Below are 51,278 nucleotides of genomic sequence, written 5' to 3' on the forward strand. Positions count from 1 at the left end.
TCTCTTCACTCATCAGAAATAAGAAACTACAAAAGTAAATATTCCAAAGGAGGCTGGTTGTGATAGAAAATTCATGTCTGCTTTAATTTATTTGGAGAATTAACTCCTTCATTCACAAAAACCTCAAAGACTTCACGATGTAATGCTAACGGGGCCGGAAGCTTCAAGTCTACACAGTCTGGGTTCATCTGATGCAGACTTTTGTGCTTTTCAGAAAATGTTTCAGTGTGAAATGAACTTTTGTAGTTGCTGAGCCCCCAAACAAATGATTAATTTTAAAAAACTGGCACATTTAGGTCTATAAGCTTTCTGTCTGATCTGATTGGTTATTGTGCATCACTCAAAATAGCAGGTCTGTAAAAAAAATAAAAGAGGAGGAGGATGACAATGAAAGTAGATGCAAGTGCACAGCAGGAGCTTCGTGTTAGGAAGGATTCGGCCGGACCCACAGCTCCTAAAGTGTGTCCGGATCCAAACTTTGGTCTCATTCTTACAGCAGGGTGATTTCAACATTGTCGTGGACGCCCTGCAGAAGCAGCTCGCTCTGGAAGTCGATGATCTTCCTCTTCTTGGCTGCCTTCAGGGTGCCCACCAAGGCCTCGAAGATGTTAGCGCATCGGTCATCGTTAAATAAAACCCCAAACTTAACGCTAGTCTGACCACTGCCGTCTGAATAATAAACAGCAAAGACAACAGCTTAGATTTGCATTTAAGTCACCTTGAATGATAAAAAATCTAACACTTTAATTGTATGAAGTTAAAGTGCAAAACAGTGGTAAACCTGACAGATTATGGATATATTTAAGTGTTGAGACATGCAAGTGATCAGTTTAATTATTTCTGAGGCATTGTTTACATTTTATATGAATGAATGATAAACAAATGCTTAAACCAAAACACCAGGACTCACTTTTACTGCCAAGTCGGTGAATCTCCTCCACAAGCAGTTTTATTTCATGGGACACGTCCATTGTTCCTGAAAGGAAAAATAAACATTTTTGTGGAATTTGCCATTTTAACTGATATTTCGTGGATAATTCTAGCTAATCGGTCATTTAATCAAATCAATACCCTTAAATTTCACCATATTTATTGATTTACTAATATAATATGATTTCCTTTGACAGAAACAGTTGGATGATGATCACATTAAGCAGCAGAATCATGACTGAGCTACTGGAACAAGCTCCAACCCGAACAGGGCGGACTGTCACCAATGCGGAAGTACAGGTTAGCACTCCCGGCTAGCAAACACAAAGGCTAAGGCTGACTGACAACTCTCATTATTCAGATTTTTAAACAATTCTTAAATTTTGCTTAATACTGCTCAAACCGGTCACCTTTTGTCGTGACTTCCGGTGTTAAATGAATATTTTTCTACGCAGCTAAACGCGCGGCAGACAAATGATACGCTGAAGGAGACGGACGAGTTGTTTCTGTCGACTGCGTCGATCGATACATGATTAAATAAAAGTTCACATAAAGCAAAGCGGTGAGACGGCACTGTGGTGGTCGTTTTACCTCGTTAAATATTGTGTTTTAACCTGCACTCAGGAGGTGGTTGGATGAGTTTCTGCTGGAGTCGGCAACCGGCGAAATGCTGCTGCATTCAGTGTTTGCTCGGAAATTAAACTTTCACAATCCAATTTAGGCAGAAATAACAACGGGTTTAATACCTTTTAGTTATGTGATGCAATTATAAAAGTTTAAACCAAGTAAATATTAATGAGTAAGGTGGTGGGTTCTCACTTATGTGTCAGACTTTAGATAATCTTTTGTTTCCGTGTCCTGTCGCCAGGGGTGTTTCTAGACCAATTTTTCCAGGGGGGCCACAGTGGGGCCAGTATTTTTTTCATGGGGGCACAAGACAAAAAAGGGGAAAATTAGGGCAATATCAAAATTCTTTTTTGTCTCCGACATATGACTAATTTTGTGCTTGTGCACAATTTTGCCAAAGGAAATTCCTAGTACTGTGAAACTACTCAGTTTTTTGTTCTCTTCTTTTTCATATCTATCTTTACTATATTTTGGGGATCAAATTTATCAAAAAATTTCTTTTACTTTTTTCATCTATGATCTTTTACAGCTGTATTTTACTAAAATAAGATTCAAATGAATTCATAAGTAAAGACAATGAACAAGTAAACTATTACAGTGAATGCAGTAATGGTTTACTTGTGAAAGTAAAACTGGCATGTTTTTATGGTACTCAGATAACAATTCTGAATGCTTCACCACAACATGAGACTTGAGTAAAAAAATAATTCTAGTTGATTATTATAGTTTGTGACTTTATTTGAAGATTACATGTACTGTACATATGAAAAATAAACATTCAAACAAATTACATATGTGCACAATACAATTTCAGACAATTTCAATTTTTGCCTTTCAGACTTTGCATGTACCAAAAAAAACCTCCTCTCTCAGTTGCTTTTTTCCAGTTCCTAAATCCACACGGTGAGTCAAACACTCTTCCTGCGCTACTTGGTGAGCTAAAATGTCTGCATGCATGACAATAAGTAGAGTCCATAGTAACAGAATATTCAACCCAAGGATGACTTTCATACCAGCTTGGCTGAAAGCTGCATCTTCTGTCTCCTATTAATGTCACTGGAAATGTCCTCAAATGAGGCTGAGTAGGTGGGTCATCCTTCACTTGCTGATATCTGAAAGAAAATAAATGTTAGCATGAGGATAAAAGTCATAATTAGTTAATTCAGAGTCTTATTTTATCTATTTATTAAATATGAACAACAGAAATGTTGGTCCAGAGTCAGCATGCCTCAAATGCATTTTACACACAATATGAGCTGCAATCACAGAGGGGTTGTTCAACACCCACAAACCTGACGGTAGAGTACACGGTGCACATGACAGAAGATGTCCCTCTTTTTGCTCCTCACTCTCTCCCTCACAGCCTACATCTTCCTCCTCCTCACTGTCAGGTGAACAGCCTCTGACCTCTCTGGTTCCTCTCCAACCAACTCCTCCTTCTCTCTTTCATCCTGCTTCTCAGCTCCCTCGTGACTTTCATCCTCTCTCTGTCTACGCTGTTCTTTATTAACAGCGGTAAAAAAGGACAAAATGTCCCTTTTTCTTTTCATGGCCGCTGATGCTTCCAGTCAGTGCTGCGAGAAAGTCATAGATAAATGAATACTGTGATCTAATCTCAACGTGTCTAAGGCTTAAAATGAAGCAACTTCATGTTTATTTTACAGTTAATGTTACAAAGGAAAAACAAATCAGTGTTAACTGTGGATGGACTCAGTTAGGAACTTAAAAGTAAATGACAGAAACGCGCGACTACGATCAAAACACTGATGTCAGGAAAATAAACTGTATTGCTTACCCTCGTCTCTTAGCGTCTTTTCCATTAGTCGTGCTCAATAATTTCTTCGGGTCCCATTTAAACAATTTTTAATCTTTTATTCAAAAATCCACCGGGTAAGCAGTTCTGTCCACAGAGTGTGCTGCGCTCTAAAGGCTCTGTGTGAAACGCTGCAGCGCATTAGTTCCCGTCTCCGAGGCAGCGCGGGGGGAAAAAATCTGATCTCTTCAGCACAGGGGCCATAACAGGGGCCAGAGCCGGTTCTATAGGGGCCCAGGCCCCTGTTGGCCCCTGTTTAAAACCGCCAATGCCTGTCTGGCTGTGAAGCAAACACACAAACATAAACAATAAGGAACAAGAGTCTGCTTCTAGACCCGCAGAAAGAGAGAAGAAAATAAAGGGACGCAACAACAATACAACAAGATCAAGCTATCACTGCGTCAACTTGATGAAGAAATATAAAATCAACATTGTTTAACTGAACAATCACACGATAATAAATCATAGTGCATTAAGTGCCACTATAGCCTTAAGACATGTGTTGAACGTGCCCAAGCCCATACTTATGAGAGCACCATGTGAGCACCTGTGTGTGTACACGCACTTGTTTATGTAAGGTTTCTCTATAAAAGCGTCCAATAGAGAGTGTGAGGGGCCACACATCTGCCCCCTAAAGATGTGCAGGAGACGGAGGGAGCTCCAAGTCCCAGAGATCCAGGAGCTGCCCCAGAGCACAGGAACCTCAGGGTGACTGCCACCAGAAAGGCCCCCGCCCCCCTCGAGAGGCGCAGAGAATCACCCCGGGGGGCCACAACCAGCAGCCGGCAGAGTCCGGGGAGATATCGGCGGCAAACCCACAGGCCCGCCTGCAGCCTCCCACCCCCTAGCCGACCGAGCCTGGGACCCAGCAACCCGGGACCCAGGGACGACCACCCTTGCTGGGGACCCAGCAGAGCCCAGGAACCCAGACCCCACCAGGCAGCCTCCGGGATTGGTCAGGCAGATGCCAAAAATCTTAAACTCCCTGACCCGGGAGCCACGGCCCAGGCAGACCAAGGCACCGCACGCCACACCAGGTGTGGCAGGGGGAGGGGACATGAAGATCTATATCATTAAAAGAAGTCCCAGGGGAAGGGAGGAGTCAAAGGCCCCAACTGACATATACAGTCATACACAAACACAGTCACACATTCCTTCCCTCATGCTCACACATACACATACAATCAAAGACTTACAAAAATGCACGCCGGACACACACTCATGCTCCCCATACACACCCTATTCAATCTGGTCCCGGTACTGCTGCACATGGGGTACAACCATTACCGGTTACCAGAGTTTGACCCTTTCTGCTTGGGTGCTGATGAGCAGGCTCCCTCGCCCAACGCTGAGCACAGCAACCCACCACCCCAGACCCCAACCGGACGGCCGGATCTCCCTCCTAGCCTCCAGCCCCAGGAAGTCAAGCAACAACAGAGGTGTGCTAAGACCCCTAGAGCATGGAGATCCAAACCCATCCTGCCAGGGCCCAAAGGAGCAGCATCACAGAGCCTCACAGAGTCCGAGGGCACCAACCCAGCCCCACCCCAGCAGAATATCTACGCCCATCCCTGCATTTGCACAACTTCCGGATTATAAAAGACATAGGACATCCAGGTAAGGTTGGGTCCTCCCCCTCCTGGACTTCCCCCTCTCCTGTGATGGGACAGCAGAGGAGCCAAGGTCTACCTGAGGCCCCTGAACCCAAGTCAGGCACTGCTGCATGTTCCTGCCTTCTCCCCGGCAGCATACATGTCAGGACCCGACCCCCAAGGCCCCGCCCAGATCTCCCCACGGGGCCGGCTACCCCCACACCCCGAGCCCCCAGGCCCCCACCCAGACCCGCCCAGGGGCAATGTAGTTGCCGGGCAGTGACCCATGGCCACCGCCAAGACCTCCAATGGGCCCCACTCACAACCGCCAGTAGTCCACCCCCCGAGGCAACCCAAGCACCTCCAGAGGGGGGCAACGGCCCCCCAGTCCCAGACACCCCCCAGTGAACCCACCTCCAAGGAATGTCCAAATACTCCAAACTCAGACCCCCCACCCCCCCCACCCACATCACCCCGCAGGACAATATCAGTGGTCCCCCGTCATCGCTATATGATGGAACCGATCAAAGGAGCCCAGAGAGATTGATTTGAAGTGGAAGCAGAGGCTGTATCAAGTGTAATATGATCTAACAGAAGATTTCTATACTGGTTGATGCAGAGGGTTTCTCTATTTTTCCAATTCAAGAGGATAGTTTTCTTAGCGATGCATATGGCAGTCAGAACCACGTGAGCCAAAGATGTTTCAATTGGGACATCGTCCAGGTTTCCCAGTAAACAAAGAGAGGGGGTGGTTGGGATATGACATTTCAGACACTTTGACAGGTCTTCACGTACTCTACCCCAAAATTCCTGGACAGGTGGACAGGACCACAGTACGTGAATGTAATTGTCAGGAACGTTGTTTGTGCAGTGTGTACTGGTGTCAGATGACACAAACCCCATCTTGATCATCAGATGACCTGTATAGTGTACTCTGTGTAGAATTTTGTACTGAATTAATTGTAAATTGGAGTGTCTGATCATTTTAAAAGTTTTTAAACAAGTTTGGGACCAGAAGTTCTGGTCAAAGCTGACTGATAGATCCACCTCCCATTTTTCAATAGGGATTCTATCGTCTATTTTGGACAGTGTCTAATATACTTTAGACAGTAGTTTAGGGGGTTTGAGATTATAGAAGTCTAATACCATTGGTGGTGTTTGTAATTCTATTTTATTGAGCTTAAATTTTTGTTTGACTACAGATTTAATTTGGTGATATTCTAAAAAGCTATTCTTATCCATTCCAAACTGGGAGACTATTCTATTAAATGGGGTGAAGTCCAATCCTTCATATGTGTTCCAGGTATAGGATTCCTGTATTTTTCCAGTTCGGAAGGTTCATAATTTTATTATTTTGCAAAATATCAGGATTATTCCAGATAGGTGTGCATCTGCATGGTACTAGTGAAGACTCTGTCATTTTTAGATACTCCCACCATGCTGTCAGAGAGGTGCTGATACTAATACTTTTGAAGCCTTCATGTTTTCTTATGCTTGAGCTAATAAATGGTAAGTCTGAAAGCTCTATCGTATTGCAGTGTCTGTTCTATATCTAACCAGGACTCATCTAGTGGGTTACCTTGCAACCATCTTGGTATATATTGCAGCCTGTTGGCTAAGAAATAATAATATAAGTTGGGTAGATCCAGTCCTCCTCTGTCTTTGGTCTTCTGAAGCATTTTTAACCTAATTCGTGGAGGTTTATCCTGCCAAAGGAATTTGGTAATTTGGTCCAGAGCTCTAAACCAGTCAGCTGGTGGTTTGTTTGGGATCATTGAAAATAAGTAATTTATTCTGGGTAAGACCATCATTTTAATTGTAGCAACTCTTCCCATGAGGGATATTGGTAAGGATTTCCATCTTGCAAGATCATCTTCTACTTTCTTTAAAAGTGGGATGTAGTTTAGTTTGGTTAGATCTGCCAACTTGGGAGAGACATTAATTCCCAGGTATGTGATATTCCCTGACTCCAGTTGTGTATTAAGTAAATTGACAAAAGAGAAATTAATTGGTAGAACTGTGGATTTTAACCAATTTATAGAGTAATCTGAAACTTTAGAAAAAGAGTTTATCAGTTCTATTGCTTGGGAGAGAGAGGATTGAGAATTCCGGAGAAAGAGTAAAACATCATCTGCATAAAGACTAATCTTATGTTCTATTTTCTTACACTTTATCCCTTTAATACCTGTTGTTTGCCTAATTGCTGCTGCTAGTGGTTTGATAAAGATAGCAAACAGTGAGGTGGAGAGTGGGCATCCCTGCCTGGTCCCCCTCTGAAGATAGAAGCTAGCTGATATTTGGTCGTTTGTCCTGACACGTGCAGTTGGTGAACTGTATAATGTTTGTAGCAAGTTTATGAAGAAGTTCCCAAAACCAAATTTATATAAAGTTGCAAATAAGAACTTCCAGTTAACTCTATCAAAAGCCTTTTCTGCATCTAGAGATAATATACTAGTTTCTATGTTTCTACTGTAAGAGAAATCTATCAAATTAAGTAATCTACATGAGTTAGTGGATGACTGTCTACCCTTGATGAAACCAGTTTGGTCAGGGTGTATTATGAAGGGGGTTACCTTCTCTAATCTTTTTGCCAGGGCTTTACAAATTATTTTGAGATCAACATTTCTAAGGGAAATTGGGTGATAGCTGGTAGGAAATGCAGGGTCTTTGCCTGGTTTTAACAAGAGACTGATATTGGCTGAATTCATGTTTGGCTGTAATCTCCACTCTCTTCGGTTTCCCTCACCATTCTGAAAAATATTGGAGCCAGAATTATCCAGAATTCTTTGTAGAACTCTGCTGGAAACCCGTCTGGACCTGGAGCTTTCCTATTCGTCATGGATTTAAGGGCTTCCTGGAGCTCCGCTGATGTTAGTGGCGAGTCCAGGACTGTAACTTAGCTGTCTGATAATTTAGGAAGTGTTATCCTGTCAAGGAACTCATCGATCTCGTTATCTGACGGGTTTATCTGTGGTGATTACAAAGTTTGGCAAAAGTCTCTGAAAGTGTTGTTTATTCTTTCAGGCTCATAAACTATATTCCCGGTTGAGTCTTTAACAGCAGCTATGGTAGTTTTCTCTTTATTAATTTTTAACTGGCTAGCTAAAAATTTACCTGATTTATTACTATGTTCAAAGTTTTCTATTCAAAGTCTTTGTGCTAAAAATTGTGTCTTTTTGTCAATAATTCCAAGAAGTTCTAATTTAGCTTTATGTAATTTGCTCATTAACTCTTCTTCTTTGGATGCCTCTAAAGACTTAATGATTTCTTCTAACTCCTGAATATGTTTGTTTTCTGTTTTTTCTTATGTGATGAGAAAGAGATTTTTTTACCTCTCATCACTGCCTTTCCTGCCTCCCAGAGAACAGATGCTGATGTTCCAGGCAGGTCATTATGTTCTAAATATAAAGCCCACTCCTTTTAAAAAAATTCTATAAAACCTTCGTCTTTAAGCAGTGATGTATTAAACCTCCAGTTTTTGCTTGATGGGATTGTCTTCTTGTTTACCAGAGTTAAAGAAACCGGAGCTTGGTCGCTGACAACTATGGGGTGTATCTCAGTGTCTGAAATGTCAGCCAACAATGAGCTGCTGACTAGAAAATAATCCAAACGTGAATGAGAGTGATGGACGTAGACTTTAGATAATCCTTAAAGCGTTAGTTTTATTTATTCCGCATCGAATGGTAGATTGAAGGCACCACGGGAGCTCATCTGACTTCATCGTGACACGAGCGAACACTAGTATCTATTTGTCTGTCTATCTATCTATCATCTATCTATCTATCAATCAATCTATCTATCTATCTATCTATCTATCTATCTATCTATCTATCTATCTGTCTGTCTGTCTGTCTGTCTGTCTGTCTGTCTGTCTGTCTGTCTGTCTAGAAAAATTTGCATTTTTTTCTTTAGCAAATTCTATGTTTAAAATATTTTCTTAAACACAACAAAACATCAGAAACTGGTCTTATTCTTAGTGACGTCTTAAGTTGTAAGTGCATAATTTTTGGTTATAGTTTAATATCTGTCATGTGAAGTAAAGTTAGTTTTACTAAGTTAGTTAGTAAATAGTTTCTGATGAATGTGCCTGCGATTACTTAAAGACTGTTTTAAGTCTGCTTTGATTGCTTGTACATATTGTAAATGAGAACAGTCCGTTGTCTTTATGTCTAATTGTTTTGTCTTGTATTATTTTTTTAATCTTACCTGTTTTTCTTTGATGTAAAGATGTGTCTGTTACTGCAACCTCTTGACCATATCGTTGTAAATGAGAATGAGTTCTCAATCGACTTGTCCGGACAAATAAATAAATAAAGTTCAGCTCTTATTTTGAAATTAGTCATCCGGGTCTCTACAGGCCAAACAGACTCGCGCTGACTCGGACCGTAGCGTGACATCGTAGCGAAGAAACAAAAGGTCCCACCGGAAGTATCCTGTTTTGATGTCAAAACAAAAGCACATAAAATGTGGAGGAGCTATCTTTCAGCAAATTTTACAGTTAAATGTTATTGATTTATGTCATCAGATAGTTCAGAAAAATTCTTAACTTACAAATCTGTGTTTATTCTTAATAATTAATCTTTTATATAATCATCACCATGCATTAATTAATGTTGCACTCAAGCAAACGATGAAGAATCACAAAATAAATATTTTATTTAAAACAAAACGGACCAAAGGATATTCAACTCTAATTTCCCTCTGGAATTAACTTTAATTTCCCTCTGGGATTAATAAAGAATTTTTGAATTGAATTGAACAACTACATTACACTTTGGCTAAATGCCACGTTGTTTTTAATCTTATAAACTAAAATGGGAACTGCTTGAGAAAGAATCAAACACACTAACAATGTCAAAAGAAGAAGCTAAGCTAAAAACTGTCACCATGTCGAGGAACTAACCTTTCCCCTTCCTTTTGTTGCAAACCACGTGAATAAAGAGACTCTAATTTCGAAAGAATAGTTAGATCACAAGTTTGATCTGTCATATTTTCTTTAAAGTGTGTGTCATTTTTTTTTTACTTTAGGACTTGAACAGTACATAATAGAAAACTCTTTATTGTCCCTCAGTGGGAAATGTTGGTGTCACAGCAGCAAACATTCACAAAGGAGCCAAATAAGAGTAAAAAATAACGAATAAAGGTTAAGTAAAATAAAAAAAATAAACAAGAAGAAAACACAAAAACATTTAAATCATTGAAAGTCCTCAAACATTAAAAAAATCTAAAAAAATAATAATGCACACACACACACACACACACACACACACACACACACACACACACACATATATATATATATATATATATATATGAAAATACTAATTTGCATGCACATATTGATAGCAGTGTATTCACAGCAGTATGGAAATTGGAACAAGCAAATAAATAGTTTTATTAGCAATTTTTCAATTACACTTTAATTTAGGTTTGGTGTTAGCTCATTTGATTAAAATTTACATAAAATTACCACAAAAACTATTATCACTTTTTTATATTTGAGTCAATTTCTGATTATTTTATGCAACATATAAAATGTGGCTTATTTAGGAAAATAAAACAGCCAGTGGCCGGTTAGGAAAATAAAACAGCCAGTGGCCGGTTTAGTATATGCACAGCTTTTGAAATTTTTATATTTTTGTCTGAACAAGTGCGAACATTATTTTTAAAGAGCTCTTCCGGAAGCCCAGTAGTAACTTCCGGTGACTTTTAAGTGATGGCAGGAATGGCCGCTATGATTACGAGAGGAAGAAGCTCCGAGACCCTGAAACTTTACTTCTAACGGCCCCGTGGAGGAATCTTTCTCCACTAGGATTTAGAAACACCCCGCCGCTGCGGATCGAGAGGGGACGAGACGCCGTAACGTAAGATTGGCACGGTTGGTGTCCAGATCGAGAAGGTGGACGCAGTTTACGACTTGGCAGTGCCGTTAGTGCGGCTGACTTTGATTCAAGGTAGCTGTTAGCTCTGACTGAGCCAGCTGTTGGCCACTTTGGCTCTGCTATCCAACAAGTTAACGAACTGTGTGAAAGCGTCCCTCGTTGGAATATTCGAGTTGGGCTTGGCGCTGTTTACTTGCACACAGCATTAGGAGCGTTTACGGAGACTGGGGGGCCACGCGACAACAACTCGATACGGTGTGTTGTGGACATTCTCACCGCTAACCTCATCGTTAGCTCGCTGAGTTGGGATCCTGAAGGCTCGCCCATTTTCGGATCCTGCCCCAGCCATTGGCTACGGGTAAATCAGCAGCCAACTCGTCCGGTCTCCAGGTTCACTACGATGGAAAGTCTAACGCTGAGTGATGTGGAGCAGAAATATTACTCGGACTTGTTCGTCTACTGCGACACGGACAACACCAAGAAAGTGGCATCCAACGGGAGAGTTCTTGACCTTTTCCGGGCGGCCCAGCTACCAAGCGAAGTTGTCCTGCAGGTAAGCTAACCAGAGCAGGTATCGGTTTTAAGCCGTTCTGACAACAAAGTAAGACTGAGCAGGAAACCTTGAGCTGTTAACAGATGAGGTATAAAGTTAGCCGTCTGTTAGTGACCTGAGGTTAGCTGGCTGGTTAGCAAAGCTGCGCAGCAACAGACACACCTTCTTCTGGCTAATGTTAGCATCTGTAGCTGCTAGTGGATCCTCTATCTGCTTCTCCTTCTGTTGTGTCTGAATCACTGCTGTTTTTTTATGTGGTCATATGAAAAGCAGAAGACGTGATATTCTCACCAATCCCGTGTCTGACATGCAGCAAAACAGACGGTGTGCCACAGCATGTAGCTTCTAATGTGATTTATGTGGTAAAGAGGGGTTTCAGGTGGGGCTGTAATACCCAGAGTTTAATCATTGAAGGCATCGTTTAACTGCTGTGTTTAATTGCAGTGTCACACAAATTCAGGTGTAAAAGGAAGAATGAATGAACCCACTTCTAAAAAAGCAAACTCTCTAAAAAGAAGCAAAACAATATTTCTAAAAAAATTGTGCAATTAATTTTGTACACAATAAAGCTACAGCTGTTTTTACTGAGTAAACCCACTGGACATTTTAGGATTTCGGTTGTTTCTGTCACTATCAGCCAAACTGATGTCATTTTCTTAGCTGAATCCCATCTTGAATCATTAATATTACAAAGCATTGAGAGCTGGTTTCAAGTGATCAAACTAATGATTAGTGTTGCAACACCCTGCAGCAATAATTGCGGCTGACACCACCCCGTTTCTGTCAGCGGTTTGTTTTTATACTAGTAGTGATGCCTTTCCTTTCGCAACTGTTCTTTTCACTCTTTCCTCAGACATTAACAGTTGATCTGTACTTAAATCAAACAGAAGCATCAGCCCTTGTTTAATCTTGTGCAGCAAATGAAGTTGCAACATGATCTTGGGTTGGGTGACCATAGGATGTAGCTGCCTCAAGTCGTTTCATGTGTGATAATCCCATCTCTGGCACTTATCTGAGTCATGAGCAGCCAGTTAAACTGCAGCGACCCGTTCTCGTGTCTCTCAGCAGTCCAGTATTTGCAGTTTGTGAGTCAGCATCCTTCAAGGTCAGCAAGTCGAGCTGTGTGGAGGAATCAGCCGGCGTTGTACTTTGACAGTACACACTGAGCTCAGTGTTGTTGGCCCATTAGACGCTACGCCGTGGCATGACTGGTGCTTTTTGTGCTCACACACTTCGATAAAGTCCTCTGTCAGCAGCAGGCAAGAAAGGCATCAGTCAGCTGTGGGAGTTCACAGTCCCGAGAGGCTGACACTTCATGGGTTAATCATCCACAGGTTGCAGACGTACTTGTCTTTCCTTTTTTATTTTCGTGAAGACATGATGATTTTTTAACTGTTTTTAAAGTTTCTCCTGTGTTTCCTGATGCTGTTGCGTCCAGCGGATCTGCTAATCGGCACAAAATGATTTAGAATGTGTGATGATCAGGCTTGTGGCTGCTCTCTGAAGTAAACGCTGTAAAACAGGCTGCTGCTCGGGCCACATTCAGAACCGGGACTAAGAGCTTTTGTCAGCTGTTTAGTGTTATGCTTGACATGAGAGAAGGGGACAGTTGATCCTAAAATACCATAATGCTACTTATTGAGAGTTGAACAGAAGCTGTCACAAGTTTGACTCCAGATGAAGACAATAACGTTAACAGTTCCTCGTGTGTGTGTGTGTGTGTGTGTGTTAGATCACAGAGTTATGTGGAGCCACTCGGCTGGGCCATTTCGGACGGAGCCAGTTCTACATCGCTTTGAAGCTAATCGCCATCGCCCAGTCTGGTCTACCCTTGAGGGTGGAAAGTCTCAATTCGGGTGAGTTCCTGTGTAAACCTCACCACTGCTCTACAGACCGATTCCCTTTGCTGGCATCTCAGGAACACAGCATGTGTGAACGGGCTGCTGGACTTGTGTGTTTACCTTTACAAAGAGAGGATTCAGATTTTTTTTTTTTTTTTTTTTTTACTGTTTCTGGACTTTGGAGTAATTTGGGCACAACAATAAGGGACAGGCATTTGTTTATGTTTATTTATTTGGCAGACGCTTTTATCCAAAGCGACTTACAATTTATAACCTATAGGGCATGTTGTGATCTGTGGGGGAAACCGGAGTACCCGGAAGAAACCCACGCATGCATGGGGAGAACACGCAACTCCATGCAGAAAGGCTGCAGCTGAGTTTTCGAACCTGCAACCTTTGTGTTGCAAGGCAACAGTGCTAACCACTGCACCACCATGCAGCATTTGTTGTCATCTTTAGTTATTATACGATACTGTAGAGGAGCAGGAGAAGTTAACCTAAACGGTTTGTGTTCATGGAATAAGCCGTTCAAGCAAGCAGCATTTTTAAAAACTTTATTTAAATTGTCCAACCCCCTTCCTTCAGGCTCCGCCCTTAAGCCACGCCTCCAGAATGGTAAATGGTAAATGTATTTGTATTTGATATAGCTCCTTCTAGAGTCCTGGAACCCCCCAAGGCGCTTTAATACAACACAATCAGTCATTCACCCATTCACACACACATTCACACACTGGTGGGGATGAGCTACGATGTAGCCACAGCTGCCCTTGGGCGCACTGACAGAGGTGAGGCTGCCGAGCACTGGCGCCACCGGTCCCGCCGACCACCACCAGCAGGCAACGTGGGTTAAGTGTCTTGCCCAAGGACCCAGCGACAGACTGAGCAGGGCTCGAACCTGCAACCTTCTGATTACGGGGCGAGCACTTAACTCCTGTGCCACCATCGCCCACATCCAGAATGCAGGAGAATGCTGGATGCAACAGATGCTGTCAAGCAACCAAAAACATAACCTTATCTTACCTTTTTGCCCTGTCGTCGGCACCTTTTCTGGCATAATTCCCAACATAACACACCCACATAACCGCCACGTAGCCCCCAGGCGCCTGGCGACTCCTCGTAATCCGGCGTCCATCAGGGGTTCTTCACTGAAAGCTTAGAACAGAGAATCTACTGGGAACTAGACTGGCGATCCAGTGGGGAGCACTGGATTTATTACACTGGAAACCTCTGCTACTTCAGCTCAGGCTACATACCTGTATAACAATTTAGCATGCTAGCTAATATAGGTAGCCAGACTCTGGCTTCACTTCCTGTGTAGCTGCTCCAAGCCAAGAATGTGCAGTTTGTGCACATAGAGGGGTGTGTGCAGAGGAGGAGGGATGGTCAAAGGGCAGTTTGATGGATGGATCAGGATCCAATCCTTAAGAACGGGACGTCCACAGTGATTGGATGTGGTATTTCCAGGATTGTACATTTGCCGTTGGTATGACGAGCATTTCAACAGTGTGGCAAAAATTCCCCGGGAAAACATCTCCTGCACCTGGATAAAACCATTCACGCTGGACCTGCTCTAATCACCTGGAGACACACAACGAGCTTACCTGGGCTCACAAGCATCGTTTGATCAGTGGACCAGTTTGATTGGTTAATGTCGGCCATGTTTCTGCATATTTGGCATTAAGAAGTCACTCCTCACTAGATGATCTGAGTTTGTAAACATAGAGACGGGAAGGTTTTAGCTTAATGTCACTCTCGCGCTGCCCACAGCGGCCAGGAACTATTTCACATGATGAAATATTTGATACCACATTTGGAGGTCGAGAGGCCGCTTCCTCCTGCATCGTGGAGACGTACAGTGTTGTGGATTTTGGTTTAGAGACCGAATTCAAGCCTTCCACTCCTTAAAAACCATTATTTACACGTTGAAGTCTCCACCGCAGCAACATCACAAGTTTAAGTTCCATGTTTTGTGTGAGGTTCGACTTTGTAACCCAGCAGTAACGAGCTGAACAGACCTGTTTGTTTCATTTTGAGGAAGCAGCTGTGACCGTCTTTATGAGCTATAATCCCATCATCTGATTACAGCAGCTCTCTCTCTCTCGGCTGCAGAGAGTCAGAGTACCCCAAATGCTGACAGCTTCTGTGTCTTTTGCAACGATTTGATTAGGAAGCGTTGTGAATAATTATTTTATTTTCTTCCTCGTCAGTCAAGGATCTGCCGCTGCCCAGGTTCGTGGTTGGGAAGAACGAGGCTGAAGCGCGACACGCTGCTCTGTACCAGGATGCAGAGAGCCAGGGTCTGTACCCACCCTCCAGTATGGCGGTGATTCCCAGACCACCGGGCAGAGGTCACCAGAACAAGAAAGGTCCCCCCTCCTCTTCCTCCTCCTCCTCCTCTGCTTCACATCCTGCCCTCGAGGTCATCCAGCCTCTGGCACCGAGTGTAGAAGCTCAGGTTGGTGCTGCTGCTGTTTAAAAACACGCCTCTTATCTGTGTGGATGATTTCCTGGTTTTAGGAAAGGAAAAGATGCTTTTATTCATACGTTAGGGAACGAAGTGGAGCAGCTGCTGCAGTTCTACTTCCTGTTGCTTTCCAGTGGTCAGATGGGTTTTCTGCTGCTCGCTTTACTCGGGTCTTTCTGCATTTTGTTGTGAAATTCTGTCTTGAAGGTCCCTCGTGTGTTTGGAGCAGACATAACGAGTAGCTGGTTCAGACCGGTTCAGACGCACACGGAGTACTGTGATGGATTAAACCCGAAACGAAAACATTCAGATGTGTTTTCACCTCCTGGTGTTCATGTTTTAAGGGTTTAACTCACACAAACGACTTGATCTGTTTTGTTTATATGATTTCCAGCCTGAACCAACGTCCCCGGTCATCTCGCCTCACCAGTCCCCCCCCACCTCCCCTCACTCCTGGAGGAAACACAAGCGGCAACACAGTGGAGGAAACCCAGACAGGCAAGCAGTGGGGGCTGCAGCTGGAGCAGTGTGGACGCAGTTCAGAGAACCACCAGCAGGTTGGATTCATACGTTTTTCTTTCCTCTACCTAAACACGAGTTTTGAAAACAAGTTTGGGCTTCAGCGGTCGACTTTGTACTAGATTCTCTAATTTCCCTCTGGGATTAATAAAGTATTGATTGATGATCTGAATGTTCAATGATTTGTAAAATCCTTCAGCTCAAAATGTGGTTGTGATTTTTAAAAATACGTCGTTTAGTGTGAAAATGTCTTTTAGCTCAAGGTCCAGGACCAGTTGAAGGCATATGGGCGTCTCACTCGCCGCCGCCCCCCAGCCAGGAGAGCTGGGTCAGCTTTACAGCCGACACGCCGCCCTCCAGCACGCTTCCAGCAATGCATCCCTCATCAGTCCAGGTAAGCAGCGCTGCGTCTCTAAAGTCGGGATGCAACACGTGTAAACCTGAGCGATGTAATCCTCTTTCATCAGACAGATGCTCCAAACACAAACGCGAGATGTTCCGACCACACTGCCGCCTCAAACATGAGTCAGCGTTTTCTATCGCTGCTTTGTCTGCCAGCGCCGTCAAGCTGAAGCTCAAGCAGCTGCTGTCACTTTTCAGGAGAAGCTGCTTGGCCTCGTGTCTAATTTTAGCCAGATTTTGTTTCCATTTTTACCATACCATACCAAGTTTATTTGTATTGCACATTTAAACACGGCACGAGAGCCGACCAAAGTGCTGAACGAAAACACATAATAAAAACAATCAAAAATAAAAACTAAATCCATTAAAATCAAGTAATTCAAATAGAAAATAAAAGAAAAAAAGAGAGTAAGTTAGACTGAATTAAAAGCCAGAGAATAAAAGTGAGTTTTTTAAGGAGACTTAAAAGGGAAAGAGAGGAAGAGAGTCTGATCGGGAGGGGCAAATGGTTCCAGAGCTGCGGTGCACAAACTGAAAAAGCATGCTCCCCGCGGGATTTACAGCGGGAGCTAGGGACATGAAGAAGGTGCTGGTTGGCTGATCAAAGGGATCGTGTAGGGACATAAGGGTGAATGAGCTCAGACAAGTAGCCAGGTGCTAAGTTTATTGAGGGATTCGAACACAAAAACCAGGATCTTAAACTCTATTTGGAGATAGATGGGAAGCCAATGGAGATTTTCCAAAACCGGTGTGATGTGTTCTCGTTGCCTGGTGCCAGTCAGGAATCGGGCTGCTGCGTTCTGCACTAGCTGAAGGCGGGCGAAAGTGGAGGAGGAGATACCATATAGCACTGAGTTAGAGTAGTCGAGACGGGAGGTAATGAAGGCAAGGACAACTGAATGGAGATGGCGTCTTTTTAAAATGGGCTTAACTTTAGAGAGACTCCTCAGGTGGTAAAAACAGGTCTTAACTACCTGGTTGACATGAATGTCCATTTTTAGGTTGGCATCCATCACAACCCCTAAGTTTGTAACACGGGTTTTCAACCCACTTGAAATAAAAGGAAGGGTCAGTTGGGGGCTTGGAGAAGTCTCAGGGCTGAAAATGATAGCCTCTGTCTTGGCATCATTCAGCAGGAGAAAGTTTTCAGACAGCCAGCTCTTCACATCATTGAGACATTCAACAAGGGGCTTTAAGGACTCATTAGGCTTCACGGAGGCATATAATTGGCAATCGTCTGCATATAAATGGTAGTCAACGTGGTGTTTTTTAAAAATGTCACCCAGGGGCAAAATATATAAATAAAAGGGGTCCAAGAATAGAGCCCTGAGGTACACCACACCACTGATTTTAGTTTCTTAGATCAGATTTAGGTGCATTAAAACCAACGATTCAAGCTGCTGAATATTTTTACTCGTGTTTATTTTCTTTTACCAAAAAAAAAAGTGTAAAGTCCAGGGATAGGTTGACTTTTCATCTTATGTTTCCTGTAGGAAAACACAACGATACGAACCGTGGCCTCCGCCTCAACGACCAATGAGATCCAACGACAGTCCAGTAGCTACGACGACGCCTGGAAGATCACGGACGAGCAGAGGCAGTATTACATCAACCAGTTCAAAACCATTCAGCCTGACCTCACTGGCTTCATACCTGGTTGGGAACACAGAAAACACACACGCAGAAATCTCACGAGAAGAGTGTGTTAATTTATTTTTGTGTTCCAGGTTCGGCGGCAAAAGAGTTTTTTACTAAATCCAAATTACCGATTTTAGAGTTGTCACATATTTGGTGAGTCATCGCTAGTATTCTGTAGGTGGTAAAACTGGAGCAGTCTTACAGCAGCATCAAATTTCCTCACCAGACTGTCTGATGTGTCCGTAGGGAGCTGTCAGACTTTGATAAAGATGGGGCGCTGACCTTGGACGAGTTCTGCGCTGCTTTTCACCTTGTTGTCGCCAGAAAAAATGGCTACGACCTTCCTGAGAAGCTGCCTGAGAGCCTGATGCCAAAGCTGATCGACCTGGATGACTCAGCAGGTGAGTCGCTTCCTCTTTTTTGTCTCTGATGCACCTTCTCCATATTTGTCAAATTCGGACTCTACGAGGCAACGGGGTTCATTCCCACCGTCAGACTTTTATGTTCTATTACTAATCAATTGTTGCAAAAGAAAATATTCACACTTTTATCTAGAATCTGAGTTTGTGCATACAGCACTTTTGCTTTATTCCTCATAGTTTAGTCACAAAATGTTATAATTTTGTCAAAGTTTTCTAATTTACCCCCAATTTTTTCTCAAGCCGTCAAACTCACGAAAAACCTCGAGAAAGGGAAATTGTCACGGAAGTTTACGACTCAAGGAAACTGGGAGTCCTCTTGAACATTTCAAGATATTTTAAAACTAAGCCCTTCCTCTTTAAAAGGTTCATTCACCTCAACAGCCTGACCTGAGTCCGCTTTCTTGTGGTGTTCCTCAAGGTTCTCTTCTAGGTCTAGGTCCCGTTTATCCTCAATAGCTTCCCGGGAGGAAGGTGACAAGGAAAATTTTCCAGCTTGATCCTCTCAAGATCCTCTTAAAAGTGGTTCTTAAAATCGGGGTGGGGGGGTGGGGGTGGGGGGGCACACACATTCCACTGCTGTTTCTCACCAGTATCAGCTGATGGAGGGCGCTAGTTTCGTTGCGCCGTTCGCATCAGTGGACGGTAGGGGCGGGGGTCATGACGCTTAGCCTGGCGGGTTGCCAAGAGCTCCGCAGATTAAAAATTTTGCTAAGGAATTTTTTCTTTTGGTTTGATCCTGACCTCTCTGAGAAAGTTAAAGACTCAAAAAACGTAACCCGATATTTTCCACCCTCAGAAGTCCCAGAGCAGCCCCCAGATGTCGCCTACTCTGCGTCGCCGGTGGAGGTCACCCCCAACAAGTCTCCCTCCATGCCTTCGCTCAACCAGGCGTGGCCAGAGATGAACCAGAGCAACGAGGTTCGCACACACACACACACGCACGCACGCACGCACACACACACACACACACACACACACACACACACACACACACACACACACACACACACACACACACACACACACACACACACACACACTCTTTGCTTGCTGCATTTGCCTGATTTGATCCATCCTAATTAATTACTCAGTGGCTCGTTTGAAGTGGTTTCCTCTCTGTCCTTCCATCACAATACGGTTGCCATCATCTTCCTCATCATGAGTGATAATTCTGCTCCTCTCACCTCCTTTTCTGAGCCGTGATGGTAGACTTGTTGCCGCGGTTGCGGCTCAGGCCGATGATGTTCAGTAAACACATGATGTCACTGGCTGACTGACTTGTTTTGTTTTTTTCTCACTGTCTGTCTGTCTCCTGCAGCAGTGGGAGACGTTTAGCGAGCGCTCCTCCAGCTCACAAACTCTGACCCAATTTGACTCTAACATTGCACCAGCTGACCCTGTAAGTCAATCACCTAGTTTGCATGGTTTCGCCAGTAATGGACAGACATTAACCCCCTCTTCCTGCCTCTCTTGTTTTCTGTGCATGATGTTCTTCCAAAGGTCTCTGCATCAGCTGTGGCCACTTGCCTGGCTTATCACTTTTTATTTGACCAAATCAGGACTTCTACCAATCATTACTGATTTTTAAATTGGGGGATTTGGCCTTTTTGATGGATATTTTTGGTTGATTATCTGGTGGTGCTTTTTTGCAAGCACATGCATTAGCATGCAGCCTAAATTTAAAAATGCAAGAAGCAACAATCAAAAGCTGTCAGAGGTTTTAATAGTTGTGTTCCTAGAAGAAAATCAGATATTTTTTCTGTATTGAAGTTTCCAGAGCGATGGTATATACCTTACAGATGTGTTTGAAAGTTTCTGCTCATATGGAAGTAGAAGGCTGAGGTTTACCAAGTAAAGCCATTTTAAAAAGTGGCATGCGAGTCCTCCCTCCTCCTCCTCCTGACCCTCTCTTTGCTCATTTGTCCTGCAGGACACGGCCATCGTCCACCCAGTTCCCATCAGGATGACTCCCAGTAAGATCCACATGCAGGAGATGGAGCTGAAGAGGACCGGCAGTGGTACGACCTCCCTCTGACTCCCATTAGCTCGCTTGCAGCTGCACGCCTTCCCACTGATAATGAACAATTATGATGATCAGTTTGAATGAAAACTAGAAACACCAACAAGATAATCTGATGGAGCTAAACTGGCTCAGCAGTTGAGTGAAGCTTCTTATTAGCTGTTAGCAGCAGCTGCTTCCTGAGCATCACAGTCTTAACCCGTATATGTCCGAAGTGCATTTTTTTTTGTGCAGACAGGTGTATTTTTGTGGTTAATTTTGGCCATGCTACTGCAATTTATCTTATTTTTTGGGGAGAATGTGTATTTCCGGGGGAAATATAAAAAATAATAAAAAAGTCCCCTACTCCATTTAATGTAACATTGAAATCATTTTGTAGCATTACCGCCCTTAGTGCATTTTTTTGCACGATTGACCCCCATGTAAATCATTATTTTCTAGTAAGCCTAAATATTAGAATATATATATGTATATGTATGTATGTATGTATGTGTATATATATATATATATATACATATATGTATGTATGTATGTATATATGTATGTATGTATATATGTATGTATATATATATATATACATGTATGTATGTATATATGTATGTATATATATATATATATATATATATATATGTATGTATATATATATATGTATGTATATATATATATATATATATATGTATGTATATATATATGTATGTATATATATATGTATATGTATATATATATATGTATATATGTATATATATGTATGTATGTATATATATATGTATATATGTGTATATATATATATATATACATATATATATATATATATATACATATATATATATACATATATATATATATACATACATATATATAAATATATATACATACATATATATATATATACATACATATATACATATATATACATATATACATACATATATATACATACATACATACATATATATACATATATATACATATATATACATATATATATATATATATATATATGTATATATATATGTATGTATATATATATGTATATATATATATATATATATATATATATATATATATATATATATATATATATAATTCTGTCTGGATTCCCGGAGCAGTTGCAGACTCAATTTTGAGTTTTTTTATGTTTTCCAATAGATTGCGCATTTTTCATATCGGGGAAATAACTAACACTGCATTCAAATAAAAAATTCAATGAAAATATTTTTATGACCATTTATGATACTCCAATGTGTCGAAAATTCACCCATAAAATAAATCATCTCGACATAATACACAAAAAATGTTTATAGTTTTTCATTTGTTTACATTTCTGGTTATGATCATGCACCTGACAATAAAGGGGTAAATAAATGGGTTAAATCTCAGGGACGCACAAATATTTTATTATATTTTGTGAGGACTGAAGCCAAGGACGTAAAAAAATTGGGAGTTATGAAATATTTTACAAGGAAGTATTGTGTCTGCATTTTTTTTGCGCACCAAAGTTAAAATCGTGACTTTTTTAGAAAACATGAAATTACACCAAAACTATAAAGTGAGGAAAAAATATTTTTATGCCTATTGGTGACACTCAATGGCTGTGACGGTTTAACCCCAACAAAAGTCATCTGAGCGTAAAACATAAAAAAATTAATAGATTTTTTAAAATGATTTTTTTCATATTTTCACAATTCTAGTATTGATCCTAATCCTGGCCATAAAGGGGTAAAATCTCAGAAACACACACACATTGTTTATTATCTTGTTTTAGCGCTGAAGGTAAGGATGAAATTCATGTAAAAAATAAATTGGGACATATGAAATATTATATAATATTTGTATAGGAAGTTTTGTATGTGCATTTCTTTGTGCTCAAACACCAGAAACGTTAGAAAATTAAAAGGTAATATAAGGGTTAAGCTAATGGATCATTTTAATGTTTCTATTTCTGACTGGAGTAAACTCAACAGATTAGATGGTGTTTCTCTAACCTTCAGACCACAATCATCCCACGAGTCCTCTTCTAGTCAAGCCTCCAGAACTGTCTGAAGAAGCCAAGCTGACGGCTTCCATGAAGTTTGTAGCTGCCAACACCGTGGGTGAGTGAGCGATGGTTTTTCTATTTTAGATTATAAATGTGAAAAATGTTTAGTTCTTCATCAACTACATCGTATCTGTGTGTAATCAGCTGTTATTGATTACACACTATTATTATTATTACCTTCTCAGTGGCCTAGTGGTAGAGGGCCACCCTGGGACTGGGAGACCGGGGGTTCAAATCCCTGTCGGGTCACATGAAAGACTTTAACAACGGGACCCGATGCCTCCCTGCTTGACACGCCGCTTTAAAGGGTTGGATTGGCGGGTTAAACCACCAAATAGTTCCTGAGCTCCACGGGGTTGGGTCAGATGTGGAGATGAATTTCACGTGTGTGATGACTAATGGGACTTTAACTTTAATTGTTGCAGATGGAGCTGAATTGAACTATACACTGCAAAAACTAATTTCTAAAAAACTTTTTAAAAAGTTTGGTTTTTAAATAAAGAAAAACAATTTTCTTCAGGAAAATAGCATCATTTAAAATAAGGTAATTATTCTTCAGTATGATCCAGATTTTCTTGTTTTGAGGAAAAAAATCTGCCAGTGTGGTAAACAAAAGTTGCTCGGCTAGAAATCTTAAAACTAGCAAATTAATCAAAGTTTAGTTTTTTTTTTTGTTAGTTTAAAGAATTCTAGCCAAGCGAATTTGTGAAGTTTGAATCATTTAAGAATATTTACCTTATTTTAAGTAATTTTCTTTTTATATATAATAATTATTTTACCTTTTAAACTAAAAATAAGATAAAATGTCTAAAAATTTGACTTTTTTTTAAACCGAGGGGCAGAAACTACATTTATTTTCTTCACTTTTTTTGTTTTTGTTTTTCATTTTGCTTCAATCTGAAAAAACTCAAAAATTGATATTTTATGTATCAAGTTAGTACAGTTTTTTTTTCTCCACATGTAGGTGATGGTTACAGCAGTTCAGACTCATTTACCTCAGACCAGGAACCAATCGCCAGGCAAAGGTCAGTATTTTCAAAAGAAAATTGTTCTTTTACACCTTTTTTCTGCTTCCTTCACATCATTGGGTTCTGTGGTTGACTTTGGTGTTTTATCTCTAAACTCAGGTCTCAGTCAGGTGCGTCTCCAGAAGCTCTAAAGGTGGTGGCTCCACCTCCTCCTCCTCCTCGCCCCCAACCATCCCACTCTCGCTCTTCGTCGTTGGATATGAACCGCACCTTCACCGCCTCTTCCGGCCCGGGTCAACCGCAGTCCTCTACCACAGCTTTTCCTCCTGCAGTACCCCCCCGGCCGCTACCCACGCAGGTATGAAAACCAAATACGTTAGGCCTCTTTTTTTTTTAACCAAATTAAAAGCTCTTCTCGCCTCTCCTGTTTTCGTGTAGACATCGGTACCGCTCACAGGTCATCGGGTTGAGGCTGAGGCTGTTCCTGCAGGCGGGGCTGCACTCACCACCACATCCCCCCAGCAGATACCTCAGCAGCCCAACTTCGCAGACTTCAGCCAGTTCCAGGCCTTAGCCGCCTCCGAACAGCCTTCCAGCCTGCCGGAAGTCGACAAACACAGCGAGGCGGGACAGGTGGGCAGTTACCCGTTGTTGTTTTGGATAAATCATTTTGGGACTAGAGCAGGGATTCCCTAAGTGTGGTGCGCGCACCCCTGGGGGTGCGAGAGCTGCCGCTAGGGGGTGCGCCAGGTGAAAAGTGTAATGGCTGCGGAGCTCAGAGAAGTCTGTCATGTCACCATTAGCGTAGAAACTCATTTGTGGGTGGGCCTAAGAAAAAGTAAGTGGACCCAATAAATGTGATTGAAAACAAATATATTTTGAGTGTGTGTGTGTGTGTGTGTGTGTGTGTGTGTGTGTGTGTGTGTGTGTGTGTGTGTGAGAGCATTTTAGCATTATTATATTATTATATTAGCACACTGACTGTGGGACAGCATTCTAAACGTGTCAGGCTATTAACAGCGTGCTGAAGATCTGAAGTTCAGAGTGCGTCTGTCAGAGGTCAGACGCATTTCAGCGGAACCACGGCACATGTGAGCACATCTGGGCTGGGCAGAAGTAATTTTACAACACTGGTTTAAATAGCGCCAATAACGAGACGCGGTGACTGGAGCGGCTCATGGAGCTGTGCCGCACACACACACACACACACACACACATACAGATTCAATAAGCGCACGCTACGCAAACTCCGGCGCTGCGCCGCGACGCGCCGTCAGACTGAAGGCAGAAATGAGAGCTGCTTCCTCCGTGATAAAAACTTTTAAGAGGTTTTATAACAACATTTTTCATTCAAGGTCAAATTAAGATATTAGCTTCTATTTTCGGATGACGTATTAAAGTCGAGTCCGCTCCAGCCAGTGACTCCTCATGAACCTGACCACAACTCATGTTACTGCAGCATTTGTTATTCCAGTCCGCGTGGCAGCGGATCGCAGATTCAGCCACACCATAAAACAGCAATAAGTCGGTCTTGAGGCAAAAGTGAACCTCATGGCTATATCTTTTCCATCTTTTCCCCTGTAGACATTTGATTACACACAAGTAGGCGACCAGCTCAGGTTTACGCAGAGCAGAAGGAAGGAGAGCGCTCTGGCCACAGGTTAAACGTTCCTACTTTAAGAAAACCGTTAAATTGGATTGTTTATGTGCTACCTGGGCACTCTAAATATTTATTTAAAATTAAATCAAAGGAAATTGTAATGGCATTGAATGTTTATTAATTACTACTTAAAAAATGAAAGTGGTGGGTGTCTGATATATATATATATATATATATATATATATATATATATATATATATATATATACACATAGCTAGCCATGCCCTGATGTGGGGGCTGGGGGGTACGTCGACATGGTCGGGACATAGAAGGGGGTGCACGGCTAAATAAGTTTGGGACCCGCTGGACTAGAGTATTTAATGCTTAAGTTTCAGTTTTACCTCATTAGAGCTTTACAGACAGTTGGGTTCAGGCCCAGAGGAGGCAGGAAGTGACGAGATCACACATCACATTTGCAGCATCCATGACTTCGTGCTTTCTTCTGGTCATGTGGGCTGTGGGCCACTTTTTGTTGTCCTTCATTTTGACAAATCCCATCAGAATTCATTTTCTTTTAATGTCATTGAATTATTTTCCCCGCCTCACCTGAATTGTAAAATGTCAACGTGACGGATGGCCTTCGGGTTTTTCCGGGACAGTTTTTAAAAAACAATTAAAGATGGAAATTTTTCATTTAACGCCACCCCCGGATGACACGCTTCTGTTCTGATGTGAACATTCATGCCTCTTGTGTTTGTTGTGTCATCAGGTGGAGAAGATCTCAGAGGGTGCCGGCCCTTTAAGAACGGTGAAGAGCGACGGCCCGGCAGACGAGAGAACCTCGACGACTGTAAACTCTGTATGTTGTTGCATAAGTTTAAAAATGACAACAGGTCAGACATCCAGAGATGTTCATATGTTATTCCACATTTTCCCATCAGGCCATGTGCTCATCGGGCCCGCTGGCTCCTCCGCCCAAACCCGTGCGTCGGAGGTTGAAGTCTGAAGACGAGCTTCGACCTGAAGACGAGCAGCACGGTGCTCAGAAATCTGGCATCATAGCCGCCCCCCAGACTGCTCAGCCCTCCATCCCCAGGTAGGAAACAGGCTGAACTCCTGAAATTATTTAGTTGAGTAAAAAAAAACTAAAGTGTTTGTGTTTTCAGATCTGTTGGAAAGGACAAAAAGGCGATTCAAGCTTCGATCAGAAGAAACAAGGAGACGAACACGGTGTTGGCTCGGCTCAACAGCGAACTACAGCAGCAGCTGAAGGTCTGGAGGTTTTAGAAGAGAACCGTGTTTGGTTAGCTTGGCAAGCCAGACTAAATAAATGTATTATTTAGACTAAATAAATACCGTATTGGCCTGTATTTCATTACCGGCCGGGTCTCCTACATTAGCCAGTCTCGCTGTCAGCGGGGTAAATGAAGGCCGGTCTCCAATAGTGGCCGGCTGTACGGCACAAGCGCAGCTACAGTTTTGATAACTTCAAAGGACTATTGATCTTAAAATATTTTAATAAATGGTGTACTTAGCCACTGTTAATGAATTTAGAGTCGCACAAAACACGACGGCAAGTCTGATCACGTATAAACAGTAGAGTCACTTCCTGCATCCTGTCCCGCATGCTGTGTGACTACTTGACTCCTCAAAATCGCGGGTGCGGCGCGTCCTCCTCCGGTGTGCCCCAGGCTTTATTTTCTTTGTTGACTGGGTGTAAAAATGCCCAAATTCTGTGCGGTCGGGATAAAAACGAGCATTATTTTTTTTCGTGTTCTGAAAGTAGTGCGCCACAAAGGACTTACCGAAACTTACTGAACAAAGACGGAAAATATATCCTTTTTACTAAGTAACGGACTTAAAGTATCTTTCCAGAGTCTTTCTCTTATCCGATGGCACCATAGTCACCATAGTCAGTTGATGGCGACTTCAAGTTTCTTGTTTCTGAATGTGCTTCTGTAGCCGACAAACAGAGCTACAACACGCTGTTTTACAAGTATTATTCTCATGTCATGTTGTGTTTTCATATATTTATGTTTTAGAGACTTACGTAGTCTTGAACACTGTTGCTAACCACTTAAACATTCTCCCTCTCCTGATAATAACATTAACTTTCCTTGACATTGAATGTGCTACTACTAGTTTACCCGTTTAATTATATTTACTAGCATGAATACAATAAAGTTTATCTCTTACTAAATAGACTATTTACTAAGAAATCACAATGTAACCATAGAAACACTACTTGGTATATATGGGGGGGGGGGGGGTGCGCGCGTGTGCGCTCTCTGTCTTCTCCATCCCCAGTGAGTCGTGGTGGATGGCTGCTTATACTGAGCCAGGATCCTCTGGAGGTTTCTTCCTGTTAAAAGGGAGTTTTCCTGTCCACTGTCGCTGCATGCTTGCTTAGTATGAGGATTGCTGTAAAGACTATGACACTAGTCAGTGACTCGATGTAATTTGCTGGGTTCCTTTTATAGGAAACTTTTTACTGATTGGCTTAATGAACAGACCTGTATTGGAGTGTTTACTGCGTGAAGTGCCTTGAGACGACTCTTGTCGTGATTTGGTGCTTTATAAATGAACTTGAATTGAATTGAATTGTCCATTAAAAGTTCATCAACTCTGCATCAGCCGAGGTATTCCTTAAATTTGAAGCGCGTAAGCGGTAGTTTAACACTATTGGTTAGTTCTGGTCGGCGCTCAGTTTCCTGTTGCACGGAGCTCTGCATCTATCTTCTCCTGATTCTAACAAAGCCCAAGTCCAAATTGTCCAAAATTGATTTAAAAGCTGTTTCAAACGAGCTGTAGCTATATTGTTTCACTCCGTCGCATCGTCCCGCCCACCAGACTAATAGAGGGTCCTGATTGGCCCACAAAGCTGATGAAGCGCTGTGATTGGCCCGCCAGAATGCTTCTAGGGACTGCAGGGGTTCCAATGGAGCATTCCTAGACCAAACTCTTGGTCCAGTTCACTAGGCTAGTGTTAGGTTTCACATCCTTCTGCTCACATCGGTTTGTGTTTTCCAGGATCTGCTAGAGGAGAGGATATCTCTGGAAGTCCAGCTGGAGCAGCTCAGACCCTTTTCTCACCTTTAACCAACGTGGGAGATGTAAACTCTGCTGTAATTCCTCCGAGGCGATGCCGTCGCCCCTCCTTTCCTCCGCTTCTCCTCTCCCATCACCCTGAAGTTCTCCGGCGGCTCTTTTCTGTTAAACTCAACCACACCGTGACCAGCTAGAACCCGGGCGGACCCGAGAGCACAGTCCAGCCAACAAGAGGAGGAGGAGGAGTTACCAACCGGCACTTTTCACTTTTTGTTTTCTTTTTTAAAAGGAGAGGTGGAATAACGGCCACCTGGGAGGGAGCTTTAGGTCCGTAGTGAAGACAGAACAGCTGCTTCTGCAGAACTGAACTCTGAGAGACTGAAGTAGCGGTGGAATTGTCGTGCAAGTGTGTTTGCTTGTGTGCTCGTGTTCCTGGTTAGTGAATTGAATGCAAGCTAGCACCAGTATGTTTAGCTCTGCTGCACCAAACGTCTAGAAAAATCCACTTTATTTACATTTGAATGGCTTCATTTTTTGTTAAGCTTAGCTTAGCATAAAGTCACAGAGGGAAACAGAATTCTGCTGCAGAGACTTCCAACCTGTTCAAAATAATAAATTCATGGCCAATTTGAGAAATCTTCCTTAATGTCTTCCAGCTTTGTGACATTAAATTTCTTCAATTAAAAACATCCCAAACTAGACAAAAAACGATCTTTACGGGCTTTTTTCTCCTTTAATGTTCAGATTTTAACCAGTTTTGTGCTAGTTTTGATCTGAGAACCATGATTTGTTTAGTGGGAGTTGTTGAGTGAAACATACTGGGCTAGGTACAGACAGGAACTGTGTGTGTGTGTGTATGTGTGTGTGTATCATCACGGTGAAGGCTTTTTTATTTTTACTCATCTTGTGACGTGTTCATCTTTCTCAGATTGTCCTCTCAAGTCAGTGTGTGTGTGTGTGTGTTCGTGTTTAGGGATCGATGTGACTGAATGGTTTTAACTCTATGCCAAAATGACTGAAGTGTCACTTTTCTCTGACGTCGACTCGAGCTGCGTTCAAAGACGACAAGCAGCCAGTTATTCCCGTTGGTTAGTTTGTTTTCTACGACAGCATTTCAGCTCTCCATTTCCTCCGCTAGCTGCAGCTGTCCTCGGTCTTGAACTTCCAGCCTTTGGGAAATCACTTCTGGCGGAAACAGACTTGGAAGGCGGCGTGAATGAAGAATCGTGTTTCTGATCGGGGGGTTCCCTGCAACCTTGTGGATCAGGATGAGTTTTAAGCTGTTTTCCGATCAGGAACGACGGCGCTATGCAAGCGTGTGCGACACATCGCCACAGACCGGCTCCACTTCAGCTGTGTGAGCAGTTTCCTCCGGTTTTGTATCGTAGATCTTCCAGAAAACCATCTGCTGTACGTTTGTGATCGTTTTTGTTTTAATCACCTGGAATCCGCTAAATGTGACCCAGTCAAGGAAAGGGAACACCTGAATGACCCCACTGCACTTTGAACTCAACCACCACCACCACCACCTGTTACACATCATCTCATTTACGTTTGTCCTTCCTTCCCCGCCTGCATGTTTGTTCTCGTCTCTCACTCGTATTTAAAAGATGCTTTAAGAAGAAAACATCTGGACTTTCGTTTCTGGATTCATTTTCTAAATCGATGTTTTGTCGGTCGTTTTCTAAAGTCTTACTCCCCCAACATGCGTTCAGGTTTCCATGGCGACAGACTGACCTTGTAACGAGGCTGGCCTGTCTTGTTTTATGTCTCTGCTGTTGTGTGTTCCGTGTGCGTGCGATCTCGTCTCCAGAACCTGGAACTGATGCCATTTAAAACCTGATTAAAACCTCCGTGGATTGTTTTGACGTTTGCTCGCACAACAGCCCCCCGCCCCCGAAACCCAAAAGGCAATCCAGGCAGGCAGAAGCAATCCATCTGGAAATAAGTCTTTGATGGCAATTGAATGCTATGTGTGTGTGTGTGTGTGTGTTGCACACTTTTGGATTCGTGTAAATTTACATCCCTTGCTGACTAACAGTGAAAGAATATTCTATTTAATTCCTCTTCTCTTGGCTGTGGGATCCTAGATGTTTAACTGCATGGATGTACTGTATCTCTGCAGACTTAACTAGCAGCTGTGTGATTTTTACACAAAAATAAAAAAGGCACAATATTTTATACCCACACCTCTCCGTGCTCTTTTGTTTTTGTGTTGTGTCCAAGCAAGGATTATTAGAAAGAAGCCAAAATCCAAATGGTTTGTAGCTGGTTTAATTTATTCTATTTATTGCTGTTTTTATTTTCCAAAGCAGCTAAAAAGAATTTAAATTTGTCAAATTACAAATTCCAGTAACACAATTGTCAACAATAACGGCAAAGTCACTACGACATATCAAAGAAAGTTCAATGAACATGTGTAAAATATTTCATTCTAATGAATCATAAACCAGATATCGATCAGCAGGATGCAATTAATTTCCTTAAAACACATTTAAAAAGCACATTTTTTGCAAAGGAGACTCGGCTCAGACCTTATTAGGCCTTCCTGTAAGGAGTTTCTACAGCGGAACTAACTTGTTATGACCCTTTAGTTGTGTTTGTTGCAAAAGTAGGACTGGAGGTTCGGAGGCGGACTCAGTTGTGTTTAGATGAATTTGGAGCGTTTTGTGAACAGTTCAAGTGCAAATCCAGATGAATTCTATTTGACCAAACTAGAAGAGAAAGACAAAGAAACCAGAAGTCACTGATGCAGATTTTGGTGGACATCACTGTATTAACAGAAAACCTGCAGCTGGCTGGAAAACATTTTTTATTTTCATACTCACACGCTGGTTTCCTTGTAACGGTCGAGAGCCTCCTGAGCCACAACCTCTGAGAACTTCGGGTCGGTCCAGGGGATGTCGCCTGAGATGGTGAAGTTCATGGATGGAGAGTCGAAGAGCTGCACCGACACTCTGGTGTCTGCAGGCTCCTTCTCACCTGATTGCACCTCAGGGCCCGTAGCCACCACCTGCAGCGGGAAAAAGAGCTGAAAAGTTATGTTTAAAGTTTTATTCTATACATTTGCAGAGATCTCTGGTAAATGTGTTGTGAGTCAGTCTCTCGCTCCCATCCCAGGAAGTAAAAGTTGGCCAGTATAGCAGACGGCAGGTTTTGGAGTCTTATTTCCCGATTTTCAGACCTCTCGCCCCTGATTGGCTAACAGAAACACAACTCTACCACTGCATGTACTGGAGTTGCTAATGCTAACTGTGAGCTTCTGCTAGCAGAGATGTGCTCCGCTCTCTTCTGGACACTAAAACAACAGCAGCCTTCCTCGGTTGCGAGCCAAGATGGGTGAGTCCATGAATGTTAATTTGTAATGTGACGTTGGCTTTTCTAATCTGAACGTTTCCCCGGCTAATGCAGGAAATAGGGTTTCAAGGCTTTTTTCACGTTCAGTCAGCATGTGAAACTCTGAGTGAACGATCATATCTCAAAATGAAGTAAAATACTGTTTCTCTGTGAACTTGTTTCAAATAAATAAATACACTAAAGAGTTTTTCACACTTGAAGCTGTTGAATTCAAACTGGTTTCAGTGGTTCTTGGGCCATGAACTTGACCAGAAACTTTACTTAACAGTTTTGTGGTTCTGGTAGGAACACTTGGGAGGTCTCTACTTGCTGTTTACTGTGCAGCTAGCCCTTAAAGGCTAGCAGTTACCTTTTTCAGTTTGCAGACCTTTAATAAAACACTGAAGAATAATTTTGCTTTTTTTTTGTATCATGGCGGAGCCTCGGAGTAAAAGACCTGATTGCACCTCAGTCACTGAAGTGATTCATTCATACTAGGTATCACCACTAGAGGGCATCCTTCGCCCTTTTTTATGATTTTACCCTCACTGTGAATAAGCTTGTTACTGTTGCTACTAGATGACTACAGATGTTGCAGAGTAGACCTATTATTTTCAACTTCCTTTCTGGCCCGGCCTGCCAGACTCGTCCTCTGATAAATCTGCACAGAGTAGTGATGTGACATTCATGAACTAATCAAATCTTTTGAACGGGTTTTCAAAGTGAATGACGAGAAACGAGTCCCTGTAGAGAGCTGTTCATCTTGTCGTCCGGTAGCAAACCTCCCTGGAAGTTGGCAAAGCGCACCCGCTCAAACCCCACCCACCGCTGTGACGGACGTAGGAGGAACGCTAACCAACCCTGTGTGCCCTCATGGACACCGCAGGAACACGTTGCTCTTAATATCCCCCCCGCTTTTAGCGCTTCCACTTGTTGTGGTTTTAAAGACATTCAAGTCATGGTGTCATGGAGGAAAGCGCTGCAGCGAACTCCGCCTCTGTCTTAGTTGTTTATGAGAAACTGAGCGTCGTTGTGTGTGACAGCGCAAACATCTTTCATTAGAAGAAAGGCTTTTAGCGCTTCTACTTGTTGATTTAAAGACGTGTCCAAGTAATTTAGAACAGAGGAAAGAGCTGCAGCGAACCCTGCGTCAGTCGCCATGTTTGACAAACTCGGCTTTATGGTGTGTGACTACGCTACTCAGTGCTGATTGGCTCGGTTAGAATTCTCAGGGGGCGGGGTTATTTGAATAGGAGAGCTCCCAGACCCTTCTCTGTGCAGAACTAAACAGAGGACGAGTCTGGCAGGCCAGGCTACTTCTTTTCATGTATGAAGGGAAAATACGTTACTTCCCACAAGACTGTCTTTGCAAGGTTACTGTGAGTTTTCAAACAATGAGCGAAAATGTGTAATCTACCTTTCAGAACTGTGTCTACCAGAGGTGTGGACTCGAGTCACAAGACTTGGACTCGAGTCAGACTCGAGTCATTATTTTTAATGATTTCTGACTTGACTTGATAAAATCTATAAAGACTTACGACTTGACTCTGACTTGAACACCAATGACTTGCGACATGAATCGACTTGCATCTGTTGACTTGATCAGATTTGATATTTTAGAACAAAAGTGGCACGACATGGACAAAAATCATAAACCATTCTTCGTTCTGGGTTTGATTTACTGCTAAATGAAGCAGCACTTTGTTTAAAATCATTTTCACTTGCATTTTCTACTTGTTTGAGCAAATAAAATAAGCTTTATTTCCGGGATTTATTTATTATCATTGTCATTAAATTGAAGTTGGACAGATGACTTGATTATGACTTGAAAATTCAAAGTTAAGGACTTGGACTTGACTTGGACTTCCACATCATTGACTTTGGACTCGACTTGGACTTCTCTCGAGACTTGACTGGAAAGACTTGTGACTTGCAAAGCAGTGACTTGGCCACACCTCTGGTGTCTACCACTAGGGGCAAGTGGGAGTTAAAATGGATGCCTCATACCGCTATATGTGACGTAGGTTTCGACTAAAGCTTGGAAAATGAATTCTTGCCCATTTGTGCTGCTTTCTTTCTGTCGACCATAACAAGTAGTATGTTTGCTGACTCGAGCGTGGAAGCCAATTACCCTCAGCTAGCACCCGAGCCACGCACCATTACAGGGCGAAGCAAAGAGCTAAAATCAGAGTGAACATCAGCGTGGACTTCACTTGTTTGAGGGAGCTAAAGGAGGCTCAATCGCTGACTGATGGTGACCTGGCTTTGTTGCTACTGGACTTTTATGTAATATTATTTTGGCCAACAGTGTGGATCTTTTTACTTCGTGGCTTACTAATATATCAGTTTCTTTATGTTAGCATTAGCTCGTTGTTAGCGCTAGCTACAGCAGGCTGTGGCAGAGTTGTGTACGACAGTTGTAATTTCGTCTTCAATCAGTAGGAGGGAGAAGTGGGAAACTTATTTAGTGGTGCTTTAAGTTGACTAAAATGTCATACCACCTTAACATGGAAGATGCCGTCCTGGGTGTTGTTAGCCAGAGACGACACCCAGCCGAACTGCTTGTTGAGAAGGTCCAGGATGGAGGAGGTGTTGAACATCTGCTCCTCGAACCTTTTCAGAAGGACGTTGTACTGCTGCGTGAACCGCTCGGCCATGGCTAGGGCCTCCTCCAGCTCCTCCTTCAGAGGACCCTCCAGAGGTTTCTTCCCAGAGCAGTCTGTTGGGGACAAATGTCAAAAATGATCCGACAAAAATCACAAAAGCTGCACAGAGAAGCCGTTCTCACAACAGACACCTTGATGGAAGCACAGGTGTGTTAACGAGGGCTGCATTCCACTCTGGCTGCAGCAGGTTCCTGCTAACGAGCTGAACTTCTAAATGGAATGCAGCACAGGTTAACACGCAGGCAAGTCAAAATATTAGACTTGAAGTAGGTCAGATTTTAGAAAACACTCTTATAAACAATGATGGTACAAAAACCAAAACAAAAAAACTGTTTTTCTTCATTCAAAGACAAATGTTACAATTTTAATAATTGGTATGTGAAAACAGGTCAATAGAACAGGAAGTTGATTTATTATCAATAATACATCAACACTCTCACCAAGATGCTGGATTTCTTTGCATTTCTCACACTCATCACGGAACTTGATGCAGCCGGCAGAGTTGCGACGAATCTCCCTGCAGGTCATTTTACCGCTCCCAAAGGGCCTCGTAATGATCACGTCCTCGTTCACGCTGCCGTCTGCAGGTAGCGCGCACACGCACGCACACACACAGAGTCTATTCAGTCATTAAAGAGCAAGTCACCCCCTACCAGAGTATTACTCCACTCCTACTTCCTGTTTGAAAAATGCAACAAATGCTGTTGCCTAGCAGACTGAGAGGGCGGAGCTCTAACAAATACACACTCACACAGGCTCACAATGACATTGTGACATCATATGGTACCAGCTAATGTTCTAGGGTACCTCTTAGCCAATAGCGATGGCAGATTTAAATTCAAACGCAGTGCAGAGTTTTTACCTGACAACAGCACAACACTGACAGTTTTAGGCAGAAAATTAAAATTTTAAGTAAAATGCACTAAAGTGCAAAACTATTGACTACACGTGTCTGCAGCACGATTAGACACACATTTATATAGTTTATCAGAAAAAAAAGTTGATTTGGGGGTGACTTGCTCTTTAAAGGTTACAGGTCAGGAGTTTACTTTTAAAATTTGACTGTTAATTTGACAATTAAAATATACTTTCAAAATAAAAGCAAGCAAGCAAATGGACAGGACATTTTAAAAGTCAAAAGAAAACTTTATTTACTAAAACATTTATTTGTCAGGTAAAAATGGTCAAATATATCTCAGGCCCTGTCCACACGTAGCCGGGGATCTGCCAAAACGTAGATATTGTCCTACGTTTTGGCCTGTCATCCACACGAAAACGGAGTTTTTTCACACGAAAACGGATCTTTTTAAAAACTCCGGCCAAAGTGAAGATCTGCGTTTTCTCCGTTTTGGGTGTCTGCGTGTGGACAGGCAAAACCGGAGTTTTAAGGTCCGCAACGTCACTTTCCGCGACAAAACAATGCTGACAATCACGTGTGCGACCTGTGTTTACACTGGCCGGCATCATGGAAGCCCTCAGAGCTGCGCTCTGTCACTACCCGATCCATCAATTGTCCAAGCGCTTTTTGCTCGTTTGTTTTTTCAAGAGGATTTACTGCTCCTTGCGGAAGACCACAGACGAAGGACGAGGTTAAGAACGGGGGAAGTACTGCCGCCTACAGGTCTGGCATGTCCTTAACAACGTATTTATCCGGGTACGTGTGGACAGAGTCTGTTTTTAAAACGCGGTGGTGTGGATGCAAGTTTTTGGAGGGGTGGATATTCGTTTTTAAAAAACCCCGGCTACGTGTGGACTAGGCCTTAATCAGCATTAATTTACCCTGATTTGTTGGAGTGTCAGAGTCCAGGTCTGTCATGGCATCCATGGAGCCAAACAGGTTCCTGCCCATCATGGGGGAGAACAAACTCTGGAAGTTGTGGAAGGGATCGTGGAAAAGCGTGTGGATGCTCCTGCTGCGGCGCATGACCGGAGCCAGGAATCTCGGGAAAAAGAACATGGGAGGGTGGACATGATCAGCCACCTGGGAAAAAAACGCAAACAGCTGATTAGGTCATTTTTTATTGTTTCTGTCAAAGCAGGATTGGATCACATGATAAAATGTCCTTTTCCTATTGGAAGGGGATTAGAATCTCCAGCAGATCCAGTACTCCTGGTGTCGTGTGCTAATCCGCGCTCGGCGATACCTTCATGCTATCTGAGAAGATGCTCTCCACTCCTTCTGACATCTCTGTGTATTTTTCTTCCACGTTCCTGAACTTTTTGCTCTGTCGCCGTCCCTCCTGCTCCAGCGTGTCGATCCGCTCCCCGTTGATCCAGATGGAGAAGGGAGATGTTCTGTTCAGCACATCCTCGAGCTGTGGATTCAGAGAGGACGTTTGGCTTTGATCAAAACCTTTTTCAGGAGTGGCAGGTTTCCCAGAGAAGTGCGTGTGTCTGACCTGGCGTCCCACCAGCCCAGATCCACTGCTGCAGGTACGGGAGTAGTACTTAATGCAGGTGTTCTTCAGGCAGGGCTTACACTCCTCCCACAGAGCCTTCATCGTCTCGTTACAGACCTCCTCCTCCTTCTCCAGTTTGGCCTCCATCTCCTCAGCCGTCCGTATCGCCTCCTGCATCCAAACAAAGCTCATCACATATAAATGAGTCTAGAAGAATTTTTACACATAAAATACATTTCTTCCTGTCTTCTTTACCTCCTTCTGCTGCTTTGTTTTCTCCAGAGCATCCAAAAACTTCTTGTGGTCTTCAGAAGATTTCTGCATCACATTTTTCATTTCCTTCACGCCGCCAATGGCGTTTTCAATCTGTTTGTCCAGATACCTCTCTCCCTGGACGGAGATCTCTGAAGATCAATTATGAGAAAATGAAAATGTCATGTAGAAAATATCAGTTTGAACCTGGGAATCTGTCCGTTCAAACTTTACCATTAAGATCTTCCCTCGATGGCGGGAGGATGCAGCTGGCCGAGGACAGAAGGGCAAGAGCCATCACAGCCAGGGACTCCTTAGAGCCTTTCTTCTTCATCATCATCATTATTATTAGCATCCTCTCTGACTCAAAGGGAGCTGGAAATGACGAGTAAATTAAAAAAGAAAAGTTTAAAGTTGCTGTAATGACAGTGAGGGTCCAGCAGGGGGAGACCTGCGGCTGCAGAGGAGACGGATGGATCTACGCTGCAGAAAAATGAGATGTTTGCTCTGCAGTTTCAAGCATTACTCAGCAAAACACCAAAATAACTGATCATTATGTTTGTCTTGAGCTCACACTGACCTCAGATCAGCCCTTCCTGTGACACTGACCGGCTGTTCCCGTGAAAAGCATCATTATGAAACCAAACAGCAGGACCTTTCTCTGTTTACCCATCCCTCTCTGAGGTCAGCTGATTCAGCAGACTGCCGCTTCAGATTGTTTTATCTCCTCAGACGCACGCAGGATAAATAAAAGACGAGGAATCTACCAGAAAGACGAACTCTCATCTGTGTGCTGATTTATCTGGGCGGTGTAATTAATGTTCTCTAACACTTCACACAATCATTTTTTGTCTATAAGCACAGGAAACATTTAGGATTTGCATCTCATGCTGGAAACAGAAGATTTCATGTTAAATAACGAAGACTAAATGAATGAGTCATGGTTTAAATAAACAGAATAAAACTAAAACTCCCGTCTCCATGGCAACACATTGAAATTTGCTGCTGAAAGTTACAAAATAGAAACATCTCCTTAAAGAAAACTGTTTGCTTTTGCTGATGATGTCATTGTTTTGCAGAAGAAGAGTTGGTGCAGATTTTTTAGGAGAAAATAGTTATTGAATGTTTAGATCATTTGTGCTAAAATGACGCTTTACAGCAGGGGGTGCCCAATCCTGGTCCTAGGGGGCCGGTATCCAGCACGTTTTGGTTTTAACCCTGCTTCAACACACCTGTTTTCAATCAGCAGGTGATTAGTAGGCTTCTGCCATTCAAAGCGGCTCACTAAATTATAATGTCTAATACAAATTACAGTAAAAGAATAAGACAAACATTCAATCCTAAATCTGCAGGGATTTGGTTTATTCCTTGGAAAGGTCTCTGCTGTTGCAAAATGGTGACATTTGAATTTGTGCACGGCGCCTTACAGGTAACCAAACTATTGCAGGAGTTGGCAGATGGATGAAGGATCAGAGGATTCGTTACCAAAAAAACACTCAACTCCTAACTAATAAATCACCACGACAACTCGTCTTCACAATAAAAATATGTACTTCCATTTTCTTTGGTAGTAGAATATACTCTTCTCGTGTGGAATTAACACATCAACCAAGCACCAAACTATGCAGCTGACAGAAATTTTGATATATGAAACTTCTAGAAAATATAAACATCCAAACCATGGATATTTTGTGAAACTGAAGAATCCAACAGATCTGATGGTTTTGCTCTACGTTAATAAAAACTAACAGTTTTAGGTCTGGATTTATTGGCCTTCAGTGATTTAGTCTGCTGAAGTTTCTCACGATTATTATCTCAAGGTTCTTTTATTGTTTAGTCTGGGCCGAATCAAAACAAACAAAGCTGGTTTAGATGTAAACGACTTTATTTTTTCATCTTTTAATCACATTTTATGGTTTATTATTGTCCACCGTCACCTTCACGCCCACCATCACCACCTGTTTCGATGGTAACAAGAAAAACACAGAAGCAGCAGCTTCTTCATTCCAAACCACCACATTTATGTAATCACCAGATCAATGTTTAATGATTTTCAGGTCAAGTTGAGTTAATATTTTGTTTGAACAACTTTCATTTTTAAGGTTATTCAATTTAACTGCAGGCTTAAAACCCACTGCGGAAGAACAGACATCATAAAACACAAAGAGCTCATGATTTATTTGATGATAAATCTCTGGTAAAGCATTTTTCATTTTGTCCTAAACATTTAGATTTTAAATATCAGTTGTGGAAACAGCAATGTGAAAATATGGCAAACTGTAGTGGGTGGAAAGAACAAAACGTGCGTCAGAGGAGAGAAAACAGCAGAGAAAGTCAGACAAGGTAGGAGTCGGACGGCGTTGTTTGCAGAGCCACAGCTGCAGGGATTCTGGTTACACAACTGAAATACCAACACTCCTCCAGATGTTGCAGCACCCTCCACCCACTGCACTACAGATGGACTTCTTAATAGTTTGTAAAAAGACAAGATTGCAAAGATTGTTTTTCTTTTCCATAATAACCAGTTATCGTTATTATTATTATTATTACTACTACTACTACTATTATTAATAATAAACTTTCATCCTAAAGAAAATTTAAGCCTGCAGAACATCTCCTTTGGAATTTAAGAGACTCCTAAGCCTATTTTAATGTTTTCACATCCTGCATGAAGCAATTAAACATAATATATTGTTTTTGCTGTATTTTAATATTTAGGATGAATGTTTTTGATGTTTGCATTTAAAATCAAAACACCTTCATCCTACGGAGATATAAGGTTATAATTAAGGTTCATGTAAGGTGAGAACGACTAATCTTTTCTGCAAATGGGACGCTTACACGTGTGGCCCCATTTCCACCTTATTTTAAGTGTTTGGGGATTTGTGCACCCAGAAGGAACTTTTTTTAAACAGCCATGCAGAAAATCAAGGTCATCTTTAAATGAACACAAATAAATCATGTATAAAAACTTTAAGTTCTGTCAGCGGGATCATAAATTAACAGCATACATTGATGCTGTTTACAATGTCTGTTAGATAATAAAAAAAAACTGACAAATTTATTGTTTTGGTTGAATTTTCTTTTCTTATTTTGCAGTGTTTATGCTGATGTCTGTAAGGTAAACCAACCAAAGAGTGACGTCATCTAAACTAATCCAGTTGCTTTTAATCAGGTCACACCCGTGGGTAAGCAAAACAAACACCAGTCATGCATGTTTGCACCATAAATCAACAGCAGAGACCTAAATAATAGATTTTTAAAGATTCTACTTACAAAATGTTATTCTTATTACAATTATCATTTGACAATAAAACAGTATCTGAAGCGGTTTGAACTCGAAAAAGCATCATTTATCTTAATGCGCATCCCTTTGGTGCAAAAGATTAAAAAAGAAAGAAAGTTCCTGAGACTCACCTCTGAATTTCCTGGATCTGAAGCCACACCAGTGCCGCTGCTGCCGGTATTTATGTTCAGCAGGAGGCTAACGGGAACGGTGCAGGGAGGCTGCAGCATCAACGGCGTCCCAGCGACGTAACAACACACCAACTTCCTGCCTGACCCTTCAGAATAAAACTAACAGGAACGTTTAGTCGAGTTGAACACAAACAAAACGAAAGACATATTTAGTGTTTGAAATTCATGGCAAACATATAACACGAGGATTTATTGAAATAGAATGACATTTAAAGGTAATGCTACAGATAGCTGGTTGTTAGCTGATAAGCACACTGCTCCTAAAATGTTTTAATGAGATACACAAAAATATGTATTTGTCTCAGTGAGATTTAATGTATTGTTTGATTTTATTATATTTAGAAAAATGGAAGCGATAACAGATCATTTTGTCTACAATACATCTTTTTTGCTAAAATAAGCTATGCTACTAGGTTACTTTTTAATCTCACATTACTGTTAAATCTTTTATTTCTTCCATAATTTTCACATTTGTGTCACTGAATAAGAGCGGACTTCAAACAGAACAAGGTTTAAGCTCCAGTGAGATTATGTTACTTGTTCAAATTTACCTTCTTTTACACAAATGTGGAGTAAAAAAACAAACATTTATTTTGAAATGCAACCATGTTTTCGGTGACTGCAGCGTTTATTTCCGGTGACTTGATGGCCGTGACGCATGACGACCTTTCCAGAAGTTTTCAGATTTATCGGCAGAGCTGAACGCTGCTGAGCAGGGAGACAAACATCTGATTCACAGACTGTGACTCATCTAAAATGTCTGATGTTTCCAACCACAACACAACCACCACTTTGAAACCAGGATGAGCAACATGGAGCTTTGTAATGCAACAACAAGCAGCATTCTTTACACTGATGACACATTAAATGATTGTTTAATATTTGGTAAGATGCTTTCGTGAAAATAACATTTTCCTCCATTGCTCAACTCTGCTCAGAGCAGAAACTATAACTTGCAGGTCACCAGACAAACACAAAGAAGCAAAAAAGGTAAACAATCCTGCAGACTCATTAGTTCAAAATCCCCAATTAACACGACCTACATAGTTTTTGGCAGGAAGTTGCAGGAAAACATGAAAAATGCAGTTCAACCCAACACACCACAGTGTTGCCTAGTTGTATTTATCCAAGCTAAATATTTCTGAAACTACCTTGAATGAATTCTGCATAAAAAACTAAATTTATACCTAAAGTGTTGTTTTTTAGTTGGTGAACTAAACAATAATTCATATTAATTACATTAAAATTTCTTTCAAACTAATCTGAAAGCAAACATGAACAAAAACTCACTGGCCACTTTATTGAGAACACTTAAATTATTAATCAGCCAATCACATGGTGGCAACTCAACGCATTTGAGCATACTGACATGGTCACGACGATCCGCTGCAGTTCAAACAGAGCTTCAGAACGGGGAAGAAAGGTGATTTAAGTGACTTTGAACGTGGCGTAGTTGCTGGTGCCAAACGGGTTGGTCTGAGTATTTCAGAAACTGCTGATCTTCTGGGATAGTCACACACAACCGTCTAGAGAATGGTCCAAAAGAGGAAAAACATCCAGTGAGCGGCAGTCCTGTGGATGAAAATGCCTTGTTGATGCCAGAGGTCAGAGGAGAATGGCCAGACTGGTTCGAGCTGATAGAAAGGCAACAGTAACCCAAATAACCCTTCGTTACAACCAAGATATGCAGAAGAGCGTCTCTGAACGCACAGCAGGTCGAGGCAGATGGGCTACAGCAGCAGAAGACCACACAGGGTGCCACTCCTGTCAGCTAACACACAGGCTCACCAACACTGGACAATAGAAGTTTGGAAAAATGTTGCCTGGTCTGATGAGTCTGGATGTCTGCTGCAACATTCAGATGGTAGGGTCAGAATTTGGCATCAGCAACATGACAACATGGATCCATCCTTGATTCATGCTGCTGGTGGTGGTGATGTAATGGTGTGGGAGACATTTTCTTGGCACACTTTGGGCCCCTTAGTGCTAATTGATCATCGTGGCAACAGCACAGCCTACCTGAGTATTGCTGCTGACCATGTCCATCCCTTTATGACCACAGGGTACCCATCTTCTGATGGCTACTTCCAGCAGGATAATGCACCATGTCATAAAGCTTGAATCTTCTCAGACTGGTTTCTTGAACATGACAATGAGTTCACTGTACTCAGATGGCCTCCACAGTTGGAAGATCTCAATCCAATGGAGCACCTTTAGGATGTAGAGGAACGGGAGATTCGCATCATGGATGTGCAGCTACTGCGTGATGCCATTATGTCAATATGGACCAATACCTCTGAGGAATGTTTCCAGTACCTTATTGAATCTTTGCCACAAAAGACTGAGGTAGTTCTGTAGTATGAAGTGTATAAAGTGACTGTAATGTACTGATAAAATAAACCTTATGATGTCATCAAAACCACTCCAAAGTGTTATGTGCATATCAGCACATTGCTGTGTGACAACATCCAACTAAGTAGATTTTAAAAACAAAGCTGCCAAAATGTGTTTTATTTAAACATTTCTTGTTCTATATGAACTTATCTGCTGCAAAAACAAACAAAACAATCTGTGTGTTTTTACGTGCAGATCCATCCACCCACCGCAGTGTAACCAAGCTATTAAACACGGGAAAGAGATCAAAGGTCAGTGATGTCAAATACAGTGTTGGGCAAGTTACTTCAAAACTGTAATGCATTATTTATTACGTGTTACCCCCATTTAAAGTAATTCATTACATTACAATATTACTGATTTTAAAATATAAGGCATTACACTACTTTTGCATTACTCTAAGTTACTTTCACCAATACAACTTCAATATGGATCTGGTCATGTGACGCTCAGTGAGCTCATGACATATTTGGAAGGTGATGTGGTATCTGAGCTAGGATTGCTGTTAAAAACAGTCAGATATAATAACAGTGCTTTAAAATGATTGTTTACTAAATAAAAGCAACAACAATCTGTACTCTCAGCACGCTGCCATCTTATATTAACTGAGCAGGGAGTGAGGTGGAGGGGGCTCCCAGGATTTGGCTTATGGTACTTATTAGCTGTAAACTGCCTTAGTTTAGACCCTGCCCTATGTGGACCAAAACCCCTTTCACCCCCATCGGACTTACTCTGTGCTTGGTCTCTGGGTCCATTTTCTCTGTCCCTCTCCCTCTGGAACCGTGTAGAACCTTGTCCAAGGATTGTCCGACCGGATCCTTTCCTTGCAGCCAGAAAAACCTCCGCCAGTTCCGCTGCTCTTACCGCTGTCTTGGGGTCTCGCTCACGGATCCATACTTCTAGGTCTGGATGAACCATTCTCAGGAACTGCTCCAAAATCAGCTTCTCTGAGATCTGTTGTTTTGAAGATTCGTCAGGTTTTACCCACTTTGAGAACAGATCCTTCAGCCTCACATACAGCTCTTTAGGAGTTTCGTCTGGAACCATCTGTGTAGACCGAAATCTTTGACGGTAGGTTTCTGAAGTGATTTCATATTTTTCTAGGATAGCTGTTTTTACTTTATCATAATCTTCAGTGTCAGAAATGTCCATGAGCACATATGCACTTCGGGCCTTACCAGTCAGCAGAGCTACCAGACGGAGAGCCCATTCCCCTCTTGGCCACCTACAGACTTGAGCCATCCTTTCGAAAGTATAGTCAGAAAATGTTCAATATCATCCCCTGGTGATAATGGCAACAACTTTGGCTCTCTGTGGAAGATTGACTCTCTGTGATGTCTGTCCTGGTCAGCATAACTGGTTCTTTCCTCATTCTCTTGCTGGTCAGCAGGGGGGACAGAAACTTCTTCTTGATCAGGAGGTCGTTGGATAACTTGATGCACCAAAGACTGGATTTCTCTAAATTGGTGCTGCATGTCCTTCCATCTCCAGTCTTGTCTTGCTGCTTCCTTTTCCAGATGCTGCTCTGTGGTTGTTTGAGACTTTGCAAGAACCCTCACCAGCTCTGCCAATTCCTCCAACTTCTCCTCAGTGGTGCCCCTTCTTGCAGCTCCCTGATCAGCAGATGCACTTGAGTCCACCTCAGGCTCTTCATATTGCACTGGCTGCGCTTTCCTTGTTTGCATCTTTGTGGTCATCCTCAGCACTTCACGCAGGCAAAACTTCTGACACCAATTGTGGCGCCGAGGCACTTGTCAGAATGACCCTCATGCGCTCAGGAGGAAAAGTAATAGTGATGTTACCTGTGACACACAGGATTCGAAGCTTGTATCACCAAAACGAACCACCGCAGAGCAAAGCACTGAGTCGGAGCTTGATTTGTTTACTGAAAGTCACGTGACCAATGAGCAACGATGCTTCGATTCACCCTTCCACCCACGTGACCGCTTCACACGTTGTTTCAAACATTTAAAGCAACGCAAACCGAGAGGCGCAGGTTTAAGGTAGGCCAAATGAGCATTTATTCTGATATCAGGATATCAGCCAGAATTGTCATGAACATGTAAGCCATTTCTGTCCACTAGTTAACTAGTCAGCCATGTTTGTGTCAACTAGTTAAATAGTGACAGCCTAAATGTCAACTAGTTAACTAGTAAGGCCTAAATTCTCTCTAGTTAACTAGTTAAAATGTTTCATATCTTAGTCTTACTAGTTAACTAGTATTGCTCAGTGTGTTCACTAGTTAACTAGTGCGCATTTATGTCTACCACAAGTTAGTGTGCACATTTTGACCCTTCAAATACCTTCAAGTAGCTGACTGGTATGCATTTCTGCTTTTACTAGTTAACTAGTGAGCAGTTTTTGTGTCAACTAGTTAACTACTGAAGCCTAAATGTGTTCACTAGTTAACTAGTGCGCATTTCTGCTGCCACTAGTTAACTAGTGGGCACATTTTCACCCTCGATATTTAACTAGTTGACACAAACATGGCTAACTAGTTGACTAGTGGACAGAAATGGCTTACATGTTGATGACAATTCTGGCTGATATCCTGATATCAGAATAAATGCTCATTTGGCTTGCCATAAGGGTTTGTATGACCTGAGATTGACGGTTTAGGATTCAGGATTCAGTGATTAAACACCGAGTCGCAAAAATGGATCCTGTGGCAAAAAGAGGGCGTTCTGAGATGTGGGAATGTTTCAATTTAATCTCTCCAAATAAGGTTTGAAAATGTATTTGGTCTAGTCTAGTAAATTACCTTTATAGTAGTAATACTTGGTGCATATTGTAGGGCTATATCTTTTAGACCGTCTGTCATTTTCCTTTAATTAAATTAAAATCTAGTTTGGTATGATTTTTCTTCTTTTATTGGTAATTAATATAATAGTTGATGAGCTTTTCAGTTTGGTTGTACATGTAATGGAATTTAGTATGTCCTATCCTTATGTGAATTTTCTAATCTTCATTTTGTTACTCTATTTCTAAAAAAGATACATAAATTGAGCTAATTATTCCTGCCTAATAATCCAATAGAAATGTGAAAAGTAAAATATTTGAATATGTAGAGAATGTTAATATGTGTAAATTAGATATATTTCATCACGTATCCCATAAAAATAAACATTGTTTCATTTCAAGTATTCACACCAAGAAAAGCAATTTTAGTATATTTAATGTAATGTTCAAATTCAAGATACTTTTATTATATGATCCTGAGGAAGCTTTTTAATGCGTTGTCCATAAAGTTCAATACACCATTCATTTTCAGTAGAATTTGCTGACAATACAATGAAATACAAACATTTACCAGTAGATGTCCTCACAGAGTTTTGAAGCACCGAACCTTGAACCTTTTTTCAATACAATTGGATTGTAAAGCTTTGTTGGTTCAAAAGGCTTCACATAATCACTAAAAAGTAATACTGAGGAGGCCGTTGTCCAGTGCAGACCCAAGTGTACTTTATTTACATTTTACAAAATTAAAATCTAGGCAGCACAAATCCATGCCTGCCGCTCCATCCAACACTCAACCCTCAACTCAACTCCAATAAACACAGAGCTGTATTTATAACAGGTGTGCCTAATTGGATTAATCCTAAAACTCAGACACAGGTAAATACAAAAATACAATCTTTCAATACTCTTAAATTATACTCAAATCATCATCTCTAAGATCTCATTAAATAATTACAATACAAAAATAGAAACATCCTTAATCAATCCTAAAAACATTCAGTGAAACTAATCTGCATTCCTGGAGCAATTTCATAGGTCACCCCTCCCATTCCTACTGAATGGAATGCTCCAGAACCTTCTTTAGGTGCTCCAGCTCCCCGGGGACTCTTTTAGCTGGAACACTTCCAGAAGCACAAGGGAAACAGGTAAGTACAAACATTCAATCATTTATTTACCACTTTAAATCTTCTATATTCATACTAACTCTTCTTACTGGTCCAAACGCTTCACCCCTTTCAAATAAACATTAAAACAATCATTGAGTCTGGTTTCATTTATCCTTCAATCATAGAAAAACCTGTGTAATGGACTTGCTACATTACAAAGCCTATATTAGCCTTGGTCCCCAAATTCCTTGATACGGCCCTGGATGTGGCACTGACTTCTGGTGTGATCTGATTCTATCACATGTATAAATATTAAATGCGTATATATATTATTGCTTTTCACTGGTAAAAATGTGTATTGGGGATAAATCTACCTACTTTTTTCTTTTCAAGCACTTTTTTATGTTTTCTTGATTTTATTTGAATAATTTCCTGCCCTTTCTCTCTCTAACCTTCCTGCATGCTGCATGTTTTCTCCGTCTTCCAGAAAAAACTGTTTCCTAGACTTCCTACTTTCTATCAGCCAAAGGGATCTTCACATGCGCGGCGCTCCAGCAGTAATGAGTTGAAATCACCGGGGTACAGATTATGAAGCAAAGCACGTCAGAAAAGCACAAAATACCAGAGAATATGCGCTGTCGAACGATCGCAAGTGAATTATTTTGATTTAGTGGAGCGAATTTGTGAATGTTGCAGCGGCCGCATGCAGGACGCAGCTGGAGTAGTTGAGCCGTTGACTGTTGTAAACGCGCAATGAAATTTTCGTGGCGGATAAGATGCGGCTGGCTTGACCGCGGCTCACAAATGACGGCTCACTTGACCGCGGTCCGTTAGCGCGTACCGCTGCGTCCTCTCTGCCCGCAAAGCTGAGTCCATAAATGACGTAATATATGCAGATACTTGATCTTTCTTTGGGTTTCCCGCAATTTGAATTTTTAAGGAACACATCTTGATTCTGGGTTTAAAAATGCATTGTAATTACCGCGTTACTGACAATTGTACCGAGTAAATATTACCATTTTCTTTCCCTGTAATGTCTTACATTACCACATTACAGCAAAAAGCAATGCATTACAGTAATTAATTACTTTTGTACCGCATTACTCCCTGTTTCGTTTTCTTTGAGAACAATTAGAATAATGTTCTAATAATGTTGAGAGTAAGGGTAAGATGGCGCTTGCGCACGGTCACGCTGCGAGCTGCTCGTCCTCTTTACGCACTGATACCTTGCTTTTTATTGGATTTTATTGGCGTTTTATTGGCTTTTATGCACTTTTCTTGTCGCTGATCCCTTTTTTGAATGGTGTGGATCCTCTGCTGACATGATCGAGCTGCGCTGCTGAGGCTTCGTCCTTCCGTTGATGTCGCCGGCAGCGCGCGCTGGGAACCGGGCTGTGTGAGCCATGAACCTCACCGACGATGCTGCTGGTTGAACTGCCCGCGTGCTCTCTCCACCCAAGCCGTGTTGTGTCAGCCCTCTGTCTGCCCCAGCTCGAGAAGGAAGCATCGGAGAAGACGAGGAAAGAGAGGTAGCCGGCGCGTGAGACGTCGGCCTGGATCCCTGAACAAGCGGCTGGCCCGATCCGGCCCAGCTTCTGACCCGATGGTTCCGAGATGTCTCCTGGATTACTCGGCGCCCTGCTCAGGGAACTCGGCCGGCTCTGAGGGTGAACCGGCACCGCGCCACGGCCGATCGGCTCGAAGATCTCGCCAGACTGGGGTTTGCTGGGAGAATCTGCGCTCGGTTACGGGCACAGAGGGGACTGGGTCCGTGCGCGATCTTGGTGCTGCAGCCCCGCTGCAGACCCGGTTTGGTTTGGTCAATGCCAGGTCTGTGCTGAACAAAACTTTTATTCTTCGTGACTTTTTTATTCAGCATGACTTGGGTTTTCTCTGCATCTGTGAGTCCTGGATCCTGTTTGGTGACACAAGTTCCCTACTCGAGCTGATAGCACCTGGCTGCTCGTGTTTTAATACCCCCAGACCACGGGGCAGAGGTGGAGGGCTGGTTCTTGTTTTTAAATCCAGCTTTCCTTGTAAACAGCTTACACCCACCATGTCATTTTCTTCCTTTGAACTGTGCTTATTTGAACTGTGCATCTCCCCCCGCCTGCTTGTTGTGCTGATTTATCGCCCTCCAAAGACTGACTCTAACTTCCTTAATGATTTCTGTGATCTTGTGGCAGACTGCATCCTAAAATATGACTATGTCCTATTTTTTGGTGATTTTAACATCCATATCTGCTGTCCTGATAATGTGCTTGCTAAAGTTTTTTTTTAATTTGCTAGATTCATTCAATCTAACTCAATGGGTATCATCCCCAACTCATGCCAGGGGTCACACCCTGGACCTGGTTATCTCTTATGGTCTACCCATCATGAACCTTGTGACTTTGCCTCCTGTGTTCTCTGACCACTCTCCAATACTCTGTGATGTTACGTTGCCATGTCCTGTCCCTGTGTGTGAAGCTCCAGCTACTAGGTTCAGAGCCCTGGATGCAGAAACTATTTCAAAGTTTGTGGACTGTATGTCTGTAAGGTTAGAGACCTTTAACCCAGATCCATCTAACGTTGATCACTATTCACAACACTTTGATGTACTTTGTAATCAGGTCTTGGACGTGGTTGCCCCTCTCAAACTGTGCAAGTCTCGGCCTAGGAGGGAGCCATGGCTCTCTGATGTCACACGGGCTTGCAGGCGGGCGTGTAGATCCTCGGAGAGAAAGTGGAAAAAGGATGGCCTACAGGTCTCGCGTGAGATGTTCAGAGCATCTCTGGTTGCTTATCAGGATGCAGTGAAGGCCGCCAGAATGGCCTATTTTGCAGACATCATTGAGACAAACTCCAATAATCCTAAGATTCTCTACAAAACGCTAAACTCTGTTCTGGTGTATCAGGAGCCTAGCTCCATGTCTCCTACAGCTGCTGGAAACTCTGAAGCTTTTCACAAATTCTTTGTTGATAAAGTGTCGGGCATTAGAGCAGTCATTTCAGGTAACTCTGTTGACCCTGTTCCAGTTCATCCATCACCACCCACCCTGAGCTCCCTCAATACAATTTCATACTCTGAGCTGAATAAGCTAGTTGCGAGACAGAAGCCATCTGGCTCTCCACTTGACGTTCTGCCACCTCGTCTCTGGAAGGCTGCCTTTCCGTGCCTTGGCCCTTCACTTGGTCAGATTATCAATGGGAGCCTCAGCACAGGTGTGGTCCTCCCAGCTGCTTTGAAAGCAGCAGTTATCCGGCCGACCCTGAAGAAACCTGGTGCTGATGTCTCTGTGATAGAAAATTACAGGCCTATCTCTACCCTGCCCTTTACATCTAAACTGCTTGAGAAAGTCGTTTATCAGCAGCTGGTCTCACATTTAGCTGACTCTGATCTGTTTGAGGTTTTTCAATCAGGGTTCAGGTCTGGCCATAGCACAGAGTCTGCTCTACTGAGGGTCCTAAATGACATCTATCTATCACTAGATCAGGGTACATCTGTGCTGCTTCTGTTGTTAGACCTAACAGCAGCCTTCGACACAGTTGACCACGCGATTCTACTCGATCGCTTGGAACGATGAGTTGGGATCAAAGGGTCAGCTCTGGATTGGTTTAGATCGTATCTCCAAAACAGGACATTCTGTGTTAAACTGGGTGATGTTTTTTCTTCTTGGGAGGGGCTCCGCTGGGGGGTCCCGCAGGGGTCGATCCTTGGTCCTCTTTTGTTTGCCATTTATCTGCTACCTCTGGGGTCAATCTTTCGTAAACATGGCCTATCATTCCATCTGTATGCTGACGATTGCCAGATTTACTCTCCATTGTGTCAGGAGAAAGGTCACTCTATTCAGTCCTTTGTCTCCTGTGTTAATGAGGTGAAGTCTTGGCTAATGTCCAACTATCTACATCTGAATGAGGGAAAGACAGAGCTCATTGTTTTTCACCCCAACAGCAGGAATGTGGATCGTTATGCTGATCTTGGCCCTCTTTCTCCATACTCAAAACCAGTTGTTACCAGTTTGGGGGTGAAACTTGATGTAGGACTTAAATTTGACGCTCACATCAATTCTGTGGTCCGGTCCAGTTTCTTTCACCTGAGACGCCTTGCTAAAATCAAGCCTATGCTGTCGAGAGCCCACCTGGAGCGGGTACTGCATGCCTTTGTTATTTCTCGGCTTGACTACTGCAACTCTCTATATGCATGGTTGTGGCAGTCAACACAACCCTACAGGTTGTGCAGAACAGCGCTGCCAGGTTCCTGACTGGGATCAGGAAACGGGACCACATCAGTCCGGTTCTGGCCTCTCTGCACTGGCTTCCGATTTGCTATCGCTCACAATTCAAAATCCTCGTCTTTGTTTATCATTTCTTCCAGGGTGGTGGTCCCCCCTATCTAGCCACACTCCTGAAAAGACACTCCCCATCACGCGCTCTGCGCTCCTCTGACCAAGGCCTGCTCGCTGTCCCTCGGTCTAGGTGTCGTACCCGTGGGGACCGGGCTTTCTCAGTCCTAGCACCGTCACTCTGGAACCAGTTGCCACCCTCAGTTAGGCTGTCCCCTTCTCTGCC

General features: G+C 42.4%; 3 protein-coding genes across 5 annotated transcripts; 1 reads left to right on the top strand and 2 right to left on the bottom strand.

The window, feature by feature from the left end:
- Positions 1-57: 57 nt before the first annotated feature.
- abracl (ABRA C-terminal like) lies at positions 58-1,660 on the bottom strand. Of its 2 annotated transcripts, none has more exons than XM_015947667.3 (3): positions 1,522-1,660; positions 911-976; positions 58-669 (listed from the first exon to the last, which is right to left on the bottom strand). In XM_015947667.3, the coding sequence occupies exons 2-3, from the start codon at positions 969-971 to the stop codon at positions 491-493; spliced, it is 240 nt and encodes a 79-aa protein (XP_015803153.3). In that variant the 5' UTR covers positions 972-976; positions 1,522-1,660; the 3' UTR covers positions 58-490. The 2 variants fall into 2 exon arrangements, with proteins under 2 accessions (XP_015803153.3, XP_054604107.2); XM_054748132.2 differs by lacking the exon at positions 1,522-1,660 and adding an exon at positions 1,341-1,444.
- Positions 1,661-10,921: 9,261 nt separating this feature from the next.
- Positions 10,922-29,059, top strand: reps1 (RALBP1 associated Eps domain containing 1). 2 transcript variants are annotated; one of them, XM_015947660.3, is made up of 19 exons: positions 10,922-11,397; positions 13,130-13,253; positions 15,446-15,693; positions 16,097-16,259; positions 16,479-16,615; positions 18,117-18,279; positions 18,351-18,414; positions 18,508-18,662; positions 19,480-19,601; positions 20,002-20,082; positions 20,614-20,701; positions 22,695-22,796; positions 23,706-23,766; positions 23,869-24,067; positions 24,148-24,342; positions 26,080-26,169; positions 26,252-26,406; positions 26,477-26,582; positions 28,341-29,059. In XM_015947660.3, exons 1-19 carry the CDS (start codon positions 11,245-11,247, stop codon positions 28,407-28,409), a joined length of 2,475 nt encoding a protein of 824 aa, XP_015803146.1. In that variant the 5' UTR covers positions 10,922-11,244; the 3' UTR covers positions 28,410-29,059. The 2 variants fall into 2 exon arrangements, with proteins under 2 accessions (XP_015803146.1, XP_015803149.1); XM_015947663.3 differs by lacking the exon at positions 20,002-20,082 and having other exon boundaries at positions 11,014-11,397.
- Positions 29,060-30,616: 1,557 nt separating this feature from the next.
- On the bottom strand, positions 30,617-40,575 carry clu (clusterin). The gene is made up of 10 exons (XM_015947665.3): positions 40,429-40,575; positions 37,246-37,386; positions 37,015-37,163; positions 36,760-36,930; positions 36,505-36,675; positions 36,140-36,341; positions 34,801-34,941; positions 34,196-34,413; positions 31,187-31,371; positions 30,617-31,072 (listed from the first exon to the last, which is right to left on the bottom strand). Exons 2-10 carry the CDS (start codon positions 37,364-37,366, stop codon positions 31,060-31,062), a joined length of 1,371 nt encoding a protein of 456 aa, XP_015803151.3. The 5' UTR covers positions 37,367-37,386; positions 40,429-40,575; the 3' UTR covers positions 30,617-31,059.
- Positions 40,576-51,278: the final 10,703 nt, after the last annotated feature.

This window comes from Nothobranchius furzeri, chromosome 2, assembly GCF_043380555.1.
Source record: "Nothobranchius furzeri strain GRZ-AD chromosome 2, NfurGRZ-RIMD1, whole genome shotgun sequence".
In the NCBI taxonomy this organism is placed as follows: Eukaryota; Metazoa; Chordata; class Actinopteri; order Cyprinodontiformes; family Nothobranchiidae; genus Nothobranchius; species Nothobranchius furzeri.

Excerpts from the sequence above, each read along its gene's own strand:
- abracl (XM_015947667.3), bottom strand. The coding sequence starts at position 971 with ATGGACGTGTCCCATGAAATAAAACTGCTTGTGGAGGAGATTCACCGA. Across the intron at positions 670-910 it reads TCACCGACTTGGCAGTAAAA|ACGGCAGTGGTCAGACTAGC; the intron begins GTGAGTCCTGGT and ends TTTATTATTCAG.
- reps1 (XM_015947660.3), top strand. The coding sequence starts at position 11,245 with ATGGAAAGTCTAACGCTGAGTGATGTGGAGCAGAAATATTACTCGGAC. Across the intron at positions 18,280-18,350 it reads CCTCACTGGCTTCATACCTG|GTTCGGCGGCAAAAGAGTTT; the intron begins GTTGGGAACACA and ends TTTGTGTTCCAG. Across the intron at positions 18,415-18,507 it reads TTAGAGTTGTCACATATTTG|GGAGCTGTCAGACTTTGATA; the intron begins GTGAGTCATCGC and ends ATGTGTCCGTAG.
- clu (XM_015947665.3), bottom strand. The coding sequence starts at position 37,366 with ATGCTAATAATAATGATGATGATGAAGAAGAAAGGCTCTAAGGAGTCC. Across the intron at positions 34,414-34,800 it reads CAAAGAAATCCAGCATCTTG|ACTGCTCTGGGAAGAAACCT; the intron begins GTGAGAGTGTTG and ends TGTCCCCAACAG. Across the intron at positions 31,372-34,195 it reads ACGGCATCTTCCATGTTAAG|GTGGTGGCTACGGGCCCTGA; the intron begins GTGGTATGACAT and ends TTCCCGCTGCAG.